At 42.0% G+C, this 72089-nt stretch overlaps 2 protein-coding genes across 2 annotated transcripts; one reads left to right on the top strand and one right to left on the bottom strand.

Annotated features, from left to right (window-relative positions):
- Positions 1–24026: 24026 nt before the first annotated feature.
- LOC109155230 (alpha carbonic anhydrase 1, chloroplastic-like) lies at positions 24027–25480 on the top strand. The gene is made up of 5 exons (XM_019302950.1): positions 24027–24325; positions 24418–24524; positions 24810–24912; positions 25070–25255; positions 25348–25480. The coding sequence occupies exons 1-5, from the start codon at positions 24047–24049 to the stop codon at positions 25468–25470; spliced, it is 798 nt and encodes a 265-aa protein (XP_019158495.1). The 5' UTR covers positions 24027–24046; the 3' UTR covers positions 25471–25480.
- A 771-nt stretch (positions 25481–26251) lies between these two features.
- Positions 26252–27124, bottom strand: LOC109155143. The gene has a single exon (XM_019302876.1). The coding sequence runs from the start codon at positions 27122–27124 to the stop codon at positions 26252–26254; it is 873 nt and encodes a 290-aa protein (XP_019158421.1).
- Between the last annotated feature and the right edge of the window lie 44965 nt (positions 27125–72089).

Here is a 72089-nt window from a genome sequence, read left to right as displayed (position 1 = left end):
TGGGAGTTTATACAGGACACGTTAGAGCAAGCAGGCTTTGGCAATGACTGGGTTAGAATCATTATGACTTGCATCCGTACAGCTCGTCTGACTATCTCTTGGAATGGTGAGCGACTTCAGCCTATTGTACCAGGGAGAGGAATCCGGCAGGGCGGCGCAATGTCCCCGGCCATCTTCGTCCTATGAATGGAGCGCCTAAGCCAGCTTATTACCTCGGAAGTCGGTAACAAAAATTGGAAAGGCATATCTCTTGTCAAAAATGGTCCTATTCTCTCTCACCGTTGTTTTGCAGATGACATGGTTCTCTTTTCGAAGGTGTCTTTCGAACAGGTGGACATTGTCCAGTCTTGCCTTGACCGCATCTGCAAGGCTTCTGGTCAGCGCATCAGCCTTGACAAGTCGCAGGTCCACTTCTCTAAGAACGTGGACTCGAGGCTAGCAGAGGGCATTGCGCAAAAGTTGGGCATCATGCAGACGAGTGACTTGGGGAGGTATCTTGGCGTACCCTCCATTCACAACCGTATTACATGTAACACTTTCTCTGCTCTTCTTGACAGGCTATTAGCTCGGCTTGAAGGATGGAAAGAAAAAATGCTCTCCTTGGCGGGACGGCTTGTGCTGGCCAAGACGGTTCTCAGTGTTATCCCTACTTCCACTATGCAGACAGTTAGTCTGCCAAAGAGCCTCTGCACGGAAATGGAGAAGCGAATCAAGTGCTTTGTTTAGGGAACCAACAGTGCAGGCATACAGAAGATGAGCCTTGCGAATTGGAATGTGGTTACATCGGATAAAGAAAGTGGGGGACTTGGCCTCAGAAGGATGCATGAGGTCAACAGTGCTTACATGGTCAAATTGGGGTGGAGGATGATGACAGATCCGTACAGCCTGTGCGCTCAAGTCTTAATTTCCAAATACAAGGCTGCTGGTGTCCTTCAAATGGCTAATTCCAGTCAAAGAAGCATGTCTAATGTATGGCGCGGTATCACCGCCTCTAGGACACACTTGGAAAAAGTCCTCATTTGCGCAGTCCGGAACGGTAAGAAGACGCAATTCTGGATGGACAAGTGGCTTACGCCGAAATCGTTGTATGAACAAATGCTTACCCCCTTGAGCCTTCCAGATTTATATGCACCCGTAGCAGATTATTGGGATAGCGCAAGAGGGTGGAAATGGGAGAAGTTTGAACACGCTATGAAGAGGGAAACTAAGGAAAAGCTGGCGGGTTTCATGCTTGCCAAGGACGACATGGATGACACAGTAGCATGGGGTCCAGACGCAAAAGGGAGATTTTCAGTTAAATCAGCCTATGAGTTTATTATGGATAATGCGGCTTGCTAACCGTACAGAGAGTGGAGCCAAATCTGGAAGATGCGTGTCCCAGGGAGAATTTGCGTGTTCCTCTGGCTTGTCAAGCATGAGAAAACCCTCACAAACTTAGAACGGACAATAAGAAATTTAACGACTAATTCTTTTTGTTTCCGATGTGCATGACACGTAGAAGACCTTAATCATCTCTTCAGGCGCTGCACCGCTACGGAGGGAATCTGGGAAGCGGCCCTCCCACGGCGCACAGCTGGAAAGATCAGCCACCTGAGTTGGACAGAATGGTTCACCGTGAATTTACAGGGGGATGCGAAACTTGGCTTTGATGAAGGTTGTCCAGCGCGCTTCGGTACTAGACTGTGGTGGCTATGACGATAGCGGATGATGATCTTTTTAACGGCAAGGTGGTAACTGCAGAGTTCAAGAAAAGCTGGCTCCTGAAGTACGACTCCGAGATCACAGCTGCGTTTGCTAAGAGGAGACACCCAGAGAGACCAAACGTGACGTCCACGGTGGCTAACGTGGCATGGGAGAAACCTCCTCTGGGATGGTATAAGCTTAATGTTGATGGTTGTCAGAAGACGGATGGTGTGGCAGGCTGTGGAGGCCTTCTTCGGAATGCTGATGGAGAATGGTGTGGGGGCTATACGTACAACATCGGGCGGTGCCAGATCGACGAAGCGGAAGCATGGGCAGTGTTGCATGGAATTCGCTTGGCCAAGAACATTGGTATTGGGAAGCTTATCATCGAAGGCGACTCAAGACCACGATTGATAGCTTGCGGACAATTATAGATATGGAGGCGCAACCAAGCAACATCCTCCTACAGTGCATGAGAGAGGCCGCGACGGTGGAGGTTGTCCGCTTCGAACATACTTACCGGGAGTCAAATAGGGCGGCGGATAAGTTAGCAACGCTTGCTCTGGTGCATGAGATCGAGTATAGGCATCTTCTGGGGGCTCCACGGGCTGTTTTGGATATCGTATACCAAGACCAGATGGGAGCTAGAGTTACGCGACGACACATACGAGACGAGGCTACGAATACCTTGTAGCTGCTGTTTTTTTTGGGTTTCTCCCTCCTTCTTATCAATATATATATATATATATATATATATATATATATATATATATATATATATATATATATATAGTTATAGTTATAGTTATTTATTTATTTATTTATTTATTTATTTATTTATATTTACATACATATAGTATATACATGTTTGTGTGAGAGAGAGAACAACAACAACAATTATTATTATTATTATTATTATTATTATTATTATTATTATTATTATTATTATTATTATTATTATTATTATTACTCCATATTATAATAAAAATACATATTTATATTTATATTTGTTTCCCCACTTATCCCACATCGGTGGAAAAAGTGGGAAATGGACCCTTGAGACTCCTATAAAAGGAGCCTCAAGGCTCCATAATTACAATTGCAAAGCCCATCCGTGGGGCAAGTGGATGCATGCTACTTAATTTCGCAAATTATGCTGTGGACTCGTGTCCACCATTCATTGTGGACACGAGTCCAAAACGTCGTCGTTTTCAGGAAAACGACGGCATTCCAATTTTTAAAAAAATGACTTTTTTTCGCCGTTAACGGCGTTATTCGTTTGTTTGGCAGGCAGGTTGTTCTTCTGATTTGGACTGTATATTCATAATGTTATAATTCTACATTCATAATGTGTGAACTGTATGTTCATAATGTTATAACTCTACATTCATAATCTTATATCTCTATTTTCACAATTTGCAAATTACAGAGTTCCACATTCATAATGTCAGAACTGTATGTTCATAATGTTATAACTCTACATTCATAATCTTATAACTCTATATTCACAATTTGCAAATTATAGAGTTCCACATTCATAATATCTGAACTGTATGTTCATAATGTTATAATTCTACATTCATAATCTTATAACTCTATATTCACAATTTGCAAATTACAGAGTTCCACATTCATAATGTCTGAACTGTATGTTCATAACTTTATGACTCTACATTCATAATCTTATAACTCTATATTTACAAAATTTAGGAACATTCACCCAATTTTCGAATCTATATTTATAGTTTTTGAACTCTATAATCACAACCTTTTGAACACTATGTTTGTAATCTTTGAAGTCTACATACACAACATTCGAGAATGTACAGAATGTACAGAGTTTATGTTATACAAACCCTAGTTCAAAATCACAAAATGTATACAGAACGTACATGGATGCTTTATCGTGACAAAAGTCGGATTCTGAAATTTAAAAAAAAAATGATTGGTGGAAGATAACGGTGCCACTTACGGCGCCGTTATTACATTACATTGAAACATCGTTGTTTAAATCCGTGTCCATAGTGAATGCTGGACCCGGGTCCATAGCATAACGATTGACTTAATTTAGGATCCAAGGCTTCATAATTAAGGAGTCTTATATAGTTAATTACGGAGTATTTTTTATATAAATGTCAAGGGCGTTTTGGGGAAAGACTTTTCTTTCCCCAAAATGCCAATTACAAATGCTGCAAAATGTGTATGTATGTGTGTGTGTGTGTAATTTATTTATAGATAAAAATTATAATTAATTAAATATATACATTTATATAATACATTATATTTATTAAATATAAATATTAAATAATGTGCAAAGAGTATTTTTGGTATTTGTGATATAAAAGCTATTCTCAAAAGCATGGGAATAGCTAATACTAATGCTCTCATAGGAATGGTTATTCCCCTTGCAAAAGTAACAGCTCATTCTTAGGAATGTTATTCCATGACAAAATGGTCAAACCAAACAATGAAATATTTCTATTCCACTGACATATTCCATGAACCAAACATGCCATTAATGAAGAGGACATAGCATTAATATTTCTCCATATTTATTCACTCATCTTTATGCACATCTCTTAGTTCTTATATTAACTAGTATTTTCACCCGTGCAATGCACGGAATAAATTTTTTATAATATTTTAAAAATATTTGAATCGATATACAATTATATAAATTATAACATCGAATGTTATATAATACAATTGAAGAATTGAGTTGTATCGATTGTATTTTTTGTGCTTAAATTTGAGCAAATAATTGCGCAATTAATAGCCAATGTGTAGATGTACACATCCGGTGCTGAAACTTTAGAGATTTTTTATATTAGTGTTTATGATTTGTATTAAGTGGCAAATTTGCTCGTTGTCTAGCAACCCAGGTATATAAATCATTTACTATCCTAATTTATTTGTATGGAAGATATATTTCTGTGTAGATATATACGAATTTTGTCATCTTCGCATAAAAAGAAAACATAATATCACTGGTTGGAATCGCACATTATTGAAAACCTCTTTGTAGACGACATTGATAATAGCAACAGAATCTTGTCCACCTTCGTTTAGAGCTAACACCTTCAGGCCATCAGGATGGATGACTTGGAAAAAAGCCACATAAAATTGACATTTGCTCATTGCATTACTATTTTCTCTGAGAAATCGATGAGCTCGGATCCATATGTATCTCATATAATACATATACTATAGTTAATCTGTTTTCTTTTTGAAATGATTAATCGCAGATCATTTAGAATTTTGAGTCAAATAGTAATATTCATTTCCTTTTTCAATTGGCCTAATTTATGTGTCATTTTTAATCATAGTCAATTATTTTTTTAATACATATCAATTAGTTAATTTTTAATAACAGATTTTTTTTTTTAAATATTTCCAATCAATTATTAATTATCGATTCTTTTTCCAATTTACCTATACTATTGTTAATCCATTTCCTTTTCGAAATAGTTACTCCGGATCAGTTTTTATTTTCTCTGCCAATTATTAATATTCATTTCTTTTTTTTTAATTGCCATATAATTAACATAGTCATGCAATAACGTAGTAACAATCTTCTCTGTGCAAAGTATTCTCAAATAGTTTGCTCATTGCATGACTATTTCCTTTAGAAATCACTGAGTTCAGGTCCATATATATCCCATATAATACCTATATTATAGTTAATCAGTTTTCTGTTCGAAATAGTTAATCAAGAATCATTTTAATTTCCAGTCAATTATTAATATTCTTTTCTTTTTTTTAATAGGCATAATTTTCATGCCATTTTTCGTATCTCAGTCAATTATTATTTTGTTACTACATATAAATTAATTAATTATTAATAATAGATTATTATTTTTTTTTATATTTTCAGTAAAATATTAATAATATTTCCTTTTCCAATTTACATATTCTATTGTTTGGGCGGTCTGGCCATTTCCTTTTTCATTTTGGTTAATTTGGGATCATTTTTAATTTTCAGTCAATTATTAATATGCACTTCATATTTCAATTGACTTAATTTCCATGCAATTTTTTTTCTTAGACAATTATTCTATTTAAATGCATATCAATTAGTTAATTATTAATAACAGATTCTTTTTTAAATATTTCTAGTAAATTATTAATTAAAAAAATATTTTACCAATTTACATATACTATTGTTTGGACGGTCTGACCATTTCTTTTTTTTCTTTTTTTTTTTGGATTTGAGTCTGTTTGGAATCATTATTAATTTTTAGTGAATTATTAATATTCACAGCTCTTAACAGATCCGCCATCATTTGCATCACATTGCTTGATTCTCTATAAAGTTCCAACTTCCAATAGGACTTTCAACCACCTCTCCATCCAGAAAGTCCTAAAAGGTAAGAAAAGTCAAATAACTAAAGAGTAAAAGGTAAGAAAAGTCCTAAAAGGTAAGAAAAAATATTAGTGACAAATAAGTAATCACAAATGTAAATAATATTGCACCTCATTAAAGAAATCATCATCTTCTTTGTCACAAATATGCCTAGAAAAAACTGCATCCTTGAATTCTCTCACAACTGTGTTAAAATAGAACTTCAAAAAATTAGCAATCACAAAACAATCTTTATATAGAAAACTCAGCCTTCTTTAAATCTCTTCAAATACTTTTGAACATAATCTTTAGGAATATGTGCATGAAAAAGGTTCCCTGAAATTGAAGTGTTACAAAAATATATAGTAAAAAACCATATGCATAAACAAAATATTTTGAATTAAAAAAATATTCAAACGATAGTACAAAAATACAATGCCTCGTCATCATGGAATACGCACTCTATAGAATTCACTGTTTCAGCACATCTGATCTTCTCTCTGAATCTTATAGGTATTGACCAGTCTAACCTTTATTTGACAGATCCGTCATTTTAACATTTTGATCGAAGACAAAAAGCCAAAAAGTAATTTGGTCCTTCAGCAGTTTGGAGCAATGTTCCTATTATATAGAGGAGCTCATAATAACAACAACAACAACAACAACAACAACAACAACAACAACAACAATAATAATAATAATAATAATAATAATAATAATAATAATAATAATAATAATAATATATTATTATTATTATTATTATTATTATTATTATTATTATTATTATTATTATTATTATTATTATTATTATTATTATTATTACTGTGAATGTTCTTATATGTGTTTTTACATTTAACCGCTAATAGTAAAAAGTTAATTTTACCAAACATTTTGACCGGAGATAAAATGTCAAAAAAGTCATTTAGTTCTTCCGCGGTTTGGAGCAACTATTTGTTCCAAAACGTTGAAAAATGTAGCAATGTAGCATTTTAATTTGGCATTTAATTTTGAGAAAAGAATATCATTTTTCCAAAACGCTCTTGTATTATATTTTTTTTAAAAACACTTATAACCGAATCCATTAAAGGCTCCTTAAATGAAAGAGCCTTTTTAAACTATCAATGCTTGCCCAGCAGTGATGGACAAGCAAATCATTTCGTAAATCATTAAGGGAGCAATGCTCTTCTTATATTGAGGAGCTCTTTGAGCTCCTCTTCATTCAGTAACGATGTGGGATCAAAGTTGATTCCACATTAGTTACATTTTTTTAAAAATTTTATTTTATATATTATTTTGCTTTGTATTATTATTATTATTATTATTATTGTTGTTGTTGTTGTTGTTGTTGTTCATAATTTAGTGTAAATATAAGATTCAGACTTAATTTTACTAAAAATTTACTGCTATACGCAAATATAATGAAAAATTCGTTAAAAATTTGACAAATTCACTATTTTAATATTTTAATTGGAGACAAAATGTCAAAAAAGTCATTTAGTTCTTTAACAATTTGGAACAACGATTTGATCTAAACTGCTGAAAACTAAAATGCTACATTTTGCAGCATTTCAATTGGGAGAGCGGGGAGCAACAACTTAGCCACTGCGAGAAGTACTTGTCCCAGAAGGGGAAGAACAATTTCGAGCTGGCGGAGGAAGAAGAGAAGAAATCGCCGCCTCATCCCTATGGTCATAGGCGCACAGAGGATGGACAGAACACACATGAAAAGTAGCCAAAAAAGCGAATAAATATCCTGGAATTAAAAGATACATTAGTTTCTCCGAAATCCACTCTTGTTCGTAAATTATTTGAAGCTAATTACAAAGTATATTCTAATGTTTTTTACACAGTAATCAAACAAAAATTGTATATTCAAAGTGTCTAATGCAATAATGATGTGTAGAATGTAAAAATTAGATGGTAATTTTAAAAGATTAGTATATAATTTTTAAAATCTTTTTCTTTTTACTCAGCTCTTTCATTCATTCATTCAAAATTGAAAATTCTTTGTTCTGTTTTAAAAATTAATTTCTTAGTGCAAATGGCCCATTCATTGAAATTTCTGTCAATTTTTCACTAAAAAGTTTATTTTCCGTATAAATACGTACTTTGAATGGTATATGATAGTAACTTTTGAATGTGTCTCCACTTGCAACACTGTGTTTTATTATCCTACTCGGTGAATCTAAAGAATTAAACACTCCTTAAATGAAGATTGAAACAATTATTATTTGGTTCCATTTTTAACCTATTATAGCTAAAAAAAGAAAAAAAAAAAAAAAAAAAAAAAGTTAAAGTGTCATCCCGCACCATGAATCATTCATGATTATTCATGCCGCACCATGATCTTTAATAAGTGATATTTTGAGCCATAAACCAAATTTTTTTTTCCACCAAGCATTTTTTGTATGTTATCCGGTAATCTTTATGACATGGCGCGGTAATAAGCTGATGTGGCCTTATTTCTTAGTCCATGTAAGCATTTTTTTTAATGGTTTCTCTCTTTCGACTTTCCCCTCTCTCGGTCGACGGCGAAGTCAAGAAGCAACGAGCAGCTCCCTCCTCTGATGACGGCGAGCTGGGCAGTAGACGTTTCTCCCGGCGAACCTTTAATTTCCTTCCCCTTTCCCCCTGTTTTCCGCCAAAAGCAGACCGGCGGAGCAAAACGACGAAACCCCATTTTATATGACATGAATTTTCAGAAACACATGAATCCTTTCTCGGTGCTTTATCAAGGGACTACCAAGTTCTAATTCTGTAGCTTTTAAGATAGAAATCAAATGAAAAAACAACTTCCCAAATATGAAAGAATCTCACACCACTAAACGTCTAAACCCCATTGCTCCAAAAACTTAATCTAAAATTCGCAATTTGTTCCCAAAACCACCCAACAAAAAAGTTCTTAGTTTCTTCCATTCTCCGGCCAGGAGAACAGATGGCACACAAAATACACATATGACATATGCACATTCTGAACACGACTGAATTTCAGCATAAGAATTTTAAAAAATGATGCCTAATACAGGTAGAATCCAAACCTGACAGTTGAAGACTTTGCCGAAACGGCTAAAAGCGTCTTCAAGCTGATGCTCAGTGATGTCCCATGACAACCCTCCCCCAAATATGCGATACTCTGACTCCTTTGCCGACATCCTTCGCTCTCTTATCGTAACATCGAAACAAAATTTAAAAAAAACAAAAAAAATAAGGGGGTCAGGAAACCTGATATGAGCAAATGAACGGTTACAATTTTACAACAGAGAAACAACACACGATAAATTAACGCACTCACGAACTCAAATATCACGCCTACAAATTCAAGCCTGTGCAAAATAGAGAAAGCCCAAACACCGGCCATTTTGGAGAATCAATCTCTCTTTGGAACTGGTCAACAGCGTGTGAAGCAGAACAGCACTCCTCGACAGCAACGCCGGCGACTACTGTATCGGCAAAGCAGGGCAGTGGCATCTCCTCACGGAACTGCCAACGCCACCGAACCTGCCCGCTGCTGAACGCGCCGGAAGAGAGGAGCTGCCGCCGTGCCCGCTGCTCACTGACGGGAGAAGGAAAGGTTCACCGAGAGAAACCTCTGCCACTACTGCCCAGCTCGCCGTCACCGGAGGAGGGAGCTACTCGTTGCTTCTTGCCTTCGTCGTTGACCGAGAGAAGGGAAAGACGAAAGAGAGAAACCATTTAGTTTTTTTTTTATTATTTAAAAAATGCTTACATGGACTAAGAAATAAGGCCACATCAGCTCATTACCGCGCCATGTTGTCAAGATTACCGGATAACCTACAAAAAATGCTAGGTGGAAAAAAAAATTAGTTTATGGCTCGAAATATCACTTATTAAAGATCATGGTGCGGCATGAATAATCAGGAATAGTTCATGGTGCGGGATGACACTTTAGCCAAAAAAAAAAAAAAAAAAAAAAAAAAAAAAAACTCTTTAACCCAGGTTTTAAAAAAAATAGTGAAAATTCATAAATTATCTCTTCTAATTCATAACATTCCACCTATTTCATAATTATATTCTTAGTTAAACAAATCCTTTTCTAATTTGAATTTAGTTTGTGTCTACATAATTTTTCTATGTTTGTTTTCTTCTTCTTTTGGCAGTATATATACTGTGATGCAAATGTCTGCAGGAGAGCATAAAACAGAAATAAAAGAGACGTCGTCAAACTCATTGTTATACCCAATCAGCTAACAACTATTTACCAAACACGCCAAAATAGAATTGAAAATTAGAGAAACAAAAGATGAGATAAGTGATTGCTAATTCAATTCCAATAGGATAGGAGTTACAATACTAAAGCTAAACAACCAACGTAAAGTAATCCTATCTAATAGGGAAGCCATAGAATACTAACCTATGACAATATTAATTAAAGATATAACATATAATAATAACATTACTAACACACCCCCTCAAGCACAAGGGTGATGAGCCACAATATTGAGCTTTGCAAATTGCGGCCCCGGCCTTGAGTGTTTCAATCCCGAGGAAGAATCCGAGGGTACCAAGATCTCGTATCTTGAAAGTAGTAGACAGTCGGTGTAGAAGAGTGGTAATGAGTGTGGGGTCGTTCCCCATCATAATAATGTCGTCGACATATACAAGCAAGTATACTCGAGACGTGCCAGCAGAGTAGTGAAAAAGAGAAACGTCTGTCTTGGAGGGTAAAAAACCTGCAGAGATCAAAAAGTCATGTAGTCTTTTGATCCAAGCTCGGGGAGCTTGCTTAAGACCGTATAGTGACCGTTGAAGATGACACACATTGTAACACCCCCCAAACAAGACCTATATAAAGCCTTAACACAAGCAGATTAAGCGACAAAACTAGCACAGCGGAAGATAAAAATGAAACTGGATAAAAAGAAATCCAACGGGGTGTCACGCCACGTCTACCAAACACGGTAAATGCTACGGCAAACAATCTGCAAGTGTGTACATCTATCCCAAAATATCAGTCTAACTACATCGGCGCACAGGTCACAAAAGCAAGGATAAAGACTCACCCAACGGAAACACATGCCACAACAACACAAGCCTCTGTGAGTACACACGTCACGAGAGAAGATCACACAACGCCGGCTTTACAAGCCCTCGCAACATCACCCATCACGAGTTGGTATGCCTTCCTTATGCCCTGTTCCAACCTTATGGCTACCCCCAACCTTGTACACTCTATTCCAACCATTACCTCCAGGAACCTCTGTACTTCTTAGTCCAACCTTATTCCCCCGGGACCGTCGTCCCCCACCAACAACCACCAACGAACACCACCAATCACGGCAACACATGCCCGGATAACACATGTTATCCCCCAAAAACGTGGACCCATCACTCAAGCCACAACTCCATAATCACGTCACGGCCACCACGAGGACCGCTGCAATACCTTGGTGACTAGTTTCACATACCACTAATCGTGCAATCCAGGTAGAGCCACACACGCACCACCACTCACACGAGAGTCAAACAACGGATCACAACGAAGGTATGAAACATACTCAATCAAGGAACGGGTCACAGCCCAACAACAACAACGATGAATAGCACAAGTTATCATCACCCAAACGGAAGGTACAAACCACACACACGCTAGCATTAAGACAACAAACTAGCATGCTCATCAACGGGGAAACTCAAGATAGTTTCGAGGAACACACAAGACACTTCTTGGTCCAACGAAACACAATGTTGAACACTTAGCACGATTCAAGACACCAAAGTCCTACATGGGTACCTACCATATAGTTCTAGACGTACGAAACATCAAGAAGACACTCAAATAGTTCCAAAAAAGAACAACGGGAAGCCAAAAGACCAAATACCGAGCCAAACAAATCACGGGGAACAAATCTCATCTCAACTCCACTGTGTTCCCCGCGGGTGGACCCACGGGTAGGCTCCCACCCGTGGTTCCGCCCGCGGGTACACTACCCACGAGGCTCCATGTTCCCCGCGAGTGGGCGGCGGGTGGAGCTCGGCCCGTCGTTCCGCCCGCGGGTACATCTACCTGTGCAAAATAATCCCTTCGGGGATTTTCTTCTCTAAACACAAATTCAAGTCCAAAACATGCCAAATCTCACCAAACACAACAAAATGACTTGAACCATGGAAAATTCCAAGCAATGACACAAAGGAACCCTAAACACAAGCTCTAGATATGCAATATCACAAGACAAATGCATAAACCCTCACATTTCATAGCAAAACACATGTAGAATCCAAGAAATCACATATAGGTAAGCAAAATAGGTTTTGTAGAGCATGGGTTACCTCTTGAAGACCAAAAGAGTTCACTTTACACCACAACAAGCTCTCCACAAGGCTTACTTTTCAAACCCACTTCAAGATTAAACCAAAAGATCATAAAGATCCTACCTTTAAGAAAAAGACAACTAAGATGGAACCAAAAACACAAGATGAACTTAGATCTTACCCTCCTAGATGCCCAAATAGATGAAAGGTTGAATCTTGGAAGCAAATCTTGGAATCTTGACAAGGGTCTCAACTTGGCTTGGAGAATAAGCTACACTTCTTTTCTAGAGAGAAGGTGGAACTATTTTCTAAGAATTGTAGGGAATGAAATGAAGAAGTCTTCTAGGTTAGGTTACAATACTAACTATTGGTAAAAAGACAAGATTACCCTTACTAACCCTTAGAAAGTGTAAGGAACAAGGGAACTCCCCTCAAAGCACAAGGTACAACACAACTTAAAGGTTGACTAGTCAAATTCTAGTCCTTGAGTATTAAAAATAGGATTGAATGTGGATTTTTGGGGTGTCACATCCTCTCTCCCTTCAAAGAAGCTTCGTCCCCGAAGCTTGGGTACGACGAATTAAAAGCAAACGTTAAAAAGGAAACGAAATTGTGACAAGAAGTTCAAGAACAACTCTTTTGGTCAAAGACTCCAAAAGAACTCACAAGGATTCCAAAGCAAAGACGTATTACAAAGCAAGAAAGAAGGCATTTCAAATTCAAGGATTGGCAAGAGGTCAACAAACGGATAGATTGAGCATCAAGAACTCTAGCCTCAACACAACCACCAACTTCTAGACAATAACCAAGGACTAAACTACTAACTCCACACACCACTACCAAACTAGCTAAACAACAAAGCAACAAACAAAACAAGAAAGCACACAAAGCACACAACAACCTATCACCAAGCTAACAACGGCTAAGAAAGAAACAACAAGGAAAAAGCGAACGGGGTTACTGCAACACAAACTAAAACTCCTCACTCTCCGACTCCTCGGCCTCTTCGGACTCCTCTTCGTCTTCGTCCTTGTGGCTAGAACTGGCTTCAATCTGGTCCAGCATCTGATGCACTGCGACGAACTGCGCCTTCACAAACGCAAAGCCCTCGGCGATCATGCTGTTCTGCTGACGAAGCAAGGCGACGACGTCATGCTCCCTCTTTGTGCGAGCTTCCTTCCTTCTCCGGCTTTCCTCACTGTCCGAATCAATTTCTTCAGCTTCGGCGGCCTCCGGTGCTCCTACATCTTCTTCTTGGTCAGCTTCCTCCTCAACTTCTTCATCACCGCCCAAACTCTGGACTGCGAGGCTCAACTTCCCGGCATGGATCCCAAGCTCAGCAGCTAACTCCGCCCTCTCAACAGGTGCTTTCCTTGCAACCTCTTCTAGCTTGATATACTCCCCATCATCCAACCGAAACAGATTACAACTCCGGAGATTGGTGGTATCCAACACCATCTTTCCCACGGCCTTCGGGAGGCAACCGTCCACACTAACACCTTTCTTAACCAAGATCCAACTCAACACCATCCCATACGGCAAGCTCTTCCGATTGTGATCCCGGCAAAACACCATGTGTTGCATCATCAAAGCAGGCAGGTTGAACTTAACCATACTCTTCAGACAGAAAGCAAAGGTGTACTCCAACTTACCCAACAAACTTCTCTTGTTGTTATTAGGCAACAAACAATCTGACACCAACATCACCAGGATCCTTTGCTCCGCAGACAACCACTTCCTTTCCGGCCTAGAGGCTTGAGTGAAACCACTCGTACGACCCAACAGATAGCTCAAATAGTCACGGTACCCCATGGTATCCGTACTAACCCAAGAATGACCACTGTACCGAGCCATTCCGGTAGCAGACAAACTTAACAACTGAGCCAACCTCTTCTCAGATAACACAACCTTCACACCTCTCACCTTAGAGGTGATCTCCAACTTATCGCCCTCCTTTGTCGCAACCATGTGACGATAAAACTCTTTCACCAAACTCGGGTAAGTCTCGGCCCTTATGGCGAGAAACCCATCCAACAAACCTTGATATCTAAGCATATCCAACAAGGAACTAGGAAAAGATTCCGGATCAAAAGCTTTACCTTCAAGAACGAGGTATTGGGTATCCACCCATTCCGCTTTCCTTGCCAAACTTGACCTTCTAGGCATGATTGAAGATGATCCAAAGCTCAACAAAAAGGACCCAAGGCTTCTCCTCTTTCTCTTCTCACTCTCACTGCTTTCTCGCTCTCTCTCGGCGACGGCGACGAGGCGGGCTCCGGCTGCTGCGACGGCAAACGGCGGTGAGGCGACGGCGGGGCGACGGGTAGGTGGTGGTGGCGGTGAAGCTACGGGGAGGGGTGGGTGCTGGGTGGTCTCACGGGTAGAAAGAAAGGAAGGAGAAAAGAAAGGGAATTTTAGGGATTTGAGTGAAATTGGGGAAAAGGATGATTTAATTTGGGGATTTTGGGTAAAGTGGGAATTTATGGTTTAGATGGAATTAAAATTGGTTAGGTTTCAAGAAAGACAATTAGCTCAAGTGGTTTAGAGGTTGGGTTGACAAAAATTAGGCTTGGGTTCAAAACTTAAAGGTTACAATTAAACATTAGGCTTAGTTTTTAAGCTACACAAGGAAGGGTTCTTGGTAAGAATTACTAACTTCACAGCGAAGCTCACATGCCAACTAAAGAAATTACTTAGAAAGAAGAGTCTATACTAAGCCTCAAAAGAAATGCTATCAAAGAAAGCATACCAAGGATTGCCAAGCAAGAGACAACTATGAAACACAAGGTAACACTCAAGATACAACGAACACGACGATTCTGGAGAAACAAACAAGGGTAGGCTAGAAGAAAGGGGTTACCTGCCACTTCATCCTCTATCAAGCCCTCTTACGCAGCCTGAGAACGCGCCATCACAAAAACTCTTCTGGGTGGCCTAGCTCCGACAGCTCCTCGACCTGAACTCCCTCCTGGTGCTCCTCCGGCTCTCGGGGGTGGCGGCAACGCTCTCTGACCGGCAAGCTGGGGACACTCCGCGACTCTGTGACCACGATCCCCGCATCGGAAGCACTTAAATGCCTAGCCATAACAATCATGGCCCGCGTGCACCTTCCCACATCTTCGACAACCAACCGACTTAGCTTCATCCTGCTGCTCCACTCTGATAGGTCCTTGAGATGAAGATAACACAGCCTTGACTTGAAAGCTCGGTCGGGGCTTCTTGAAGGTGGAAGGACCTCCGCTCTCAACTCTCTTCCTAGCTAACTCAAACGAACCCCTCTGAAGCTGCTGAACACGAAACAGATCCGCGGCACACAGATACGCATCCTTAAGGGAACTGGGCCTACTCACCGTCAACGTTTTTCGTGCCTCATAATTCAGACCGGCAACGAAACGCTCAACCTTGGCAAGCTCTGTAGGCACAAGCATCCTTGCGAAGCGCGCCAGCTCTAAGAACTTCTTGTGGTATTCGACCACAGATAAGGATCCTTGCTGCAGATGGAGGAACTCATCAAACATGGCGGCTCGCACATGCGCTGGGTAGAACCTTTCGCGCATTCTGTCCTTGAGCGCGGTCCAATCAAACCCATGCTCTTCAAGGAAGGTCGGACCTTCGTGGACCCACCACAGATCAGCTTCTTGGCAGAAGTAGAACGTTGCCAATTCTACTCTCCTTTCTTCAGGGCAACCCACAACGATGAAGATCTTATCAAACACCCATAGCCACTCTTCTAGGACTACAGGGTCTTCCTCGCCAGCGAAGGTTGGCGGCCGATGCCCTGACACCAAACGACTTACATCACGATGTCCAGCAGGGGGAGGAGGCGGCACAACTTGGTTGTTGATCAGCAAGGCTTCACTGAGCGTCTGCATCGTCTGCGTCAGCTGATGGAGATTCTGAGCGAGCTGCTCGTTGGTCGGGGTCTCCGGGGTGCGAGCGCGGGGACGAGGAGGCATCGCAGACTTCTACAACAACAACGAGATTACCAAAAAGAGCAAACAAGCAAAGACAGAAAGCAACACACATCTCACCGCGCAACCTAGAGTCCTAAGCCTAACACTTAGCTTTTTAAGGTCCCTTAGAGGTCTCAAAACACACTTAACCACTTAGAAAGTCTAGACTTAAATCTTCCTAGGCTCAAACCTAGGCTCTGATACCAACTGTAACACCCCCAAACAAGACCTATATAAAGCCTTAACACAAGTAGATTAAGCGACAAAACTAGCACAGCGGAAGATAAAAACGAAACTGGATAAAAAGAAATCCAACGGGGTGTCACGCCACGTCTACCAAACACGGTAAACGCTACGGTAAACAATCTACAAGTGTGTACATCTATCCCAAAATATCAGTCTAACTACATCGGCGCACAGGCCACAAAAGCAAGGATAAAAACTCACCAAACGGCAACACAAGCCTCCGTGACTACACACGTCACGAGAGAAGATCACATAATGCCAGCTTTACAAGCCCTCGCAACATCACCCATCACGAGTTGGTATGCCTTCCTTATGCCCTGTTCCAACCTTATGGCTACCTCCAACCTTGTACCTTCTTTTCCAACCATTACCTCCAGGAACCCCTGTACTTCTTAGTCCAACCTTATTCCCCCGGGACCGTCGTCCCCCACCAACAACCACCAACGAACACCACCAATCACGGCAACACATGCCCGGATAACACATGTTATCCCCCAAAAACGTGGACCCATCACTCAGGCCACAACTCCATAATCACGTCACGGCCATCACGAGGACCGCTGCAATACCTTGGTGACTAGTGTCCCATACCACTAATCGTGCAATCCAGGTAGAGCCACACACGCACCACCACTCACACGAGAGTCAAACAACGGATCACAACGAAGGTATGAAACATACTCAATCAAGGAACGGGTCACAGCCCAACAACAACAACGATGAATAACACAAGTTATCATCACCCAAACGGAAGGTACAAACCACACACACGCTAGCATTAAGACAACAAACTAGCATGCTCATCAACGGGGAAACTCAAGATAGTTTCGAGGAACACACAAGACACTTCTTGGTCCAACGAAACACAATGTTGAACACTTAGCACGATTCAAGACACCAAAGTCCTACATGGGTACCTACCATATAGTTCTAGACGTACGAAACATCAAGAAGACACTCAAATAGTTCCACAAAAGAACAACGGGAAGCCAAAAGACCAAATACCGAGCCAAACAAATCACGGGGAACAAATCTCATCTCAACTCCACTGTGTTCCCCGCGGGTGGACCCACGGGTAGGCTCCCACCCGTGGTTCCGCCCGCAGGTACACTACCCACGAGGCTCCATGTTCCTCGCGGGTGGAACTCGACCCGTCGTTCCGCCCGCGGGTACATCTACCTGTGCAAAATAATCCCTTCAGGGATTTTCTTCTCCAAACACAAATTCAAGTCCAAAACATGCCAAATCTCACCAAACACAACAAAATGACTTGAACCATGGAAAATGCCAAGCAATGGCACAAAGGAACCCTAAACACAAGCTCTAGATATGCAATATCACAAGACAAATGCATAAACCCTCACATTTCATAGCAAAACACATGTAGAATCCAAGAAATCACATATAGGTAAGCAAAATAGGTTTTGTAGAGCATGGATTACCTCTTGAAGACCAAAAGACTTCACTTTACACCACAACAAGCTCTCCACAAGGCTTACTTTCCAAACCCACTTCAAGATTAAACCAAAAGATCATAAAGATCCTACCTTTAAGAAAAAGACAACTAAGATGGAACCAAAAACACAAGATGAACTTAGATCTTACCCTCCTAGATGCCCAAATAGGTGAAAGGTTGAATCTTGGAAGCAAATCTTGGAATCTTGACAAGGGTCTCAACTTGGCTTGGAGAATAAGCTACACTTCTTTTCTAGAGAGAAGGTAGAACTATTTTCTAAGAATTGTAGGGAATGAAATGAAGAAGTCTTCTAGGTTAGGTTACAATACTAACTCTTGGTGAAAAGACAAGAATACCCTTACTAACCCTTAGAAAGTGTAAGGAACAAGGGAACTCCTCTCAAAGCACAAGGTGCAACACAACTTAAAGGTTGACTAGTCAAATTCTAGTCCTTGAGTATTAAAAATCATGATTTTAGGAATTAATTCCTCAAATAAAAATAGGATTAATCACTCAATTAATCCATGGATTGAATGTGGATTTTTGGGGTGTCACACACATGATCTGGGTGTGTCGGATCTTCATATCCCAGTGGCTGTTTCATATAGATTGTTTCAGCCAAGTGCCCACTCAGGAAGGCATTGAGGACATCTAGCTGCCGCATTGTCCAGCTATTTGACACAGCCAGAGAAAACAGAATCCGGACTGTAATCAGTAATTTAACCACAGGGATCAGTAGTTGCACTTAGGGCATGGAACTGTTTGCCCGTGCCCCGAGTCATGTGTCGAAGTCTCATCACATGCCCCCATTCCTGTTGCTGAGTTCGGTTAACTCGAGTCCTGGCAGACTGTGGCTCAATGGGCCCTTCAATGGCCAAGGGAAGAGGATCCTAAGCCAACGGTACTGGACTGGCCAGATTTATAGGACTAGAGTGTGAAGGTGTCGGTGCAGTTTGAGCAGTATACGGAAGTTACGATATTATTGGTCCAGCCGCCCACGGCACTGCGGGTGGCGCTGGCTGTGCTTTGTCTTGTATAGTTGAGTCTGAAAAAGGGGAAACAGACTCGTCAAAGAGAACATGGCGACAGATATAGATTTTTCCACTCGTTAAGTCCATGCATCGATAGCCCCTAAAGGACGGTGGATAACCTAAGAAGACACTGGGTGTCGTGCGGTACTCTATCTTGTGCCGATTGTAGGGCCTTAGATAAGGGTAACACCGGCACCCGAAGACCCGAAGAAACGTGTATGGTGGTGAGGATTTATGTAGGCGAGTGTATGGGCTGTGGAATTGTAAAGCTGACAAGGGTAAATAGTTTATTAGGCAAGTAGCTGTTTCGAAAGCGTAGTCCTAGTATTGTTGCGGGACTGAGCCTTCGGCTAGTAGGGCCAACCCGGTTTCGACAAAATGTCTGTTTTTGCGTTCTACTTCGCCGTTTTACTTCGCCGTTTTGTTCGTGCGTGTATATATTCCAAATTCAAAGTGTCGATTGCAAGTAGTATGTATCAAATGGGTAGGGGTAGATTTTCTGTATAGGAGAAGTCCTTTGATTCTATACTAAAAGTATGCATATTAGACGTATGCCGAAGTCGGAATATGCCAAATTGAAAGTGTACTGAGTTCAAAGTTTGTTGAAATAGAAGTATGCGGAGTTCGGAGTATGCTGAACTAGAAGTATACCGAATTGGAAGTAGTTCCTTGCTGAAGGACCTTCGGAGTTAAGTAGTATGTTCTTCAATGAGGGGCTAATATGCAGCTTGATCCTCAAAGAAGGGTTTCCGGTGTTCAAATGGCGTGTTCCTCAGCGCAGCATAAGTAGCGGGCAGGCGTGTTCCAGACTATATCCTGGCGAAATTCCGACAAAACTTCAGTATACAGATCTTCAGAGCTCCATTTTCTTACAAATGAAATCACTATTTATAGTAGTGAGTGTAGGGAAAATCTCTAACAAACTCTATATCTTTGAATAATTCCTAATTTAATTTAATTATTTTAATTAAATTAAGGAATGTATCGAGACACCATTGCATTCAGGTTCATCATTTCATCAAATCTCAAATAATATCAAATTATCTAATTTCTTCCAAAATTATGTAATCCGAATATAATTTGATGGTCCAAAATCAAGTCAAATCCGCTAATTAAGAAGCCTAATTAATCGAAATAGCCTGGTTAAACTCAATTAAATATTTGACCATCTTGGACCGAACAATCAAACTCCCAATTACATTTAATTAAGTAATTAGACTAATTAATAATTCATTGGGCCATTTAATTAACCCAATTAAATAAATATTAGTCCAAATTACTCAATTAAAGTAATAAATTATCAACTGAGGCCCAATAACACACAAATCAACGGCAAATTATTGTGTGGTCCATGGTCCACACAGTGTTATGTGGACCATAACAAAAATTTTACATTTTTAATATACTAAATATACATTCTTTTTGTACCGAAGTACATTATACAATATAATGTACACTCAGTACAAGAATAATGTACATCCCCTGAATACAATGTACATTATTTTTGTACTGAATGTACATTATTTTTGTACTAAATGTATATTATTTTACTTAATACAAAATATGGTCCACACAACTTGTGTGAACCATGATCCACAATAATGATTGCAAATCAACCCATTTAAATTTTCAACGCTAACATTAGTATTTTATAATTGGAATAAGGGTCAAATAGGCCACTCAACTGCACACCAAAGTGCAATTAGGCCATTGAACTAAAAAAGAATGCAATTGAGCCATTGAACAACACAAAAACATGCAATTTAACCTAAAATGATATGTTTACCTGATGTAGCAAGTTACCGATTTTAATTTTTTTAAAAATTATTTTTAATAAATAAATAATTTTAAAAAAATTCTTCAAAAAAAGAAAAAAAATGCCGCTGGAGACAATTCGTCTCCGGCGGCAGTTTCTGTTTTTTTTTTTTTAAAGAATTTTTTTTTAAATTATTTATTTATTAAAAATTATTTTTAAAAAATAATTTTAAAATCAGAAACTTGCTACATCAGGTAAACAAGTCATTTTGGGCTAAATTGCATGTTTTTGTGTTGTTCAATGGCTCAATTACATTCTTTTTTAGTTCAATGGGCTAATTGCACTTTGGTGTCCAGTTGAGTGGCCTATTTGACCCTTATTCCCATTTTATACCAACTAGGGCAAAACTTTTCTTGGCAGGTTTTGATATAGGTTGATCTATATATACATATATATATGAGAAAGTGCACTCAAAAAGTGTAAAATAGGAAGAGGGGATTTGGCAGAGAAAATGGCAATGTTATTTGTGGTTGCAGCTCCGTTGTGTATCCTAAAATCCATATTTTTTGCTCAGGAGGGCTCGGTATTTTTTAGTTATTCGGGCTCAACGGATCCGGACGGTTGGATACGGCGAATTATGCCCTGGAATGTGTTCACCGAGAATGGTGAACACAAGGCCAAACGACGTCGTTTTTAGGCAAAAAAAAAAAAAAAAAAATCGCGGATGTGGAGTTAACGGCGCGCGTTGATCAAAATTATGAATTTTCTGTTATGAGATTATGAATTTTCATAAAATTCATAATCGCATAACAGAAAATTCATAATCGCATAACAGAAAATTCATAATCTCATAACAGAAAATTCATAATCTCATAACAGAAAATTCATAACCGCATAACAGAAAATTCATAATCTCATAACAGAAAATTCATAATCTCATAACAGAAAATTCATAATCTTATAACAGAAAATTCATAATCTCATGGTTCCAAAGTGAATGTGTAGGCATGTTTCCAAAGTGAATGTGCAGGCATAGATTCATAATTTATGAAAATCCGTGATTTCGGACGAGAATGTGTAGGCATGGTTCCAAAGTGAATGTGCATGCATGAATTCATAATTTATGAATGTTCGAAATCATTGCTCACCTCAAATTAAAGTGAAACCGCAAAATGTGAAAAGATAGAAGAAAAGTCACGCAATTAATTAAGAAAAACAACAAAAAAAAAAAAAAAAAAAAAAAAGATAACGGTGTACTAACACCGTTAGAACCGTGTTCACCATGAATGGTGAACACGGTTCCATGGCATAACGACTCGTTGGAAACACCATTGTGTTCAGGTTCATCATTTCGGCAATTTATATCCTACACCACGGCGCGCGTTGCACTATGCGCCCAGATGCAAAACGACGTCATTTTAATAATTTTTTTTTTTTTTTGAAATTTCCCGCCCCAGTGAATGGCAGTAGTTTTTCCTTTAAAAAAAAAAACCCCGCTGTTCAAGAATGTACATAATGTTATACTAGAATACACATAATTGTATACATGAATGTACATAATTATATAACAAAATATACATACTCTTTTTAAAAGATAATACACATAATCTAACATAATACATAACAAACATAAACTTTTAACATAATACACATCAACTCTTAACATAATACACACAAATTTTCTGATTCGGATGTACATAATTGTATAAAAAGAATGTACATAATTGTATAAAAAATGTACATAACTGTATGAACCAATACACATAACTGTATGAACAAATACACATAACTTTGTGAACAAATACACAAAATTCCAGCAACTTCCTACCGCGCCTCCCAAAACGACGTCGTTTTGGAAGGCGCGCGGCGCATAGTGCTATGTGCGCCGTGGTGTAGGGTATAACGATTGCATCATTTCAGCAAATATCAAATAATATCAAATTATCTAATTTTCTCAAAATTATGTAATCCACATATAATTTGATGGGCCAAAACCAAGTCAAATCCGCTAATTAAGCAGCCTAATTAATCGAAACGGTCTGGTTCAACTCAATTAAATATTCGACCATCTTAGACCGAACAATTTAACACCAATTACATTTAATTAAGTAATTAGACTAATTTTCAAAAAAAAAGTAATTAGACTAATTAATTATTCATTGGGCCATTTAATTAACCCAATTAAATAAATATTAGACCAACTTACTCAATTAAAGTAATTAATTATCAACCGAGGCCCAATAACACACAAATCAACGGAAAATTATTGTGTGGACCCGACAATTTACATCCTGCAACAGGTCGCGCATTGCATTGTGCGCCTTAATGCAAAACGACGTCGTTTCAGTTTTTTTATTTTTTTTTATTTTTATTTTTATTTTTTTGAAATTTCACTACCCTGTGTTGGTGGTTAAGTTTCTTTTTAAAAAAAAATCTCATGTTCAAAAATGTACATAATTTTATACTAGAATACACATAATTGTATACATGAATGTACATAATTGTATAACAAAATACACATACTTTCTTTTAAAAGATAATACATATAATCTAACATAATACATAATATACATAAACTTTTAACATAATAAACATCAACTCTTAACATAATACACATAAATTTCCTGTTTCGGATGTACATAATTGTATAAAAAAGATGTACATGATTGTATAAAAAATGTACATAATTGTATAAATAAATACACATAATTGTATAAACAAATACACATAATTGTATAAAAAAAAACACATAATCACGTCAACTCCCTACCTAACTTACCAAAACGACGTCGTTTTGGGAGGCGCCGGGCGCACAGTGCTACGCGCGCCGTGATGCAGTATAACAATTGGTTCCACTTAGTGTTATGTGGACCATAACAAAGAGTACATTTTTAATATACTAAATGTACATTCTTTTTGTACTGAATGTACATTATACAATATAATATACCCTTAGTACAAGAATAATGTACATCCCCTAAATACAATGTACGTTATTTTTGTACTGAATATACATTATTTTTGTACTAAATTGTACATTATTTTACTTAATAAAAAATATGGTCCACACAATTTGTAAGAACCATTATCCACAATAATGACTGCAAATCAACCCACCATGATCCACAATAATGTTTGCAAATCAACCCATTTGATTTTTCAACGCTAACATTAGTATTTTATGATTTTATACCAACTGGGGCAAAACTTTTCTTGGCAGGTTTTGATATAGGTTGATCTATATATACATATATGTGAGAAAGTGCACACAAAAAGTGTAGAATAGGAAGAGGGGATTTGGCAGAGAAAATGGCAATGTTATTTTTGGTTGCAGGTCTGTTGTGTATCCTAAAACCCATATCTTTTGCCCAGGAGGGCTCGGTATTTTTTAGTTATTCGGGCTCAACGGGCCCGGACGGTTGGGGTAGTTTAAGCCCGGACTATGCAACGTGCTCCAGTGGAAGTTCACAGTCCCCCATCAACATCGTTAACGGCGAGGCAGTGATAAACTCCAATTTGAATGCCTTGGATATACAATTCCGTGACTCCGTTAGTGCTACTTTGGTTAACAATGGCTTCAATGTTCTGGTCAGTTTTTTGTTTTTTTTTTCACTAGAATGATATTATATTGTCATTTTGCTTAATGAGACTAATTTAAGTGAGTATTGGTCAAACTTCAGATGCGTTTCGATGGAGATGCAGGAGAGTTGGTCTTCGGCGGTAAAAATTTCGCCTTGAAGCAAATGCACTGGCATTCTTCTTCTGAGCACCAAGTTGACGGAACTCAGTATACCCTCTTTCTACTCAAACTTATTTCTTGACACCTAACACAACATCATGTAATTCTTTTTAAAAAGTTGAATCTCCAATTCAAGGGACACAGGGCCAAATGCCGCTGTGCACAAGAAATTTGTCCACTTTAAACATAATACCCATACTACGACTATCGTGTTTTGAACCTTAATTTCTTATCCTAAATATATACTTATTAAACCAGTGAGCTAATACGGTGTAGGCACATCAAGTATATTAAACATTTGGAATGTTTATTTATATAAGTAAGTGATTGCAGATATGCGGGTGAGATTCACCTAGTCCACAATGCGGCAGATAGCAGCGTGGCTGTGGTATCAGTTCTCTTGCAATCAGGCCAATCTGATCCCATTATTGCCAAGGTGATCAAACTTTTACCCTGATGGTTTGCATACTTGAGACGAGACGACATACATGTTTTGTATGGGTTATAAGCTAAAATTCTATGAGAAAATAAGATTGTGGTATTAATCTCTAATTTCATTCATGCAATTGGTGTGTTAATTGGTGTTGGATCAGGTACAACAACAATTAGATGAGTTACCAAATAAACAGTCAAATGAAAGTCCACCTGAAATTGCATTGGGAAATGTAAATATTCAAGAATTAAGCGGATTAACCACTACGGATAAATACTATACTTATACCGGTTCTCTCACTACTCCCCCATGCACGGAAGGTGTTACATGGATAGTTATAGAAAAGGTACAAGATAAATAATTTTTTTAAAAATATTTTCATAATTAATTATCATTGATGGTTTTTTTTATGGGTTTAACGGCAAAAATGAATTTCAGATTGGCTCAATCTCAAATGATCAAGTTGAAGCTCTGAAACGTCCCATGGACGATGGTAGCAAGACTAATGCAAGACCAGGGCAGGCCATGAATGGACGAAGCGTGGAGGCTTACCAAGCTTAATTTTCTTGAAAACTCGGTCCAAGTACGAATACGTGAAATTGTTAACCCGATCATTTCAACTATGTGGAGTTTAGTTGACTCTCAAATACTATAAAAAAAAAAAAAAAAAAAAAAAAACTACTGTATTTTTTCTAATAAGGATGGTTGATTCAGATGTATAGACAGCCATCCAAATAAAATTCTCACCAAATAAATAAAATAAATTGCTAGTTGAGATATAAAGAAAAAAGAGTAATATGATACATGTTTTTACTTTTTTACTTGGCATACTCTTATTTATTTTCGTTCCATCAATAAAAATGATATTGGAAGGTTAGTGAAGGTGAAATATATAAAAGTTTATGTTTAATTTTACATCAGTTAATTTAGTTTTAACTAATATTTATATTTATTAACTACAGAACAAAAATTTAAACATAAAACAAATTAAAGAAAATATATAAAAAGAAGTGATTTAAATTTTAAATAATAAGTGTGTTGGGATGAATGAGACAAAAAAAAATAAAGTAAAAAAAAAAAATTAAAAGACTTTCATTTGAAACAATATAGTTATTTTCTGCGGTAAAATTGTTGTAAGTATCATGCTCCATCAAAACCCAAGTCTATTTACATCCCCAGAATTACTGAACTGTCATGGTAAATAAAGCTACTGGAAAGGAAAAGAAAAAAAAAACAAAAAAAAAACAAAAAAAAAAAAACAAAACATTTATACTAGCAAGTCAACGATAAGGAACAGAAATTGAACGTGCCACGTCGGATCGACAGCTCACCACGGCGGTGATCAATTTCTCGCTTTGGGTCCCACCCGAGCAGCGTCTGCGTCAAAAGTCTCCGAAATCACCGCGCTAATTTCGTCCGCTCCCCACGACTGCGACCTCCGCCCGGATGCGAACCGGTTCATCAACCCCAACCCGGGCGGCTCAGCCACCGGTTCAGTACTTATCGGAATTTCACGAGCTTTTTTTGTCTTCACGCTCTTCCTGGCAGGCACTGGCGGCTCCCCCTTTCGTTCCTTTTCAACTTTCTTCGCCGATTTATGATTCCGGTCTGACAGGAACATGGATACGAACCGGGAATAGAACCCGAGCTTCCGGTTCTCTCGGCCGCTCCGGGATCTTTCCACCGGTTTCTCCCTCTTGGAAGAGGATCTTCTCCGGCGGCGCTTCGATCTTACTCTTCCCATACACGAAACCTTCGGAGACGACGGTTCGGCAACCGGTTTTCCTATAGACTCGGTCCGCCTCGGCGGAAATAGCCGGATATTCGCCGGCTTATTGCACGTCCTCCGTTTAGACTCGGCGTAGGTCGTCTTCTGACCTTTGGGCAGCCCGATGATGGAAGCTTTGGGCTTCAAAAACCTCTGGGAGCCCGAATTCGAACTCGGGTGGGTCGTCGTCGGGTTCGGATTGATACCTTTCGTGGACTCCTTCCGCTCCAGGAAAGCGTTTCTGTCGAACCAGTCAAACTCGGCATCTTTTGATAGCCAGAACGACTCCGGTGGAAAATCCGGAGTCACTTCCTTTTCTTCGACGTCGTCGGAATCGTCCTTGTCGTCGCCGGCTCCGTCTTCAGCCAATGTCTCGCATGCGATTTTCCGGTCAGCTCCTCCGCCTGCGCAGGCGGAGACCAGGGTTTCAAGATCAACCTGAGGCATTGTGGAGAAAGAATGAGGGGAGGGGAAGACGACTTCTGGGGATTGGGGAGGAGGAAGAAAATGCGTGAGTTGTGAGTGAAAGAATTTTTAAGAGACGTGAGTCTTAAAGTACATATATATATATATATATATATATATATATATATATATATATATTTAAGGGAATTTATTTGTTCACAATTACTCCGCATATTGATCGTGCCTGATCAGAGTAATAATATACTAATATGATAAGGGGTGTTGGATTCAAGTCAAGATTATTTAAGTAATATGACTATGGTAATTTATATTAGAGCTAATATCATTTTTTGTCTTAAATTTATAAGTATCAGTCAATTTTTTTTTTTTTTTTATTTTAGAGTTAATTTCATCGGAGATTCTTTGTTTTTGGCAGCAATCTCAAATTTAGTCGCAGACTATCACTTTTGTCATTTAATATCCTTGGATTATTATTTTTTGGACACTTTTAGTCCTTCTCGTGACTTTTACAATTTTTAGTAAGGACATTTTTATCTTTTTCATGTTTTTCTTTTGTTATTTTTCCGGTTCCAACAGATTTAATTGGTTTAGAACTTTAGGTAACCTTTGATTTTTAGTAATCATATTTTTCAACCGATTTTTAGTAAATTCATAAACCAATTAAACCGGTTGAAACCGGAAAAATAACAAAAGAAAAATATAAAGAGACAAAAATTCCCTTACTAAAAATAGGAAAAGTCATGAGAAGGACTAAAACTGTCCAAAAAATAATAGTCCGCGATGTTAAATGACAAAAACAATAGTCTGGAACTAAATTTAGAATTGTCACCAAAGACAATGGAACTCTGATGAAATTAATTAACTCTTTTTTTTTTAATATAACATTACTTAAAATATAACATTCAAACAAACAAGTTAATATTATGTTTCCACAATTCAATCCAAACACAGAAGTTAATCTTACATTCCTAAATTTTAACATGAAAAATACTTGGTGTACTCTCATTTTATACTCCCAACTTGTACTCCCTCTCACATGTTCTTGATTTAGACATTTTTCTGTGAATCCACATGCTGAAAATAACCAATCCTGGTTTGCCACCTCAGGGAGTACAATTTGGGAGTCTATGTAGTAGAAATCTTTTAACATTACTTTTCATTCTCTCAAGAAGTAATCATATTACTTAAAATAATCTCACATGTCATGAACCAAAAACCACCTAATAGTATTCTATATACTTGATATATTCATATTTTTTTTTTGGGTGACAAGAAAAATTAAACTTGCATGTATTATCCAATGGTGTACATTGGTGAACCTCGTTCTTGAATAATAACTAACAAATCAAATAGAAAAAGTAAATCACACTAAGAAAATTATGTGTAATGAATTCAATCGGAAGGGTGTTAGCAAAAATCTAATCCCTAGCGTTAATATTTAATTATACTAAGTAATATTGATATCAGTATCAACAATAGACAAAAGTCAATATATATTTATTGTTGAGAAAATTTCAATTTTGGTCCACTGACTATTGCACTTGTGTTAATTGCAACACTTGACTTTCAAAAATGTTAATTTAGTACCTTGACTATGCAATTTCTATCAATTTTGGTCACGCCGACCAAATTGCCGGCCAAATCTCAACAAAAAAATTTAATAAGTCAACTAATGAGGGTATTTTAGTCATTTTACTTATTTTTTTCTTTCTTCTCCCATGAGCTTCTCCATTTCCAGTGAGCTTCTACATTTCCGGCGACCAATACCTTCAATTCTTCGCCCAATGTACTGAGATTTATTTTCTCCCTGTTGGGTTGGAGAGGGATTTGGCTTGGCTGGGAAGGGAAGGGAACGAATGCTTTTGAGTTCCTAGTCGCCGACACCATTCCGGCCTGAGTTCAAAGATATAGAGAGAACGACGAACACGTGAGTTGTGGTGTGCACATGGCAAAGCGCGTATACCAAGTTTGGAAAGGAAGCAACGTGAGAATTTTGTCTTTTCTTGCTTTTGTAATCTCGCCATGGCAAATTAACAAAGGTGGATTAACGAAGACCACTGATGGATTTAATTAACTCAGGGTGGACCCGAATCAATAAATCCGGATAAGAACGTAATATAATAAATAATAAACGAAATATAGAACGATGTCGTAAAGGTTGATGGGGACCGTATATTATATTAATTGCCGTAGTATTTGGCTATTACAAAGATCCGATAGGACAGTGTGTAATAAGTGTAGAATATGTAATGAATCGCCCTTTTTTAGGACAAGGAGGGGGTTTTTTATACAAGCCAAACCCCCCAACCGCCTCCCTTTAAATCGGGGGTGGTTAGATCTCAAGTTTGACCGGGCCCGGGTGGACCGGGTCGTGTCGGGTCCCGGGCTCGGGTGGTGCCGGGCTCGGGTATGACCGAGCTCCACGTAGGTCGGCTTGGGTCGGGGCACCTCCATGGTGCTCCGGGTCCGTGTTGGTCTTGGGCACCTCCACGGTGCCCCGGGTCCGTGTTGCTCCTGGGCTCCAATGTGGTGCCCCGGGTCCATGTTGCTCCTGGGCACCTCCGTGGTGCCCCGGGTCCGCGCTGCTCTTGGGCACCTCCGTGGTGCCCCGGGTCCGTGTTGCACTTGGGCTCCACCAAAGTGTTCCGGGTCCGTGTTGCTACCCCGGGTCGGGTCGTGGGTATAATATATCCATCATCAGTCTCCCACTCTCTTCGTTGCGAGTAGGAGTCAACGAATGAGAGTATCCGTGCGTCGACCCGAGCCCCCTAGGTGGAAAATTTCGAGCTCCAAATTTTAGCTGAGGTGCCTTATGCCAAGGCGTCTTGGGCCGAGGTGTCATGAACCGAGGGCGTGATGCCTTGTGCCGAGGTGTCTTGGGCCGAGGTGTCCTGAGCCGAGGTGTCTTGGGCCGAGGTGTCCTGAGCCGAGGTGTCTTGTGCCGAGGTGTCTTGCGTTTTTTTTTTTTTTTTGGCCACCCCGGCACCAGCCGCGGTGGACCTTGGCAGCTTGCCGAGGTGGACCTCGGCAGCTCGCCGAGGTGAGCCTCGGCAGCTCGCCGAGGTGGGCCTCAGCAGCTCGCTGAGGTGGGCCTCGGCAGCTCGCCGAGGTGGGCCTCGCCGAGGGTAGACCTCAGCACGCTGCCGAGGGTAGACCTCGGCACGCTGCCGAGGTGGTGCCAAGGTTCACCCCGGTGTTGTGCCGAGGTGCGTTAGGCCAATTTTTTTTTTTTTTTTTTTTTTTTTTTTTTTTTTGCCGTGTGTTAGCCTCTTCAACAAAGTCCTATGAGACTATGTCATCGGGCTCTCCCGTCGGGGTTGGTACGAGACGCTGGACCTCATGCCCCCTTAGGGTACGTTAGCCTCTCGGGCTAAGTCCTTCCGGACTACGCCACCGGGCTCTTCCGTCGGGGTTTGTACGCGAGGTCGGACCTCGTGCCCCCTTAAGGTGCGCCAAACCGGTTGGGCCCAGTCCTGCCGGACCAAACCACCGGGCTCCTTCGTCGGGGTTTGTACGCGAGGTTAGACCTCGTGCCTCCTTAGGGTGCGCGTTAGCTGCTCGGGCACAGTCCGACAGGACTGTGCCACCAGGCTCTTCCGTCGGGGTTGGTACGCGAGGTCGGCCCTCGTGCCCCCTTAGGGTTGATGTCCAGCTTGACCACCGGGGCGTCTCGGTGGGGGAGGGGCCCATCTAGCAGGTCGGCGTCGGTGAACGTGATGGGCTCCCTCTTTGGTTTCTTCTCGTGGGGGTACGTGTGACCTCCCCCACGTACAAGCTCCTCATCCACCTCTTCCGCTCGGCTGGCGAGTCCCCTCCCTCGGGCCCCCCAAAGATAACGTAGATAGCCCGTTTCTTCGGGGGCTGGGAGTCCTCCGTCGTCTTCTCCTCTTCCTCGGAGCTGTGGTCGTGGTGGTCCCTCTTGCGGGGAGCCGAGGTGGATGGCGCCTGGCCACCCCCATTCCGCCATACATTGCCCTGCTTCTGGCCCTGGGCCTGGTCCTGCGCCTGGCCGGGCTTCTTAATGAATTGGCCGAGGTAGCCCATTTGGATGAGCTGCTCGATTTGTCTCTTTAAGAGGATGCATTCGTCTGTATCGTGTCCCTTCTGCATGCCGAGGTGGGACTCGGGTCCCCCGTCCCGGTGACCCCCGCGGGCCTGCCTCTTGTCGCGGCGGGGCCCGGGGTCCGTGGCTCGGCGACCTCCGGGTGACTGACTGTCGTCGTGCCTGCCTGCGGGAGCAGGATTCTGCTGGTGGAGGCTCATTAGCGGCAGGCCTTGGGCCCAACCTCTCTCGGGCTGGCACCCGGCTGCCCAGCCTCTCCGTGGCGGGCCTGGTTTGATTTGACCTCCTTCCGTCGTCCTCCTGACGTCGGTCGCGTCGTGAGTCCCCTCCTCCCCGTGTGTCCGTCCAACGGGGTGAATTGACCTCCCCCTGGGTGACAGGTACCTGGGGTGGTCGGGTGCTTGGACCGCTGCGCCCCCGGGTGGAGGCAGGTTGAGGAGATGCAGGTAACCTTCGGTTGACGCCTAGGTCGGCAGGTATACGAACCCGGAGGTCCGCCACGACTCGGGCCAACCCTGTGGAGGCTTGCTCGAAGACCGCCACCCCCTCCCGGATGAGGTCCAGGTCCTGAACAGGGGGGGGGGGGGATTAAGGAGCTCCACCACTGCGGGGGTTGGTGAGCTGGGCCCTCAGATCTCCCCCCGACCTGGTGGCGTTGGCCGGTTGGATGCTTGGGGCAGGGGCCCCGTTGGGGCCGTTCCCGTTCGCGACGGGCTGGGTGTCGCGGGAACCGTTGGTGTGGCGAGAGTTGGATCTCGATCTCGTCATAGTAGCTGGTCGCGATAGACCACTGGATATAGAACACGCTTGAGCTGGTACAACAGCTCTCAGCAAGAGCACCAATGATGGATTTAATTAACCCGGGGTGGACCCGAATCAATAAATCCGGATAAGAACTTAATATAATAAATAATAAACGAAATATAGAACGATGTCGTAAAGGTCGCTGGGGACCGTATATTATATTAATTGCCGTAGTATTTGGCTATTACAAAGATCCGATAGGACAGTGTGTAATAAGTGTAGAATATGTAATGAATCGCCCTTTTTTAGGACAAGAAGGGGGTTTTTTTATACAAGCCAAACCCCCAACCGCCTCCCCTTAAATCGGGGGTGGTTAGATCTCAAGTTTGACCGGGCCCGGGTGGACCCGGTCGTGTCGGGTCCCGAGCTCGGGTGGTGCTGGGTTCGGGTAGGACCGAGCTCCCCGACCCGAGCTCCACGTAGGTCGGCTCGGGTCGGGGCACCTCCATGGTGCTCCAGGTCCGTGTTGGTCTTGGGCACCTCCACAGTGCCCCGGGTCCGTGTTGCTCCTGGGTTCCAATGTGGTGCCCCGGCTCCATGTTGCTCCTGGGCACCTCCGTGGTGCCCCGGGTCCGCGCTGCTCTTGGGCACCTCCGTGGTGCACTTGGGCTCCACCAAAGTGTTCCGGGTCCGTGTTGCTACCCCGGGTCGGGTCGTGGGTATAATATATCCATCAACCACTAAGACCGCCCAAATTAACGAAGACGTTAACGAAGGTGGATTAACGAAGACAACTATGTGTTTTAACGAAGGTGTACGCCGGCCAATTTAATGGCGAGACTGGATTGTGGTCACATGCCCGGAGGTGTTGACGAAGGTGGATTAACGAAGACTACTGTTTTGCCCCCATGAATAAAAAATTTAAAAATGTTTAAGTTTTTTCGGTGAGATTTGACCGACAATTTAGCCGGCGTTACCAAAATTAATAGAAATTACATAGTCAAGGTACTAAATTAACATTTTTGAAAGTCAAATGTTACAATTAACACAAATGTAATAGTTAGTGGTCCAAAATTAAAATTTTCTCTTTATTGTTTTATTATACAATATAACTTCTATTACAAATGGTTGTTTGTTAGGCTGGAATTCCTAATTTAGGATCAAAAGACTTCAAACTTATCGAACAAGCTAAGTCATAGTCCACTAGAGTTCAATACTTTAATTTATAAAATTGAGAAAAGACTAGCTAGTTGTAATATTTTTATTTTTATTTTTATTTTATTTTTTAATATTATTTGACATAACCAAATTAAATGTTACGATATCTTGTGATTTATTTCCTCCACTTAGTTTTCAAGGTAAGAGCGGTGAGGACTCTCAAAATTTGGATACAATCTTTTTGTTTATAATTACAAATTAAAATTAAAGTCATAGTATTAGCATGTGCCAAGGGAAAATTATGCTGTGCAACCACGGATGCAAAAAAAAACCGACATCATTTTGACGTCCGACTTAAAAAAATATATTATTTAATTTCGATTGGCGTTAACGGCGTTATGTTGTGTATAATTTGAACTATATATCCAAAATGAATGAACTATATATCCAGAATGAATGAACTATATATTCAAAATGAATGAACTATATAATTTAAATTATGCACAACATAACGCCGTTAACAGTACAGTAATCAAAAGTGAATCTTTTTTTAAGTCGGACGTCAAAATGACATCTTTTTTATAACCGTGTGCACCATGCATGGTGCACACGGTTGCACAGCATAACACTTCTGTGTCAAGGGAGTTGAGTGTGTCCATGATGATATATTGATATACCAATTTTTTTTTGGATAAATTAGGAAATGTTTTTATTGATGTAATAATAATAAATATATGGGAACAATAATAATAAATATATTTGAAAATTGAAATTAACAACGTAAAATCATTATATATATATATATATATATATATATATATATATATATATATATATATATAATTAATTAATTAATTCTAAGTGAAAACTTAATTGGAGGGATTTTCAACTGCTTTAATTGACTGGTATGGAGGGGTTGGTCAATTTTGTGGAAAGTATGGTATATATAGGTGGGGTTTGGTTTTGTTCATTACACACTCATTTTTCTAAAAGTTCATCAGTCCATTTTTTTTTTTAATAATAATATATTTTTTTTATTGTCAAAATAAAAGTGAAGCTGACTAATTTTCCAAAAGTTTGATTTTTCTTTTTTCCAATCCCCTTTCTCTTTCCAAAGAATGTTTTAACATTGTAAACTTATCCTTTACATCCCGTTTTGTTGCAAGTAGCTAGGGAATATGGGAAAGAAATTGCAATTCCATGAAAGATGTATATCTACAAATCTATACACAAAAACAAATCTAATAAGAGCCAATAATGTTAGGCCATTAACTGGAATAAAAAAATGTCGGTAATTGTTTTTTCTTAAAATGAATGGTTCATATTATTTTGATTTTAGTAATTTTTTAATGATTTTTCTTATTTACTCTATATTATATTATTTTTGTGCCTTAAATAACCCTAAATTCCGTTAGTATAAACTTTAGTAACGAAATATTCCGTTAATTATTTATTATTCTTAACATACTCATTAATTTATATAAGAAAGGTCTTAGTTTCGAACCTAATCCCAATTATAGTTGGCATAATTGTTAAACATATATTATGAATATGTTAAAATGTATTTAAAAAATATATAATATAAAATTTAATACAAACTTTTTTTCAAATAATTAGCCCGACTAATTATATAGCATTCAAAGTTGCATCAAAGATTATAAATCGGGAACTTTAAAAATCATTTGATTTTCTTGAATTATTTAAAAAAAAAACAAATTTAGGTTAAGTTATATATATATATATATATATATATATATATATATATATACACACACACACACACACACACACACACACACACACACACACATTTAATTAATATTCTTTTGATTATTTAGAACAAAACTTAATATTTCAATTATGCTTATCCATTATTGGAATGATTTAGGTCATTATGATATTAATATTTTTTTGTATTTTTTTTTATAATGGTACAATTAACATTACTTTACAAATATTATACTATTATTTTTTTATCGGACAAAATTGTTCTTACATCATTGTTAGACCTGCGCGGCCTAACTACAAACTTCTTGATCATAAACACAATTACACATGGACTCTAATTAAAACGGTAGGACCATTTTTCAAATAATTGACAATGTTAACATCCTTCTAGCTCCAATTGAACAAGTTTACACATCAGAATTTTATCAATGCATGAAAACTTCTAAAGAAATTTGTAAGTTAATTTTTACTATATCCTTATAACAATATCTATTGTAACCATATATTTTGAATTATTTATTATCATCCTCTATTTACAACAATTTTAGCAATTGTCATTGACAAACTTTCAAAACAATTTGTCTCAACAAGGAATGAAAATTAAAAAAATCATTGATTTCATTATTGTTGGTGAAAAGTACGTACGGCACTTTATTAATCTTATTAAATTAAATAAATTAGTAGCTACAACAAAAAATAATACATATGCATTTAATTAATTTAGAATTAGATGTATATGATGCTTTATTTAAAAAAAAATTATTTATTATAAAAAAATTTAAAAGAAATATAATTTCATTAGTTATATTATCTTTATTTTCTACAATTCAAAGATTCCTTACCTTCAAATTTATTAATTTGTTATATTCACTACATTGTCCATTGTCTTTGATAGGGTGAGAACCCCGGCCCAAGATGGGTTGGCCCAACAAGGGAACCCAAGATAAGGAACGTGGGCTAGCAGTGAAAGAAGCCCAGTGGGGACTTGGGCCGAGTCCAGGAGTCGGCCCAGGCCCAAGTCCACGAAGGGACGGCTTAGAGCCGTTAGGCGAGCGTCGAGAGGCCTCATTTAAGAAGACCCGGCCCCGGAGCCGTTGGAGGCATTTAAGGCAGGACTCGGTCAGACTGTTACGGATCCAAAGAGCCGTTGGCCGATCCGGTAACGACACCCAACGACTCGATAGTTGTAACTAGCCTTGAAGTCAGCCATTAATGGCCTTCAAGTCGGTAGGAGGAGAGCCTGCTATATAAAGGCTCCACCACCCTTATAATCTGGACAAGTTCATCCCAAGAGAGAGGGGAGACACACTGAAAGTTATTACGAGTTCTGACATTTCTTTGCAATTCTGTGCGAAAGGTGAATCCACCAACTAAGGTTGTGTTGGACCTCCCTGTGCCTGAAAACCCAAAAACCAACACTGGCGCCGTCTATGGGGAGCGATACAAGGAGCTACGTGACTCTCTAAGCTAGGCGAGTCCTGAAGTCGAACGAAAAAGCGTCACGAACATATCGGAAGGACGAGACCAAGCAAACAACCGGAAAAACGGGATAGAGGCAGATCTAAGAGACCAGTTGAACCAACGAAATGCACAGAGCCAAGGAAACGAAACGGCACCGGTGAACCGGCAGCCGCCTATGATACCCCTAACCCCGGAACAATTCCACGCGATCGGGCGAGCCTTCGCCGACGCGAGTCGAGGAGTGAGGGAACAGTCGGTTTCTCGGCCGGTGCCTCGCCATCAACAACTGTCCCAGAGGCCGGGAGACGGACAGGAAAATCGACGGGCGGAAAGCCAGCCAGTACGATCAGTCCACTCAAGGCTGGGTCCGAATGCTGGGCGGCAGACTGCGCAAGAGCGACTAGGAGAAAGGGAGCCCAGTCGCGCACCAGCGGGGCCCTGAGATCGGGAAACCGGTCGAGAAAGAGCTCGCACCAGAAAAACTAAGACTCGGACAAGACGTACCGAGCGAGTAACGCACAACGATGACCGACCGGCCCAATCTGAGGTCGACGAAAGTACGGAATCCACAGGAAACCGCACTCACAATGAAGGCGACGTGGCCCAATTGGCCCGAGAAGTACGAGATCTGAAAGAACAAATGGGGGGAAAGACCAAATCCCCTGGGCAGACGTTGCTCACAGCTTTGCCATTCTCTTCCGAGATCATGTCCTACAAAGTGCCCGGCGAATTTAAATTTCCAGAACAAGCCACCTTCTACGGATCCGGAGACCCGCGCGAACATCTGCTTAGCTATCAAGCCAAAATGCAGGTCTTGGGAGTGCGAGACCCGGTGATGTGTCGCGCCTTCTTGCCCACGCTGAAAGGTTCAGCACAAAGGTGGTTAGTGGCGCTGCTTTCCAAGTCGATCCATAGTTTAGAAGAATTGGCCGACCGCTTCATGAGCCACTACGCGGCCAACATCAAGCCTCAGAAGGACCTGACTCACCTGGGAGACGTTCACCAAGAGGAAGGCGAATCTCTGAAAACCTATCTAGCTCGCTGGCAGAAAGAAATCCAATCTATTGAGGAGGTCGAGGATCAGACTGCGCTCACCTTCTTCATCGAATCTTTACGGTCCGGTCAGCTATACCGAGACCTGAGGGATAACCGCCCGGCCACATACGCGGAAGCCATACACATGGCCAACAAGGAGCAAGCCATGAAGCACAAACGACAACGCTAGGTTGGGGCCGGCGGGAAGAGAACGCGAGCCGAAACGAAGGAAAGGCGCCCAAAAGCAACCCGGCGACCAGAGGTTAGACGACCATACGACAAGCCCGTCGCACACCCTTACCGGCCGATCCCCGAACGGCCAGTACATGAGATACAAGCAGTCGCTCCTCCCCCGCCTCCGCCGACTGACGACCACGCGATAAGCGATGAGGCAGGTAAGACCTCTAAATACTGTCGTTACCACAAGTCTTACACTCACAGCACGGAAGAGTCCTTTTATTTGAAGAAGATCATGGAAGGTATCATCCAGCAAGGGACCCCGCCTCCTAATTAGTGGAGGAGGAAGTCGGCTACTCGGGGAGACGGGGATCTCACCGCCGCCGCGGAGAGCAGCCGGGGCAAGCAGTCGGCTTCTGAAGAGGACAAAGCCCAGTGGCGTCAAAAGCCAGTTATTAACATGATAGTCGGCAGGCCCGAGGGTGGCGACTCGGCGAATACCAGAAAGGCCTGGGCTCGACAGGTATACGTCGGGACGATATACGGGCGTGAAGAGAGCTCGAAGAAAGCGTGCCGAGAACCGATCACGTTCACTGACAAAGATCTACCCGCGGGAGAGACACCGCATCGGGACGCATTGGTTATAGTGATGGATGTGAACGGAGTGGTTGTTCGGCGAATCCTGGTCGACACCGGAAGCAGCGTCAACGTGCTTTACCTCGAAACTTTCACCAAAATGGGATTGACCCGAGAACAGCTTAGCCCCGTCAAGACTCCACTCGCCGGTTTCACAGGGGACTCGGTGGAGGCAGAGGGGTCCATCACCCTACCTGTCGAGATTGGCAGTTATCCCGACGTACAGAAGCTCAGCATGAAATTTATCGTGGTGAACTTAGTCTGCTCACACAATGCTATACTTGGCCGACCGGGTCTGGAGGATTTGGGAGCACTAATTTCCATCGAGCACCTTTGCTTGAAGTTCCGCACGCCCAATGGGATAGGGACGGTGCGTTGCGACAGGAGAGTCGCCCGCGACTGTTACCTACAAGCCTGTAGAGGAATGGGCAAGCGTGAGATGCAAGTCCATGAGATCACGGAAAGACCCCCAAAGAAGATGATGATACCTCGCCCTGAGCCGGCGGTGGAATTGGAAGAAGTCGAGATCGATCCCGATCAGCCGGATAGGCGGGTCAGAATTGGAGTCGGCCTCCTTGAGGAAGTACGAGAAGGGGTCATTAGAGTGCTCCGAGAGCACCGGCTGGTTTTTGCCTGGGGTCCGGAGGACATGCCTGGTGTCGACCGATCCATCATTGCTCATCGACTCGCCGTAGATCCTGGCCATCGGCCGGTTGTGCAGAAAAAGCGATATCTCGCCAATGATCGGAGGGAGTTTGTGAAGAAGGAGGTGAGCACGCTGCTGGCTGCGGGCCACATTCGAGAGGTTAAATACCCCGAATGGTTGGCAAACGTAGTTCTCGTACCCAAGCCCCCGACTTGGCGGATGTGCGTTGATTACACCGACCTCAACAAGGCTTGCCCGAAGGATTCGTTTCCCTTGCCTCGGATTGATCAACTAGTCGACGAAACCGCCGGGTCGGCCCTGATAAGCTTTATGGATGCCTTCAGAGGGTACCATCAAATTTTCATGCACCCGGCAGATGAGGAAAAGACCGCATTTCTGACACTGGACGGAGTGTATTGTTATCGAGTTATGCCCTTCGGACTTAAGAATGCCGGAGCTACTTATACCCAGATGGTGGCCCGGCTGTTCCAAGATCTGCTGGGAAAATCCATGGCCGCGTACGTAGACGACATGCTCGTCAAGAGCCAAGAAGAGGGCGAGCATGCGAGGGATCTGACCGAATGCTTCCAAGTAATGATAAGGTATAATCTCCGACTGAATCCTAAGAAATGTGCCTTTGCAGTGCAAGGCGGAAAGTTCTTGGGATATATGGTCACTAAACGAGGCATTGAGCCTAACCCCGAGAAGGTTCAAGCTATCATCGACATGCAGCCTCCCAGTACCGTCAAAGACTTGCAGCGGCTAACTGGCCGAGTGGCTGCCCTTAGTCGCTTCTTGAGCAAGGCGGCGGATAAACCTACACCCTTCTTCGAAGCCATGAAGAAGAAGGAAGGCTTCGCTGGAAGGCCGAGTGCCAGCAGTCGTTCGAGGAATTGAAGCGGTACCTTTCTACGCCTCCCGTACTGTCCACCCCCAAGGTGGGTGAGCCTCTGTTTTTATACTTGGCCGCTTCCCAGAAGGCGGTGAGCTCTGTGCTGGTCCGAGAAGAGGAACATACACAGCACCCGGTATATTATGTGAGCCGCCGAGACACGGTACACGGCCTTAGAAAAGATAGTCTATGCGCTGGTGATCACCGTGCGCAAGTTAGCGCCTTATTTCCAAGCCCACACTGTTCGAGTGCTGACTGATCAACCTTTGGGGAGCGTCTTGCGGAACCCCTCGTCGTCCAGTCGCCCGGTGAAGTGGGCCGTGGAATTAACCCAGTAAGGGATCGAGTATCAGCCACGGCCTTCCATAAAAGGCCAAGCCTTGGCTGACTTCTTGGTCGAATGCACAGCAAGTGAAGAAGAAAAGGTACACACTTTGGATGATGACTTCGGCGAATGGTGGGAGATGCACGCGGATGGAGCCGCCAGTCGACAACATTGCGGGGGTGGGGTTATGCTAATCACTCCAGAAGGATTCCGACTGTATTACGCCCTGAGCTATTTGTTCCCAACATCCAACAACGAGGCCGAATATGAGGCAGTGCTAAATGGTCTTCGACTCGTCAAGGCACTGGGAGTCAAACGATTGCGGATCAAAACTGACTCTAGATTAGTAGTTGGGTAGATCTCCGGCACGTGTGAGGCTAGGAACGCCCGGATGACCCTTTACAAAGAAAAGGCAGTGGAGATGCTAAAAGAGTTCAGGGCCTACGAAATAGAATATATCTCTCGGGCAGACAACGTGGAAGCCGACATACTGTCCAAGATCGCATTGGAAGGAGTGCCGGATCACCTCGTTAATATTTGTCAGAAGGAAGAGCTGAGTCGGCCGAGTATCGAGGAGACGCCGTTGGAAGTCCAACAGGTGACCCGCGCAGAATGGGATCGGGAAAAGAATCCCGAGATGTTTTGGATCGAAGACATCCGACGGTTTAAAGAAACAGGCGAGTTACCCGAAGACCCAGGAGTCGCCGCTAAGGTTCGACGGAAGGCCCCTTCTTTCCAAATCCTCGATGGACAGCTATACAAGCGGTCATTCGGGGGTCCTCTTTTGAAATGTCTGCTCAGACCCGAGGCCGAGAGGATAATGGACGAAACCCATAGAGGCATCTGCGCCGCCCACTAGGGTGCCTACACACTCGCCTGAAAACTAGTCGTCCAAGGATATTACTGGCCGACCATGATGCGGGATTGCATCGAGTGGATAGCGAAGTGTGGCGTGTGCCAAGCCTTCGCCAGGAAGGACACGCGGCCAGCCACCTTTTACACCCCGGTCACCACGGCCATCCCTTTCGCTAAATGGGGAATCGACCTGTTGGGACCATTGCTCGTCGCCCCGGGAAGCTTAAAGTTTTGCGTGGTGGCCATCGATTACTTCACCAACTGGATCGAGGCCGAGCCGCTAGCCACCATCACCGAATATCAATGTCGACGCTTCCTATGGAAGAAGGTGATTTGCCGTTTTGGCCTGCCCGAGCATATCGTTAGCGATAATGGTCGACAGTTCGACTGTCAAGCGTTCGCCGGCTTTTGTCGCCGACACAACATCCGTCACACCAAGGTCTCCGTGGCATACCCCCAGGCATCCGTGGCATACCCCCAGGCCAACGGACAAGTCGAAAACGCGAATCGGACCATAGTGGACGGGATCCGAAAGAAATTAGAGGACATCGGAGGGAATTGGGCGGATGAGCTTGACCGAGTCCTATGGGCCTATCGCACTACGCAACGACGAGCGACCGGCGAGAGCCCGTTTTCCCTAGCATATGGCTTCGAGGCCAAAGTTCCGATAGAAGTTGTAGATCCCACTCATCGAGTCCGTAATTACTCCGATGAAGAGAACGAAGTGAGCCTTCGAATTGAGAAGAATTTCCTAGAAGAAAGAAGGGAAGCCGCGGGTGCCCGGATGGTTGAATACCAACAAGCCGTGAAAAGGTATCGAGATCGAAGGATCCGCCCACGGACCATCAAAGTCGGAGATCTCGTGTTACGAGACCGGCAGGCGAGTCAACCCACGGAGGAGGGCAAGTTCGCAGTCAAATGGGAAGGACCGTACCGTATTGCCGCGGTGATCCAAGCCGGCACCTACAAGCTTGAAACTTTGGAGGGCAAGCCCGTGGACCGGATCTGGAACGTCATCCATTTGAAGAAATTCTATCAGTAGAAAGAGGTTAGCCATGTACGCGCGCCTAATTTTCAAAACTTGAATAAAAAGAGCACGAATTATGGCCAAATTCCGCTTGGGCTCGGCGAGTATATCAAGAAACAACGGGGCACTGACCCTTAACTGTTTCTAAGTAAAGGAAAAGCCTAAGGAGTCGCCTCGACTGAGGGACTCGGCAAGAGAGATAGGAAACAAGGGCCCAGACCCTTAGTCGTTTCCGAGAAAAAGCTAAGAGGAGTCGCCTCAACTGAGGGACTCGACAAGTATATCAAGAAAAAACGGGGCACTGACCCTTAACAGTTTCTAAGTAAAGAAAAAGCCTAAGGAATCGCCTCGACTGAGGGACTCGGCAAGAGAGATAGGAAACAAGGGCCCAGACCCTTAGTCGTTTCCGAGAAAAAGCCGAGAGGAGTCGCCTCGACTGAGGGACTCAGCGAGTATATCAAGAAACAACGGGGCACTGACCCTTAACTGTTTCTAAGTAAAGAAAAAGCCTAAGGAGTCGCCTCGACTAAGGGACTCGGCGAGGGAGATAGGAAACAAGGGCCCAAACCCTTAGTCGTTTCCGTGAAGAAAAAGCCTAAGGAGTCGTCTCGACTGAGGGACTCGGCGAGTATATCAAGAAACAACGGGGCACTGACCCTTAACTGTTTCTAAGTGAAGAAAAATCCTAAGGAGTCGCCTCGACCGAGGGACTCGGCAAGAGAGATAGGAAACAAGGGCCCAGACCCTTAGTCGTTTCCGAGAAAAAGCCAAGAGGAGTCGCCTCGACTGAGGGGCTCGGCGAGTATATCAAGAAACAACGGGGCACTGACCCTTAACTGTTTCTAAGTAAAGGAAAAGCCTAAGGAGTCGCCTCGACTGAGGGACTCGGCAAGAGAGATAGGAAACAAGGGCCCAGACCCTTAGTCGTTTCCGAGAAAAAGCTAAGAGGAGTCGCCTCGACTGAGGGACTCGGCGAGTATATCAAGAAAAAATGGGGCACTGACCCTTAACTGTTTCTAAGTAAAGAAAAAGCCTAAGGAATCGCCTCGACTGAGGGACTCGGCAAGAGAGATAGGAAACAAGGGCCCAGACCCTTAGTCGTTTCCGAGAAAAAGCCGAGAGGAGTCGCCTTGACTGAGGGACTCGGCGAGGGAGATAGGAAACAAGGACCCAAACCCTTAGTCGTTTCCGTGAAGAAAAAGCCTAAGGAGTCGTCTCGACTGAGGGACTCGGCGAGTATATCAAGAAACAACGGGGCGCTGACCCTTAACTGTTTCTAAGTAAAGAAAAAGCCTAAGGAGTCGCCTCGACCGAGGGACTCAGCAAGAGAGATAGGAAACAAGGTCCCAGACCCTTAGTCGTTTCCGAGAAAAAGCCAAGAGGAGTCGCCTTGACTGAGGGACTCGGCGAGTATATCAAGAAACAACGGGGCACTGACCCTTAACTGTTTCTACGTAAAGAAAAAGCCTAAGGAGTCACCTCGACTGAGGGACTCGGCGAGGGAGATAGGAAACAAGGGCCCAAACCCTTAGTCGTTTCCGTGTAGAAAAAGCCTAAGGAGTCGTCTCGACTGAGGGACTCGGCGAGGGAGATAGGAAACAAGGGCCCAAACCCTTAGTCGTTTCCGTGAAGAAGGCATAGAGAAGTCGCCTTGACCAATGGACTCGGCGAGACCAAATCCTTGACTAAGAAAGTCCAACAAAATGAAGGAGCCCGAGGCCTTAAATTATTTTAAGAAAATTCAAGAACGGAAAAGAGATGAAGACAATCAAAGGGATCAAAGGAAGATTTCATTAATAATAAAGGCCCGAGAGGGAGGCCAGCCCATACAAAAGAAGGCTATCTAAAAAAGACTAGCCCTAAGCTACTTGGGGGGGGGGGGAGTGTCGACGTTGACCCTCTCAACTTGCCCTCCTGCCGTTGGTCCAGCTGGAGGAACGAGTGAGGAGTCTTCCGCCTGAAGAGGCGGCTCTGCAAGCTCTGTGGGCTCCGCCACCGGGAAAGCTGTCGGAACTGCGGACTTCACCACGGGGAGAGCGGCCGGATCCATAGTCGATGCGGGCTGATCAGTCGCCGGAAGGAGGTCCAGCAGTGGTTTGAGGCCCCAGCTCTCAGGAGTGAAGGCAGAATCACGAGCCAGCAGAGCGGCATAAGTCTCCGACTGAGCTTCACGGAAACCAAGGCGATAGTCACGCTCGCCCAGATCCAGGAGATAGTCACCCCCCCTCCGGTGTCGCCAGCCACTCCTGGGCGATCTCCTTCTGTCGAGCTGCCACCGCCGCCTTCACGTCCACCTCGAAGGCCGCCGACTTCTTGTAGTCATCCACCGAAGTCGCAGCGATAGTCGCGACCTTGTCCCGCTCCTCCTCCCACTGGCGGGTGACCCTTAGCATCTCGGCGGTGTGCACCTCCACCGACTTGGCATGCTTAGCCTGCTCTGCCAAGAAAGCCTCCTCAGTTTGGTGCACCCGAAGGGCCAGAGACTGCAGCCCGTTCTTATAGTCCCTCAGTCGCCTATGCATTTCCATCTGGAAAGTGAGGTTCTGCAAAGTGACAGGAAGTCAGATAACGAGAAGAAAAAGAGCTAAAAAAAGGGTAGGTCGGAAATAATCACGCGGTAGGATTGGCGAAGAGAGGCCTCGATGATGTACTCGTCCGGCATGGCGCGAGTCGCCTCCATGTCCTTAGGAAGAAGGACATGTTCAGCCGAAGAGTGGACGGAAGAGGTGCCTTGCCAGATCTGGGCATCCTCGTCCACCTCGTGACTCAACCGGATCCTCTTTGGAGCCGGCGCATCCGACTGCTCGACTGGCCGCTTGTTGCTTGGACTCTCAGATGGCGGAGGAGGCGGCTGTCGAGTAGGCGAGATGACAGGCGATGGCGTCAAGTCGACCACGGTACGTGGTGGTAGAGGAGTTGACCTTGGAGCCGGTGACGGTTGGGAGGAAGAGGCAGCAGCAGCGCCGGTGGCGCGTTGAGTCAGTCGGCGCCTCATCTTTTCAGCTCTGTCGACCATCTCTGGAGTCGGAGCGGCAGCCTCGTCGGAATTGGTGGAGTCGGAGTCGTAAGGGCCTGTAAAGAAGAAAGGTTAGTGTCAACAATCGAACAAGAAAAGAAAGTGTTGACTCAAAGTGTTTTGTCAAAGTTATGTGCAAAAGGAATTCCAAATCTATAAAGGAATACCAAGCCTAAGAGGAGTAGTTATTGAAGAGTACTAGTTCTAAAAGGAAGTGTTATTGAAGTTTTTAGTTTTAGTCTGATTAGGAATAGCTTTATTATTCACGAATTTGTTAGGAATAACTATTATAAATAGGGGTTGTCCTTTCTTGTAGAATTCAAGCATTCAACATTAATCTTGTGAGGTACGAGAGTTTTTGAGAATAGGATACTAAATTCCCCTAGAAAGTAGTACATGTGTTTAGGTTTCAATAGTTTGGTAGGAAAGATCATTCTATTGTGTAATCTCAGGTTCCAAACAGTGTACTTTAAATATTGAGCTTTTAGTGGATTTAGGCAAGTTCTCAAATTGAGAAGTGCCTCGCAGATTAGGGTTGTTTGCCGGAACTGCGTTACAAATTATTTGTGTTACAACTTCAGTTTCGGTGCTGCGCTTTACAAATTTTCAATTGGTATCAGAGCCAAACTGCTTAAGTTATTAGCAGGATCCTAATGGAGTTTCCCAGAGAAGGACTGTCAAGCACTAGGCCACCTGCCCTCATTGGCACGAATTTTTCCTACTGGAAAGCCAGAATGCAAATATACATCTTGACACAAGGAGAAGGTGTTTGGAATGCTATAGAAAACGAATGGAAAAATCCAGTTGATGATAAAGGGAACATAAAACCTAAAATTGACTGGAGTGAAGAAGAAAAAACAGAATATAACTTCAACTCGAAGGCAATGAATGCAATCTATGGAGCTGTGAGCGAAGATACCTTCAAACTGATTGCCTCCACTCGCATAGCCAAAATTGCGTGGAGTATATTGTGCGATCATCATGAGGGAAACACAACTGTAAGACAATCTAAGCTTCAGATGATACAAACTGAATTTGAAAACCTGAAAATGGAAGAGGAAGAAAGCATCACCCAATTCAGTGCCAGAGTTTTAAGTATATCCGGAGATGCATTCAACTTAGGCGAACCTATACCCGAACATAGGATCGTCAAAAAGGTACTACGCTCACTACCCGGAAGATTCCAAATGAAAGTCACCGCTATTCAAGAACATAAAGATCTAAACACCTACAAACTGAGTGATCTAATGGGAAATCTTCAAACATATGAGCTTGAGATACTGCAAAAAGGAAAAGATAATGACAAAGGAATTGCGTTCCAATCAAAGCAGAAAGGAAGTCCAGAAATTGATACTGAAACCATAGAACAATCAATCACTCTCCTAACAAAGAATTTCAACAGAGTTCTCAAACAATTCAACAAATTTAGAAACAAAAGTGCTTCAATCAATCAAGGGGACTTCCCAACTGGACAAAATTAATCTATTTCAAAAAGAAGAGACAGTTCAAATACAGAAGGAATACAGTGCTATGAATGCAAAGGTTTTGGACACATCCAATCAGAATGTGCCACATACTTGAAAAGGAAAAATAAAACATATATAACAACCCTAAGTGATGACTCAGATAGTGAAGAAGATGATAGCAACACAAATTTCGTAGCCTTCACCGCTAGCCATGAAAGCAACAATAGCGATGACATGCAAGAGTTACTAGAGGCATACACTCAACTAAATGCTAAGTGGGAGCAAATAATCAAGAAAAATTTGGAACTCATGGAAGATAATCACTATTTGAAGAATGAAAAAGAACGAATAGAGAAACAATACAAAGAAGCTCAAAACGAACTATTAGACTTCAAAAACAAAGAAGTTAAACTACTACAAGAAATCAAGGAGCTTACCGAAAGACCCAGGACTCCAAGCACAGACACTAGTGAGAATCATCAAACCGAGACACAGGAAGTGTCACAACAGCACTTCCGACACCGAAGAAGAATAAGGTGCTACTATTGCCACAAACTAGGACACATCAAAGCTCACTGCTACAAGAGACAGAATGATCTTTACTACAGACAAAACAACAGAGTATGGCCAACACAGAACAGAAATAATAGTAAGAAAATCTGGGTAAGAAAAGACCAAAATGTTGCATATACCTCCAAAACAAACAAAGAGCAAGATATATGGTACTTTGACAGCGGATGTTCAAGGCATATGACTGGAAATTCAAAAAATCTTGAGAACATCCAGTACAAAAATGAAGGGCATGTCACTTTTGGAGACGGTGGAAAAGGACAAATTATTGCAAATGGTACCTTGAATGTCCATGGGCTGCCTAAGTTGTCAAAAGTCCTTTTAGTACAAAGCCTAAAAGCAAATCTAATCAGCATAAGTCAGCTTTGTGAAGATGAACTCAAAGTAGAGTTCTCTAGTGACAGTTGCAATGTGTTTAATCAGAATCATGATTGTGTCATGATGGGAAAAAGGTCTACAAACAAATGCTACACATGGGATAGTGATCTATCCGGTTTACAGACAACCATCAGTCAAACACAATTATGGCACCAACGTATGGGACACATAAATTTTCATGACCAAGGAGCATCCCCAGGCTATTCATCAAACAGTGTGATCATTGATGATGTAACTCCAACAATAACCACTGATGATGACAAAAGTCCAAGAGTTGTTGAAACAACTGTTCCAACACCTCTGACTAATGATATGCAGAATTGCAGAACAGAAACAGAGCCAAATGAAGAAAAGGATAAAAGTCATTCTACTCAGAAAAATCATCCTTTGGAAAATATCATGGGAGATCTCAATCAAACAATAAAGACTAGAGGAAAGAAACAAGATTTCCACAAAATAAAAGGAGTATACTGCCACACCTCCAAGTTTGATCCCCAAAAAAAAAAACATTGATGAAGCCTTAAAACTGTAACAGATATACATGATTGGGGTATAAAGTTGAGCTATGACATATGTGAACAAAATATGAAGTTTGGATTGCACTTACAATGACTCCGAAATTCTGTCGAACAGTTGGGGCGCACCCAAATGCGAGAGGGGTTTGTATAAATGAATACAAGTACGAGACTGATTTCCAATCAAAACCCATTACTGTCCGGTTATTATAATAATCTCCATGGAAGCCAATGACATGAGTCTTCGGGTGACTTCATTTTCTTGCTACCACAACAACCCAGAAGAGAGCCTGGTGCGAAGGATCACCGGAAAATCAAGAAAAGAATACGGGGAAATCAGCATCTTCGATGTATCTACCATGGATGAACATGTCAGAACGGCTCCTCCATCGTTTGATGACGGCAGTTACGGTGGATACGCGCCACCGTACCAATCAGCCGGGGGATTTCCGGGAGAGTACGATGAAGTGACAGTTGAGCACTTTCCTCAATCCGTCCACAGTCCCGATCCCTATGGATTCGGGTCGGATCCGCACCCAACTTTCGGATCCTCTACCATTCCAGTTTCAAACGGCAATGGAAATCCATATGATCTCGGAGAAGATTCCACCGGAATATTCATCTCTGATGGCCCGGTGCTTCCTCCTCCAAATGAAATGCATGAGGCGGGCTTTGCCCTGCGTGAATGGCGAAGTTTGATTTACAGATCCAAAACTTTAATTTGTTGGTCCGACTTGAGCTTTTAAAGAAGCTGGGGAATCAAGAGAAGTTCCATAAAGAAGCTGATAAACAGTATTGGAAAGCCATAGCTGAACTGATTCCTAACGAGGTGCTCTAAACAGCTGATTTATGTACGACTAATTTTGAGATACAATCAATAGGCATCTGAGATTCCGTGGCTGTCGGATGGATTTTTGTTGTTTCCACAGAGAATATTCAGGCAATAAAAATGGGCTTCAACCATGTAATGGGTCACCGGCTTCAGCCTTGGCCCATTGTTTTTCAGTACAAATCTTCACACAATTCCCAATTTGTGGAAAGCTTGATTCCAAAATGATCATTTGATGACAAATGGACAAAATTATTAGGTCTCTTCTTTGAACCGACCAATGCCTAATAGTCTGTGAAATATATATAAATGATGTTCCCAATGGTTATATATAAAAAAAAAAAAAGGGTTGCATTTTTTCTGCCTCTTTAAGAGATTGGGTATGTCTTAGGGCCCATATAAGATCCAAAACCACTTGAACTTATCTATGATCAAATCCTCAACTTTTGTGACTATGTGGATCTACTTTACCACACATTGGTAAAATGTACAGAGACAGTGAAGAATTCTCTTCACTCACACATTCAAATACAAGTTTCAAAGTTTTTTTTTTTCCAAGAACTCCAGGAATCAAGTTTAGGGAGAGAAGAATCAACTAAGGGGGAGAAGAATAGGAAATCAAGTCACTATGAGATCAAGGTTTTTGCCAAAAATTTGACAAAGGGGGAGATTGTTGACTCAAAGTGTTTTGTCAAAGTTATGTGCAAAAGGAATTCCAAATCTATAAAGGAATACCAAGCCTAAGAGGAGTAGTTATTGAAGAGTACTAGTTCTAAAAGGAAGTGTTATTGAAGTTTTTAGTTCTAGTCTGATTAGGAATAGCTTTATTATTCACGAATCTGTTAGGAATAACTACTATAAATAGGGGTTGTCCTTTCTTGTAGAATTCAAGCATTCAACATTAATCTTGTGAGGTACGAGTGTCTTTGAGAATAGGATACTAAATTCCCCTAGAAAGTAGTACATGTGTTTAGGTTTCAATAGTTTGGTAGGAAAGATCATTCTATTGTGTAATCTCAGGTTCCAAACAGTGTACTTTAAATATTGAGCTTTTAGTGGATTTAGGCAAGTTCTCAAATTGAGAAGTGCCTCGCAGATTAGGGTTGTTTGTCCGAACTGCGTTACAAATTATTTGTGTTACAACTTCAGTTTTGGTGCTGCGCTTTACAAATTTTCAGAAAGGAAAATGAAAGGCATGGGAGAACTACCTAAGGTGGCCGCGCCGTCTGGCAACAAGCCTCGTTTAGCCATAGCTCAGTCCCGAGACCAGTACTTAACAGAGTACGGCCCAAAGCCCCTCAAGAACTCGCCACTCTGGATCGCATCTTGAGAGAAGACGGCGCGCCGAGAGCAGGGCTTGAATAAAGCAGCCGGCCACAAGGTCGGAAAGGTGAAGGAGGAAAGAGCGGGGCGAACGAAGAAGTAGAGGGGCTTCCAGTCCTTGATGGAGTCGGACAACCCCTCGAAAAGCTGTAGCCCTGGACGGGCGGCAACTTGAACAAAGCCCGGCGAGTGCGAGCCAACCTTGTTCACGGTAAAGAGATACCGAAACAGGTCCAGATCCGGCTCACACAGCCACCAGTGGCAGAGATTTATGAAGCAGGTGAGGAGGCGATGAGAATTGGGCACTAGTTGACCCAGAACCAAATTGTAGTGGCGAAAGAAGAGGGAGAGAAAGGGACACGGAGGAACTCGGAAGCCGAGGGCAACCGAGTGCAGGTGAATACCCACACAACCCTTCGGTGGGTCATGAATGGGCCGGCCCTCCGGGGCAAAAACTAAGGCCGAAGGCCCAAGTAGAAAGCGGGCCATGTCCAAGTCCGCCGTAGTAACGCCGGACGGTGGCCCGGCCGGCCGGACGATGGAATCAAACTTGCCTCGCGGCCGTCTGACAGAGCCGCTACCGTCGTTAGGGGAGCGGGGATAATAGGAGTAACCGCCCCCGAACAAGAGGGGGTCGGTGGAAGAGAAGACGTCGATGGAAGATCTGCCGGAAGTTCCATGCGACGAGGAGAAGAAGAAGAAGAAGAGGAAGGAGAAGAAGAAGACGGGGAAGTCGCTGTCGGGTTATCGACCGAGCGACGACGAGAAGAAGAAGAGTGTGAGGAGGAAGACATTTACCAACCTGAGTGTGTGGACTGAGGAAAATGTAGAAGAGGATCGGAGGTGCTCGACGTTGAGTGTGGAGAGTTGAGAGAAAGTGAGAGGGAAATGAGGAAGATGGCTATTTAAAAGGGGGGAGAATCCCAACGGACGGCCACTTGTCACCCTCTCATTAGAGAAGAGAAGGGTGACAAGAAGTGAAAGGACGCCGTAATTAATGCCTTGGAAGGCGGAAAGACGGTTCAGGCCTAGGGCTAGCCTGCAGGCGGCGCGTCTACCCTAGGCTTGGTCCGGTGACACTGACCCGGCTTGCTAAGCCAGAAGCCCATCGTGGGCCACGGTCTTTGGGCCCACCGGGTCTAGTTGGAAGCTTCCAGAAAGACCCCAAGGAATTCGGTCCGTCAGTCAACACAAGCAAGGCTCACGAGAAGATTCCAGTCTCGGAGTCGGACCACCAGATCTGGCGACTCCTCAACAAGAAAGATCCCATTAGAAAGGGAGTGGGAGTCGGTCAAAGAAAGTACAAGTACCAAGCATGGTGAAAAGCATACAGTATATTCGATAAAACATGGAAAGTACAAGGCCGAGGACTCGGCCAGAGGCAAGATACAAGGAAAAAGTAAATCAGGACTCGGCTTCCTTCTCCTCCGACGGGCGAGCTGGCGGTGGACCCTCCAAGAAGTACTGAGGTCGGGAAGGCAGAGGACTCGGCTCAGGTTCCGACACCTCGCCCAGATACACAGCCGGCTTCCCATCATCGATCATTTGCAGGGGCCTCTCTAGGGCGCTCGGAGACATAGCCACCCCAAAGAGCGGAGGAACCTCCCACACTTCTTCCTCCTCTAGAACTGGGTCGTCCACCACTGGTTCCATTTCCGCGACGGCAGGCTCCTTGCACATCAGGTCCAGCTTGTCCGGGGGCACCACGATAGGGTCTGAGGCCGAGTCGCCTACCAGACGACCTCCGTTAGCTAGCCTCTTTTGCTTCAGCTTCTCCAGTCGAGCATGCTCCTAGTTACGAATGGACCAGCGGCGATCACCGTCTCTGTAGCTCATAGCTCCGTGCTTGCGAAAATGAGATGTATTGTGATTTGCACGAACCATGAAGGGTCCTTATATAGCCCAATGGAAGCGAATACCTAGGTGAGAATCACAGAGGGAATTGTAACTGACATAACTGAGCCGGATTGGACGGAAGGCGCGAATCTCTGTCAGAGATTAGTTCCATCAAATTCGCCCAGGAAGAGCAAGATTCGCACGCCGTGCAGAAAAGATTAGATTCACCCAAGATATGGGGAATCTTGCAGATGTCAGATTGAAAAAGGCCTGACGATGTGGCCGACTCCTCAACCAGTCGGCCGGAGGGATACACGACAAAAACGAGATATAAGACAGGACGAAACGATAGCAGTTTATTGAAAAGAAGGGGATACAACGGGTTGGGAGCTTATTACAATGAAGATAATTAAAATTCTCCTAAGTAAGCCCCTCGGAAACATGAAGCCAACACTGGTCGAAGATGATCACTCGCCGGGTGAGGAGGAGTCACTTCCAAAGAACCTTCCCCCCGATGGCCCAGGGGGGGGGGGGGGGGAGGCAGAATGAATCCCAGAAGGGTGGCATGAGCGGCAGATCCACAGGCTCCTCGTCATCAGGATACGTCTCCAAGTAACGAGCATAGTCCTTGTCGTCCATCAGACCCGTGACTGGCCCGTCGGGGTCATCCAGGGGAATAGAGAAAGTCATGCGGAAAGTCAATTGTTCGGGGACGGCCACCTCCACGAAGGATCCATCTTGAGAGGTCACCCTAGCGGTTGTTGGAGTCAGCGGACGAAGCGAGGAAGGTACGATCTCTCACTTAGGCGGGGTCGGCGGCTGAGAAACTGAGGAGGTAGCACCAGCAGGGGATCACCGAGGAGTCAGACGAGAAGCCTTTTTCTTGCTTTCCCTCTCAGGTCGAGTCCGCTTCGAGGGAAGGGGACGTCGAGGAGAGCCGAAGTCGACCCGTTTCCCTTTCAGAGGTGAGCGACCCATGGTGGACCAGTAGATGAGACGAGGAGAATAAAAGACCATTTATAGGAGCCGCGCGGAGCTAGGAGAATCGAAACGGTTCCGATGAATCCGGAAAGATGGCAAAGAATCCGGGCGTCATAAGGGACATTTAATGCATGGATTCGGAGATTGAGGAAGACGATCGGTTACTACTTTTCTAAATTCGGATTAGCGGACCGGATGTGGAAAAGTGAGGGACTAGTTGATGGGGTGAGAACCCCGGCCCAAGATGGGTTGACCCAACAAGGGAACCCAAGATAAGGAACGTGGGCTAGCAGTGAAAGAAACCCAGTGGGGACTTGGGCCGAGTCCAGGAGTCGGCCCAGGCCCAAGTCCACGAAGGGAAGGCTCAGAACCGTTAGGCGAGCGTCGAGAGGCCTCATTTAAGAAGACCCGGCCCCGGAGCCGTTGGAGGCATTTAAGGCAGGACTTGGTCAGACTGTTACGGATCCAAAGTGCCATTGGCCGATCCGGTAACGACACCCAACGGCTCGATAGTTGTAACTAGCCTTGAAGTCAGCCATTAATGGCCTTCAAGTCGGTAGGAGGGGAGCCTGCTATATAAAGGCTCCACCACCCTTGTAATCTGGACAAGTTCATCCCAAGAGAGAGGGGAGACACACTGAAAGCTATTACGAGTTCTGACATTTCTTTGCAATTCTGTGCGAAAGGTGAATCCACCAACTAAGGTTGTGTTGGACCTCCCTGGGCCTGAAAACCCAAAAACCGACAGTCTTCTTTTTATATTATCTTGTAATTAAATATCAAAATTATAATACAAAACATGTTATATATATTTATTTACCAAGTATTTTATACAAATATAATAAATATTAATATTTTGTTCAATACTTTCACATGATAACCTACGACACACATCTCACAACACATGAAACATGTATGGGAAAAACTACCACTACTAAATATCAATAGGTGTTTGTAAGATAAAGAGTTCATATTACAACTAAAATCTCAGTCATATACACAACAAGACAAATTTAAAGTTTCCAACACCATAATCTCATTGCATGATGAATCCTTGTATGCTGCCACCAGTAACCTAATTGCACATGACACACTACCAGGCCAATAAATAAATAAAAAAAGAGAGGACATGTACTGAAGATGAAAACAATGACAATGCTACCCAAAAGAGAATTAAGAAGAATTAGAGAAATTTAAACAAAAAATAGTATTTATTTAGACTATCTCTTTAAGACTAAGTATTTAGATTAACGTTATTAAAAATTTGCAAACATTTATTTTAGTGACAATTATAATCAATCTCGCATATATTATGTTGAATTTATATACTTTAAATTACCGATTTAAATAAACAAATTCAACATTTATTTACCTATGCATAACCATCTTCTATATAATATTACATTGATACACTTTGAAATACTTATTTAAAAATAATCATTGGGCATTAATATGAGTGGCTTAATTATATTTTTTTATTTTTTATTTTTTAAAACAATTATTATTATTATTATTATTATTATTATTATTATTATTATTATTATTATTATTATTATTATTATTATTATTATTATTATTATTATTATTATTATTAATCTTAAAGGACAAGTAAATTTGAATTGAAAGCAATACAATAGATAAGAGAGTTTTGAGAAAAACATACTTTCTTGAGGTTGGACTACTGATTATTGCTCAAAAAGATTGGAACGGGAGTGTTGGCAAGTCTTTGAGCTTGTGTTCGTGTTGAGAGACCATAGAAAAAGAATTAAGATACTCGATAAGAGGGAGAGGTGAGTGATGGAATATGTACCCTAATAGCCGATTGTGGGCACGACTCGGACAGCGGATGATGAAAAGCGGATGTAGGAGAAGAAGAAGAGTTACTGTAACACCCCTAATTTTTAAAACATTTAAAGCTTATATAATAAATGCAATCTAATGATAATCATCCAAACAGAGCATAAACTATCCATAAGAGTCGGGGTGCTATGCCACACCTAGGTTTGAGAACATAGATGCACAGGCTAAACTAACCAAACATATATAATCCATAAATCAATATTCAAATACAATCCAAGGCACACAGGTCATCTACTAATGCTAGAACTAACTAAGCTAAGTCCACAGGTCCAACTAGCGCACTTCGTAACTAATGATCAGCACTTGAAAAACATACGGTGTAACAACCGTTAGCGAATAATGTTGGTAACCCACTCCCATGCGTTAAGTACAATATAGGTAGATATAAGAAAATCATTTTGAAATCGGAATACATATATAACCTAAGTAACTCTAGCTTTTAAACCAAGATCAAGACTCAAGACACAACCACGGACTTGACACCATAGAACAATCATAAGGACTAACATGCACCCTAAGAACACAAGACAAGACATAATATACAAGCAAGCTCCTACATAGCAAATAGAGGCAACAATGGAATTCAAAGACAATCAATTAACAAGTAATCATCAAAGCACACAATCCATCTTCCAACCATATACCAATTTCCAATCTTTTGACTCCCCTCCATCCTTATATCAGTTCCAACTTGTACCTCCAAGCCACCCTTATACCTCCTCCCTTATTCCTCCGCTCCGGAGCAATTACATGCCACACTCCATAACCACCAACAAGTCCACCAACATGGTAACACCAAAGTGTCATTCGCATGGTCCGTGCCTCTAGCACCAATACCAAGGGGTCAGCGCATATAGCTCTAACATGACACCGCGACGCTTATACCCTGACCCAAGCCTTTAGCCAGCAAGTCTAAGGGGTGGTCTGTGCCTTTAGCACGATAACCGAGCACTCGTTGTGCTTTCCCCCAATAATTCATCTCCACCAATCACAATCTCATCATTATCAGTCACTTCGATCATTGCGCAATGACCACGTCACCCATCATCATTGAATCAATCAATCAATCAATCATGTAATCAACAATAACAATCAAGGCATATACACAAACGACACATGTACTACACACAAATTCCTAGAACGGTACTCACAACATCATACGAGACTCACAAACATCAAACGGGGTACAACGGGACACGAGAAAACAACAAACGGGGAAAAACACCCCGCCACACCATGCCATTCCAGCGGGTGGGTGGTGGGTGGTGGATCACCCTCCGGCGGCGTCATTGTTCCAGCGGGTGCCCGGCAGGCAGTCGCCTGCCCGCTGGAACTGGGCAGCGTGGGCAGCGGGTAAGTGGTGGGGACTCTGTTGGTCCCGGTAGGGTCGAAAGGAGAGCCTAGAGGGGGCGGGGGGGGGGGGGTGGGGTGAGTAGACTCAATCCGATTTTTACAGAAATAACTCCTTTTCGGGGTTATTACGCAGCGGATTTGTTGAACAAATTTTAATATTGCTTTGCACTGTTTGTTGCTTATAAAAACTTTTGGTTTTCGGAGATATGATATGCAATGCACGAAAGTAAAGCAGTATGTAAATAGAGAGAGAGACGAGAGATTTTTATAGTGGTTCGGCCAACTGTGCCTACTCCACTCTTCTTTTACAACTCGTGAAAGGTTTGCACTATCACTCCTAGTACAAACTATGTCAAGCTAGCTTCCTTGATCACTAAGCCAGACAGCTACTTGAAGGTTTTTCAACTCCTTGAGTTTACTCCGCCTCTATCAACGTCTTCTTCAGAGTTGTGGTTTGGAAGAAAGGATTTGCGTGGTTCTCCAAAAGGTTGATGTCTTGGCTGACTGGTTGAATGATGGATGATCAATGTTTATAAGTTGCAAGACTTCTTCAAGGTTGTGAAGGTGAAATCTGATGGCTCTCTTTGAAACTTCACAACTTGAATCACTGGTTTTCAAAAGCTTGGAAGAGTGAATTTGTATAAGGAGCTTTTGTATGAATATGATCAATTGAGTGAAAAACCAGCACCTTCTTCAATGGAGAAGATGAGTATTTATAGGAGAGAAAATATCCATCCGTTGGAGGGAGATGATATTTGAAACCTATAGACCAGTGGGTAAAGCCCGGAGAGCTTGGTGCATTTAATGCTCAATTAAATGCGGTAGTACCATGTAGTCGTTGGAGGCAAGAACTTCTGCAAGTTTTGTCTTCTAGCTCTGAAAAGAGGTACAATGACATTTAATGCATCTTGATTTATGTGCTCCTTGTCCTTAGGATAACTTGTTCCGAGGATGATTCATCATTTGAGACATAAACAACAGTCTTCTTGAATTATGAGAAGATGGATTGTCTTGGTAGTCTGATTGTAGACTTAACATCTCTTCACGAAAGATTGCTTTCGTCTGAGTTGGTGGCTATAAAGGAGCATCTCTCCATTTGTTGCATATCCGAGAGGTAGATTCACTTACTGATGTAGCTCCTGCTTCAATCATTCGATCTTCTTTAGTTCAAGAAGTCCTAACTAAAAGATCATAACTCGGTTTCGTGTGTTTGACTATCTTAACACGAATTACATGGTGAGTTATGGCACCTTTCATCTAGGGCAAAGGTAGCAAAGAAATGATTAAAAAGTTAGGGGTCTACAATCTAAGTTACATTGGTATCATCAAAATCTTAATACATATGTTCCTAACAATTTCTCCCTTTTTGATTATGCAAAAACCTATACTCTGCTATAAGGCTGACAATTATTCCATAAAGGATTTTTCATTTCAAAACAGCCATCTAGAAGTGTTTACATTCAGTTTCTAAGAATTTATGAAAGATACAAGTAATTGAAACAAGTAACTTAGATAGAAACACGATAGATTGAACAAAGGATGACTTTTATATAAGGATCAAAACACTTACAATATAGTCGAAAGCATAGTTGAAGAACTTTTACATTTCTAAAAGTTTCGCCTTTTGTAGCTGAGCCTCCTTTCGTTTCGTTGTCATCTCTTTCCTTTTGTTGCTTGAGCAACCTATCCATGTCAATGTCTCGGTTGATCAAAGTTTTGAACTTCTGGATAGGGTTTGCTTTCACGAGATCTTCGTATTTACCAGTGATGTTGTAGCTCACATAATTGTTTTATGCTTCAAGAATGTTTTCTCCTTCAACAATACCAAGATTCCACCAGGAAATGAGCTCAAACGAATGCATTCCCTCAGTGTAACTTTTATCCCATTCTGTGTGAATTTTGAAGGCGGCATTGTATTTAACTCTTGGTTCAGCATCTTTTCCAACCTTTGTCACATCCTTTATCTTTTCTTTTATTCTTTCACGTTCAATCAATTCATGCTCTCTTGCAAGTCTCGCCTCTTATTGTTTGTTCCACAACTCTAGATTTGCTTTCTTGATTTCTTCATTTCTTTGGCTTTGATAGACTTGTCTAGAGTAGTTGTCTTTCTTCTTCATCCATACTGGTATATTGTATCCTTCAAAACGCTTTCCACTTCCTACTTCATACTGTTGGTAAGTAACGAAGTTTCCTATGGCGTCCATGGTTACATTTTCATTTCGCACCAGCCTTTGGCGAAGATTCTTCTTCTCTCTGTTCATTTTTCCACGAAATGTAAACTTCGAGGTAGATCCAAAAGATTGACGGGGTCTAATAGGATGTTGTCTGGATCTTGAGAAAGGCTGTTGTCAAGACCTAGATGCAGGAGGTGAAGATCTCGTGTTCCTTGGTGAGGATCTCGTGTTTCTTCCTTCTTCATGTCTCGTGGTTCTTCCTTCATTATTCCTTCTAGATTCATCTGGGCGAGATGGTGATCGATTTATGTTTTCGTCCTCATCATCATCATTTCTTTTCTTTCCCCCCTTTTTGGCATCAGCACATGGGGAGCTAGAGAACTTGGACAACTTGTTGACTGCATTAAGCACATCTTTGACATATTCGAGAATTTGGAGCTGATATTTTCCCATCCGGAACATGTTGTCATGTCCTAAATCGACCTTTGTGCAAGCGAGGTCAACTCTCTCTTTGAGGCCAAATTGTGAAAGTTTGAGAGTATGTTGTTCTTTTGCAATTTTGTCAAGGAGATGATTTTGACGGTGGAGTTCTTTTGCTAGCTTTTCATGAGGATCTGAAGAAGAAGAACTTGGTTGCAGTTGAGACAAAGTTTTCATCATTTGTTCCATCTTGGTGGACTGGTCTTCTAGGGTTCGACTGTCTTGCTCTCGATGAAATAGATACTGTTGATGTATAAGTTCGGCTTGATGGACTGTGTTCAACATTTGATGCATGATTTTTTCGGGATCAAGAGATTCGAGATGACAGCCTTGTTCAGGATGAATACTCTTAGCTTCGCGAAAAGCACTCCTGTGTTCAAGAACGACTTGATGTTCTCGTGGTGATGCTTCCAGTTTACCATCACGAGGTGATGCTTCCATTTTGCCATCACGTAACACCCCAATTTTCACTACTAAATTTTCTTTACAATAACTCGTTTTCTCAATTCAAATTAAAATTCATTAATACTCTAGCGGAAGCATTAACTAACCAAAATAAAATGGGTGTTACCGCCACACTTAGACAACCAACAACCTAAGTGCTAAGGCTAAATTTACAACATCAACTAATATATCAAAATCAACTTAATACATAAAACCTAAATCACTATACAACAGCATTTTCCTCAAAATTGCAAATAAATAAACTTTATTCCATCTCACTTGATTCCACCCCGATTTACTATCCATGTTCACCTGTATAGATAATTTGACAGAAAAACAAAGTGTAGAAAAAAATTAGCATAAGCTAAGTAAGATTCACTTCACCCCGTAAAATATAGGCTTGGATTTTTTTTTTATAATTTTCAAAATAAAACACATATATATTCTTATACTTTTGCAAACCATATATATATAAATATATGTATACTTTTGTATAATTAAGATAGTAGAGTTTGACAAAGTATTACTTAGTAAATAATCATTTTCCAAAACCTTCCACGTCATTTTTCCAAAATATAAAATATTTATCAAGGAGGAGTAGATACCAAGTGTAAAGTCTTTAAGCTCTCAACTTAACCACTAAGAGGCATCTCATAAGCCAATCATGAAAATAATTTAGAATTTCAATGTGAGTTCTACCGGCTCACTCCGATTTCCATATCTGAGATAAATTCAAAACTTGTGAGTTCTTCCAGCTCACTCCGGTATAATAAAAATATTTTTGTGAGTTCTCCCGGCTCACTCCGGTAGAATGACCAAATTTCCAATCAGTTGGTTGTGAGTTTTCCGGATCACACTAGCACCAAATATCACCATCCTCCAAGATTAAAATATGTATGTATATATACTTTCATGTCAAAAATATTTATTTTCCAAACTTTAATAATATGAACGTGGAATAATAATAAGATTTCACCACATATATAAATGGTGTAGTTTGTCAAAATAAAAGTTTTTGTAAATTGATCATGTTTGATCATTATTTAATATTATATATAAATACCAAAAATTCCAAGCCAAGCATTTACACACACAGGGCTCGACACGTCGAAGCCCATTCTCGACAGCTCCAGAATCACTACTCACAACATTACAATGCACTTGTGATCACATGAACATTATAACTCACAACATAGATATCATACTCATATTCACACAACATGTAATATTTACGGAAAAAGTAATTTTGATGAACATGAAATCTTACCAAAATAATGATCCTAGTAACTCTATAAACTGCACAACCTTCATCTCCTATCCCTCTTTCTCTATTTTGTCCGTCTTTCTTTTCTTCCCATTTCTCTCTCTCTGTCTCTCTATCTTTCTTCTTTCATTCTTTCTTTTTCCCTTCGTCCGATTCAGCTCCCTACCCCCTTATAATACTTTTCTTACTTTTATAATAATAATAATAATATAAATCTAATATTCTAATATAAATATGCTAATCAATCAATATAATAAGAATATGTAACTACTAATCACTTCAATCATAATCCCTAATCCATGCTAATCACTTCAATCAACATCCCTAATCCATGCTAATCACTTATTTATATATATTTTTACAACTGTTAATTCTTTTTTTTTTTTCTGCCGAAATCAAAACAAAACAATCATTTTGCAACTTGAAAGAATTGAACCCAAAACCTCAAGCTTAACACACAAGTTTTAAACCACCACACCAATTCATCAATTGGTTTACCTCGTATCAAATCAAATTATATATATGAAAAAGAATATAAGGCTTTCCTTAGGCATAATAGATAAATATAACAATTTAATTTTTATATGAATAATTTTCAAAAATTCTTTGGCAAATAATATTTTCTTAAAATTATATTTTTGCTTAAAATTTCCGGGTATCACACATCACTTGCTGGTTTTGCAGCATTCTGACTGTCTGAAGGTGGAAGTGCTGAGAGAGAATGATTACGAGGAGTAGTTTCTTTGCGTTGGGATGAGTGAGGTGTGGGGGACCTTTCGGGTATGATTTCGGTGTTGCCTATGATGGGAGATTCACTATCATAGTCCGAATTATCATCATCATTATCATCCGAATTGTGATCATCATCATCAATGTCATCATTATGATCACCGTCCTTATTCTCATCATTTCCTCATCATCGTCCCATTTTCCATCATTCGCATCATCATTATTTTCTCCATCATCATCTTCATCTCTGTTATTCCCTTCATTCGGAGAATCATCTACACCAGATTCATCCTCATTGTTGTCTTCATCTTCATTTATTCTTTCGTCATCGGCATCATATTCAATTTCTTTCCCATCTTCGTCCTTGGATCCGCTGACATTGCAAGCCGGATCATTCTGATGATGCTTCTCTAACTCAGTTTTGACTTTGGATAACAGAAGAGCGAGTCTGAATTCCTTCATTTCTTCTTCAAAGATAGGATCAAGAGGTGGCTTCTTTAGTTCAATGCAAATGGGAGCCTTTTCTTTTCCCAGAGTTTGGTTGGTCACCTTGTATGAGTATACACGGTTTATGGTCTCGAGCCTTGTTGCGTCGTAGACGTTTCGTGTGCCAAGCCACTCGAGAGAAAAATCTTCTTCATCCTTCATTTCATCGAAAGTTTCGAGAAATACTTGAAGAGGTGAAGTTCGCCACTTTTGCCAATGCATGACTCTCTGGTAGTCAGTTTCAATTGAAAGTCGAAGCAATTGATCTCTTGATGGGGATGGATTTGGATCAGCTTTTGGCTCATGTGCAACTGCTTGTATCTCTGCTGGTAAAACATGTAACACCCCCGATTTTCATGTCATTTTAAACTTAAACATGCAAGATATTCTAACCACAAGCATAAGCAAAACACAGGAAGTCTATATATATATATAAACTAGAAAACGGAGAGTGTTATGCCATATCCACACTAAAGTGAATGCACAGGCAACAACACCATCAACAACAGTCTAAAAGTCTAGCATAAGGGGCACACAGGCTCAAAACATAACTAAAAGAGTCTAGGGAAACTACGCTAGCCATCTCTATATCGCGCTCGCCACTACTCGGGACCTGAAAAACACATAAATAAATGGGACGACGCCCGGTCAGCGAATGATGCTGGTAACCCCATCAATACACGTTAAGTATCATACATAGATAGTATATACAAAATCCTTTTTGAAACGGAATAGTGTATATATAAGTTCAAAGCCAAAGATAGAAGTCAACCACAAGACTCTATTTCACTCACAACAAGGATAAGGGGAAACACATCCCAAACAAATCAAGAAGTGATACCGATAACACAAGAAAGGCTCAAGGCGTATTGTGACACCCCAAAAATCCACATTCAATCCATGGATTAATTGAGTAATTAATCCTATCTCAATTGAAGAATTAATTCCTAAAATCTTGACTTTTAATACTCAAGGACTAGTACTTGACTAGTCAACCTTAAAGTTGTGTTGTACCTTGAGCTTTGAGGGGAGTTCCCTTGTTCCTTACCTTTCTAAAGGTTAGTAAGGGTATTCTTGACTTTTCACCAAGAGTTAGTATTGTAACCTAACCTAGAAGACTTCTTCATTTCATTCCTTACATTTCCTAGAAATTGGCTCTACCTTCTCTCTAGAAAGAAGTGTAGCTTATTCTCCAAGCTAAGTTGAGACCCTTGTCAAGATTCCAAGATTTGCTTCCAAGATTCAACCTTTCACCTATTTGGGCATCTAGGAGGGTAAGATCTAAGTCCATCTTGTGTTTTTGGTTCCATCTTAGTTGTCTTTTTCTTAAAAGTAGGATCTTTATGATCTTTTGGTTTGTTCTTGAAGTGGGTTTGGAAAGTAAGCCTTGTAAGGAGCTTGTGAGGTGTAAAGTGAAGTCTTTTGGTCTACAAGAGGTAACCCATGCTCTACTAAAACCTATTTTTCTTACCTATATGTGATTTCTTGGATTCTACTTGTGCTTTGCAATGAAATGTGAGGGTTTATGCATTTGTCTTGTGAAAATGCATGTCTAGAGCTTGTGTTTAGGGTTCCTTTGTGCCATTGCTTGGCATTTTCCATGATTCAAGTCATTTTGTTGTATTTTGTGAGATTTGACATGTTTTGGACTTGAATTTGTGTTTGGAGAAGAAAATCCCCGAAGGGATTATTTTGCACAGGAGTATGTACCCGCGGGCGAACGGCGGGGAGAGCCCTACCCGCCGCCCACCCGCGGGTACATTGGCTTGTGGGTAGTGTACCCGCGGGCGGAACCACGGGTAGGGGCCTACCCGTGGGTCCACCTGCGGGGAACACAGTGGAGTTGGATGGGGGATTTCTTCCCCGTGATTCTTTTGACTCGGTATTTGGTCTTTTGACTTCCTGATATTCTTTCGTGGAACTATTTGAGTGTCTCCTTGATGTTTCGTATGTCTAGAACTATATGGTAGGTATCCATGTAGGACTTTGGTGTCTTGAATCGTGCTAAGCATGCTAGTTCATTATCTAAATGCTAGCGTGTGTGTCGTTTGTACCTTCCGATTGGTTGATGATAACTTGTGTTATTCATCGTTGATGTTGTTGGGCTGTGACCCATTCCTTGATTGAGTATGTTTCATACCTTCGTTGCGATCCGTTGATTGACTCTTGTTGAGGTGTGATGCGTGTGTGGCTTTACCTGGATTACACGATTAGTGGTATGGGACACTAGTCACCAAGGTATTGCAGCGGTGCTCGTGGTGGCCGTGACGTGATTATGGATCTATGGCCTTTGTGTAAGGTTCACGTGATTGGGGGATAACATGTGTTATCCGGGCATGTGTTGCCATGTGTGTGTACGGTACCTCGTGTACTATGAAATCGGTGGTTTTGTTGGAGATTTGTTGGAGAGGGGACGACGGTCCTCGGGGAATAAGGTTGGACTGGTGTACAGGGGTCTTGGTGGTAAAGGTTGGAACTAGATATAAGGTTGGGGGTAGCCATAAGGTTGGAACAGGGCATAAGGAAGGCATTTCAACTCGTGATGTGTGATGTCACGAGGGCTTGTGTAGCCGTTGTTGTGTGTTCTCTGTTGTGACGTATGTAGTCACAAAGGCATGTGTAGCCTAGGAAAGTGTTGCCGTTTGTCGTGTCCTTATCTTTGTGTTGTTGTTATCCGTTGTGGTCTTGGGATGTGTTCCCGTGTTGTTTGTGAGAGTGATGTGTCTTGAGTTGGTGTTTATTCTTGGTTTTCACTTATTTATACGTATTCCGTTTCGAAATGATTTTTGTATATATATCCTATCTATGTACGATACGTAATAGGTATTGGTGGGTTACCAGCATTATCGCTGACTGGGCGTCGTCCCAATGTTTATCTTTGTGTCTTTCAGGTGATGTCTAGACGAGCGCGATGTTTAGTGGCCGGTAGTCTAGTATCTTTACCTTTGTTTTATGGCCCGTGTGCCGTTGTAGAGACTGATATCTTTTGGGATAGATGTATACACTTTGCAGATTGACCGCCGTAGCATTTACCGTGTTGGATGGTTGTGCATAACACCCCGTTTGGATTTCTTTTATCCAGTTTTCGTTTTATCTTCCGCTGTGCTAGTTTTGTTGTTTGATCTGCAGGTGTTAAGGCCTTTTGTATAGGTCGTGTTTGGGGGGGGGGGGGGGGTGTTACGGTTGGTATCAGAGCCAGGTTTTGAGCCTAGGAGGAGTTAAGTCTAGACTTTCTAAGTGGTTAAGTGTGTTTCGAGACCTTTAAGCGACCTTAAGAAGCTAAGTGTTAGGCTTAGGACTTTAGGGCGTGCGACAAGGTTGTGAGTTCTTTTATCGTTTTCTATTGTGCTTCGTGTGCTTGTTTTCCTTTTAGCTTTGGTTTCCTTTAGTTAAGGCACTATGTAAGGGTGCGGGCCCTGAGTTTCGTCCCGTTATCGCGCTGTTGCTGTAGAAGTTGAAGATGTCATCATCGAGAACGTCGTGCAAGATCTTCGAAGCGGTGGTTTGCCCAGAGGATCACAAGGTGGAGTTCGCTATGTTCTACATTCGGCAAGAAGCGGATTCGTGGTGGATGTTTGAAAGGCCAGTTTGTAGATAAGATCCAGAGTTCAGTTGGGAAGATCCGAAGGTTAAGTTACGTGAATGGTTCTATCCTGTTCATGTCAAGGAGTCCTACCTCTGTGCAACCGACCTCTCCCGAGTTCAGCAAGTTCAAAAAGGAATCCAGAAGATAAAGGCTAAGGGAAGGCGCTCCGTTTGCAAGAAGTGTGGAAGTGACCACCCCAGCGTGGACTGTCTTGGGAAACCGATAGAGTGCTTTGCTTGTGGCAAGAGAGGTCACCGGTCCTTTGAGTGTAGGACTAGGAGGAAGACTTCAACGGACTCAACAACAACCTCGGCAAGGCAAGATCAACAGTTGTGAGACAGATGCAAGTGGGAACCGTGGAAGTGAGTTTTGTACCCTTTTGTTGCACCTTCCTTCGTCTTTGTGCCTTTCCTGCGTGTTAGCTTCGGACGTTAGCTTGTTTGAGTGTCGCCTTGACCCTCGTAAATCTCTTCTTTCCTTTAGACAAACCCAATCACCCTTTTTGCCAAGTGATCCTTTTCTTCTGAACCTTGTTCTTGTGTTCTTTCCAAACCATCTTGTGCATGGCGGCGGTGACATCAGCTTATGAAGGAATCCGGCAAGGTCTAAGAGTTAAACCGCGTCCGGGTCGAAGTAGAAGTTGCCTGGAGTCGAGAATCCTTAACCCTTTTTAAGCCGTCTTTCTATCATCTTCTTGTCAAACCAATTGTCTCTTTCGAGAAATCTTTCTTATCTCTTTGAGCGTCGTTCTTGTTTCCTTCTTAATTTGATTCTATACAAGATTACAACCTCGTTTTCCTAAGTTGTAATCTTGAAAATCTTGATTTCCTTCTTAACTTACGTTATTCTTGAACCTAAATCTAGTACCCTTCATTAGGAAATCCTTTCAATTCTTTCAAACCTCGTTCTTGTTCCCTTCTCGATTTGACTCTGTTCAAGGTTACGACCTCACCTTTTCTAAGTTGTGACTTTGAAAATCTTGATTCCCTTCCTAATTATTGCTACCCTTGAGTTTAAACCGGATACCCTCCGTGGGGAAATTCTTTCAATAACTAAAACCCCATTTTGATTCCTTACTACTTGAGTTGTAGCCTCGTTTACAATTCTCTTCTTCTTAATCAACATGGTCCTCGAATTGTCGAACCTAACTCTTACCTTGATCGTCCCTTTGAATCGAACCTCGTTCTTGTATTCCCCGCTTCTAATGATTCTGTGCAAGGTGGCAACCTATTTCCTAAGTTGCAACTTTGATGACTTTGATCCAACTCCTAAGTAACGTGGTCCTTGAGTTTCTGAACCTTAAAACCTTTCACTTTAATCCTTTCCGTTGAACCGCATCTCTTCTTGTGAGCCTTCTTTCCCCTGAGATACCTTTCTCCTTTGTTATCGTTCCTGTTTGAACCTTTCATCGGAACGGAGTTTTGAAGTTTCAAGCGTTGCTTTGTTGAGAGTTGGAAGTGGTGTGCTAATGCAAATGTTAAGTCGGTAGCCTTCATCAAGTTCAAGCAGATGCCGAGCTCAATTTAAGCAGTGGGGGTACCTTGTTTCCTTGGGTTGAAGAAGTCAGCAGAGATCAGTTGAAGATGCAACCCTGGTTTTGTGATCCCGAGTGATCTAGTTTAGAGTTCTTGTGGTGTCAGTTTCTGTTTGTGGCTTGTTCCTTAGCTGAGCCGTCTCATTTTGAGTAGATCGTTGGCTAGTTTTGAGCAGGAGTCTAGCTCGGTGTGAAGTTAGCTTTCCTCTCCGGTAAATCTTTTATCTATCACCCTATCTTTCTTTCTTGTCTTACCTTTGTGAACCCTCAACCTATCCCTAAGTCTTGTCTCTCGATTTGTTAACGATGGTTTTGGTGTTGAACTTCGTTGCGACCAAGCCTATCAATCTTACTACCTTTCTTTAAACCCTTGTTTCCTATAACTTTGGTTAGTGGCGAACACCTTTGTTGCTTAAAACCTCGTTTGCCACCCATCTCTTAAGTTTTGTCACCCGTTCGCAAGCCAACCGTTTTGTTGGGTTAGCTCGTTTTCTTTCCCTCGTTTGTTTGGCCGTTCTGTCATTTTCACCCGTTGGTTGTGTTTTGTTGTTTGCTCAGTTGTGCGTTTAGTCGTTCTCTCTTGATTGTCGTGGTTGTTAGTTTGTAGTTTGAGTAGTTGGTTTAGTCGCTTTGCTTTTAGGAAGTCGCTGTTCGTCGCAGTTAACCAGAGGTTGGACCAGCTTGGGGCCAGTTCTAGCCGAGGAAGAGCCGACGAAGAATCTGAAGAGTCCGAGGAGTCGGAGAGCGAGTCCTTCTAGAAAATGTGGCTACCTTGTTCGCCTTCTTCCTTGTAGTTGTTTCTCTTTAGCCGTTGTTGTCGTTGTTGGTTGCTCGTTGTTGCTTTTGTGCTTGTTTTGCTTGGTGCCTTGTGGCATTAGTTAGCCTAGTAGTAGTAGTGGGTGTTTTTGTGTTGGTTGTCTTGTTCTTAGTGTTTGGCTAGAAGTTGGTGTTGGTGTTAAGTCTAGAGTTCGTGATGCTCAATCTACTCCTTTGTCAATTCTTGCCAATTCTTGAACTGTTATGTCTTCTTTCTTGTTGGAATCCTTGTGGAATCTTTTTGAGTTTTGACCAAAAGAATTCGTTCTTGAACCTCTTGTCACAATGTTGTTTCCTACCACTGTTTGATCCTAATTCGTCGTACCCAAGCTTCGGGGACGAAGCTTCTTTGAAGGGGAGAGGATGTGACACCCCAAAATCCACATTCAATCCATGGATAATTGAGTAATTAATCCTATCTCAATTGAAAATTAATTCCTAAAATCCTGACTTTTAAACTCAAGGACTAGTATTTGACTAGTCAACCTTAAAGTTGTGTTGTACCTTGAGCTTTGAGGGAGTTCCCTTGTTCCTTATACTTTCTAAAGGTTAAGTAACGGTATTCTTGACTTTTCACCAAGAGTTAGTATTGTAACCTAACCTAGAAGACTTCTTCATTTCATTCCTTACATTTCCTAGAAATTGGCTCTACCTTCTCTCTAGAAAGAAGTGTAGCTTATTCTCCAAGCTAAGTTGAGACCCTTGTCAGATTCCAAGATTTGCTTCCAAGATTCAACCTTTCACCTATTTGGGAATCTCGGAGGGTAAGATCAAAGTCCATCTTGTGTTTTTGGTTCCATCTTAGTTGTCTTTTTCTTAAAAGTAGGATCTTTATGATCTTTTGGTTTGTTCTTGAAGTGGGTTTGGAAAGTAAGCCTTGTAACGGAGCTTGTGAGTGTAAAGTGAAGTCTTTTGGTCTACAAGAGGTAACCCATTCTCTACAAAAACCTATTTTGCTTACCTTATATGTGATTTCTTGGATTCTACTTGTGCTTTGCTATGAAATGTGAGGGTTTATGCATTTGTCTTGTGAAATGCATATCTAGAGCTTGTGTTTAGGGTTCCTTTGCTGCCATTGCTTGGCATTTTCCATGATTCAAGTCATTTTGTTGTATTTGGTGAGATTTGACATGTTTGGACTTGAATTTGTGTTTGGAGAAGAAAATCCCGAAGGATTATTTTGCACAGGAGTATGTACCCACGGGCGGAACGGCGGGGAGAGCCCTACCTGCCGCCACCCGCAGGTACATTGGCTTGTGGGTAGTGTACCCATGGAGGAACCACGGGTAGGGCCTACCGTGGCCGTCCACCTGCGGGGAACACAGTGAGTTGGATGGGGATTTTTTCTCCGTGATTCTTTTGACTCTCTATTTGGTCTTTTGACTTCCCGATATTCTTTCGTGGAACTATTGAGTGTCTCCTTGATGTTCGTTATGTCTAGAACTATATGTAGGTATCCATGTAGGACTTTGGTGTCTTGAATCGTGCTAAGTGTTCAACATTGCGTTTCGTTGAACCGTGAAGTGTCTTGTGTGTTCCTCGGAAACTATCTTTGGTTTCTCCGTTGATAAGTATGCTAGTTCGTTATCTAAATGCTAGCGTGTGTGTCGTTTGTACCTTCCGATTGGTTGATGATAACTTGTGTTATTCATCGTTGATGTTGTTGGGCTGTGACCCGTTCCTTGATTGAGTATGTTTCATACCTTCGTTGCGATCCGTTGATTGACTCTTGTTGAGGTGTGATGCGTGTGTGGCTTTACCTGGATTGCACGATTAGTGGTATGGACACTAGTCACCAAGGTATTGCCCAGCGGTCCCCGTGGTGGCCGTGACGTGATTATGGAGCTGTGGCCTTTGTGTAAGGTTCACGTGATTGGGGGATAACATGTGTTATCCGGGCATGTGTGCCATGTGTGTGTACGGTACCTTGTGTACTATGAAATCGGTGGTTTTGTTGTGAGATCTGTTGGAGAGGGGACGACGGTCCTCGGGGGAATAAGGTTGGACTGGTGTACAAGGGTCCTGGAGGTAAAGGTTGGAATAGATATAAGGTTGGGGTAGCCATATGGTTGGAACAGGGCATAAGGAAGGCATTTCAATTCGTGATGTGTGATGTCACGAGGGCTTGTGCAGCCGTGGTTGTGTTGTTCTCTCTTGTGACGTGTGTAGTCACAAAGGCATGTGTTGCCGTTTGTCGTGTCCTTATCCTTGTGTTCTTGTTATCCGTTGTGGTCTTGGGATGTGTTCCCGTGTTGTTTGTGAGAGTGATGAGTCTTGAGTTGGTTTATTCTTGGTTTCACTTATATATACGTATTCCGTTTCGAAATGATTTTTTGTATATATATCCTATCTATGTATGATACTTAACAGGTATTGGTGGGTTACCAGCATTATCGCTGACCGGGCGTCGTCCCAATGTTTATCTTTGTGTCTTTCAGGTGATGTCTAGACGAGCGCGATGTTTTGTGGCCGGTAGTCTAGTATCTTTACCTTTGTTTTGTGGCCTGTGTGCCGTTGTAGTTTTAGACTGATATCTTTTGGGATAGATGTATACACTTTGCAGATTGACCGCCGTAGCGTTTACCGTGTTGGGTAGACGTGGCATAACACCCCGTTTGGATTTCTTTTACCTAGTTTTCGTTTATCTTCCGCTGTGCTAGTTTTATTGTTTGATCTGCAGGTGTTAAGGCCTTTCATATAGGTCGTATTTGGGGGGGCGTTACACGTATTCTACTATCACTCAGTAGAATATCACCAGACATGCTCAACACAAGAGAATAAAGAGACACACATTGGCAACACATGCCTTCATGACATCACTCGTCACGAATAGAGAAAACACACAACGGCAACACATGCCTTCGTGACATCACACATCACGAATACCATATTCCTTATGCCCATTTCCAACCATTACCTCCAGGACCCCTGTACAGCCAAGTCCAACCTTATTCATCGAGGACCGTCGTCCCCATCCACCAACAAACCACCAACAATTTCCACCAATTTCATAGTATACGAGGGTACCGATAACACACAAGGCCACAACCACCCAAGAATACGTGAACCTTACACACAGGTCACAAACTCCATAATCACGTCATGGCCACCATGAGGACCACTGCCTTACCTTGGTGACTAATGTCCCATTCCATTAATCGTGCAATCCAGGTACAACAACACACACAACACGATCATAGATCAATCAACGGATCACAATGAAGATATGAAACCATACTCAATCAAGGAAACGATCACAATCCGACAACAACGATGATCACACAAGTCATCATCCACAAAGGAAATGACAAACCACACATGCTAGTATTTCAACACCGAACTAGCATGCTTATCAAACGGGTAAACAAAACGTAGTTCCGAAGAACACACAAGACTCATCATGGTTCAACGAATTACAAGGTTGAACACTTAGCCCAATTCAAGACACCAAAACCTACATGGAATCCTACCAGATAGTTCTAGACATATGAAACATCAAGAAGACACTCAAATAGTTCCACAAAAGAACATCGGAAAGTCAAAACATCAATTACCGAGTCAAAGAATCACGGGGAACAAATCCCCACAAGCCACCATTGTACCCCGCAGGTGGGCCACGGTGGACCCCACCCGTGGTTCCGCCCGCGGGAACCACATCCCACTGGCCTTGTATCCCGCGGGTGGGCGGCGGGTGGAGCCCTACCAGCCGTTCCGCGCGCGGTACACTACCCTGTACAAAATAATCCCTTCGGGGATTTTCAACACCAAGCTCAAATTCAAGTCCAAAACACCCAAAATCTCACCAAATACAACAAAATGACTTGAATCAAAGGAATAGCCAAGCAATGGCATACATGAACCCTAATAACAAGCTCTATATATGCATTTTCACAAGACAATGCATCAACACTCACATTTCATAGCAAAATCACATGTAGAATCCAAGAAATCATCATATAGATAATGAAATAGATTTTGTAAACCATGGGTTACCTCTTGTAGACTAAACCTTCACTTATAACATATTTTTAAGCTCCTAACAAGGTTCACCTTCAACACCAACTTCAAGAACACATCAAAAGACCATAAAGATTTCATCTTTAGAAAAAGATACCTTAGAAAGCACTAAAAACAACAAAAGGACCATAGATCTTACCTCCTAGATGCCTAAGAGTAGGAAATGTGGAATCTTGGAGACAAACTTTGAAGATCTTGGAAATCCCAAACTTAGCTTGAAGGAAAAGCTAGCTAAATTCTAGAGAGAAGGAGGAGCTTTTGTTTTGAAGGTGTTATGGAAAGAATGAAATATGTCTTCTAGGTTATCTTGGAATACAATCATAAGGTGTAAAGTCTTCTTTACACTTACTAAGATGAAAAAGTGTAAGGGAACAAGGGAACTATTCACAAAGCTTAGGGTACAACCCATTGACTTAAATTGACTAGTCAATTACTAGTCCTCGACTATTGAATTTTCAAGAATTTAAAGAATAAATTGCCAATTAGATTAGGATTAATTACTTAATTACGGGGTGTCAGATCCTCTCCCCCTTAAAAGAAGCTTCATCCTCGAAGCTTGGGTACGAGGAATCAACGCAAACG

This window comes from Ipomoea nil, unplaced genomic scaffold, assembly GCF_001879475.1.
Source record: "Ipomoea nil cultivar Tokyo-kokei standard unplaced genomic scaffold, Asagao_1.1 scaffold2694, whole genome shotgun sequence".
NCBI lineage: Eukaryota > Viridiplantae > Streptophyta > Magnoliopsida > Solanales > Convolvulaceae > Ipomoea > Ipomoea nil.
Note: the sequence above shows the minus strand (reverse complement) of the source record. Positions and strands in the feature narration are given on the sequence as shown.

Coding starts and splice junctions, on each gene's coding strand:
- LOC109155143 (XM_019302876.1), bottom strand. CDS start 27,124: ATGCCTCAGGTTGATCTTGAAACCCTGGTCTCCGCCTGCGCAGGCGGA.
- LOC109155230 (XM_019302950.1), top strand. CDS start 24,047: ATGGCAATGTTATTTTTGGTTGCAGGTCTGTTGTGTATCCTAAAACCC. Junction 24,525..24,809: donor CACCAAGTTGACGGAACTCA/GTATACCCTCTT, acceptor AAGTGATTGCAG/ATATGCGGGTGAGATTCACC. Junction 25,256..25,347: donor CATGGATAGTTATAGAAAAG/GTACAAGATAAA, acceptor AATGAATTTCAG/ATTGGCTCAATCTCAAATGA.